Genomic DNA, 72089 nt, shown 5'->3' on the forward strand with positions numbered 1-72089 from the left:
ATAGCAGGACGGTGGCTACAGGGCTTAGGGAAGCAGGAAAGAGGTAAGGGGCCGGTTCAGTTACAGCAAAGCAAGGGGCTGTGTGTGCATGGCAGGATCACGAGAGACAAGTCACTGTCGATTTTAAAAAGCAGCAAGAGGGGCTGGAGAAATGGTTCGGTGACTAAGAGCACCGGCTGCTCTTATAGAGGGGTCTAGGTTTGGTTGTTTCCAGCCCTCACACAGAGGCTTTAGCTCCGGGTGATCTGATGCCCTCTACTGGCCTCTGCTGGCACTGCACCCAATTGGTGCACACACATACACAAACACACTATTAAAATAATTGGTGGTGGCGCACGCCTTTAATCCCAGCACTCTGGAGGCAGAGGCACGTAGATCTCTGTGAGTTCAAGGCCAGCCTGGTCTACAGAGTGAGTTCCAAGAAAGCCAGGGCTACACAGAGAAATCTTGTTTCAAAAAAATATAAAAATAAATAAATAAATACAATAATAAATTAAGTTAGAAGAAAGATTTCCTGATGATTTGACTCTAAGAATTCTGTTTAACATTTGAAGAGCTACCTGTGTTATAGTTGATTTTAACATTTGCATCAAACCTTCCCTGCCCTAAACCCTCGGGCTCCCCAGTACTCACGGGACTGGGTCCACATTTGTTAACCACACTTGTAGGGGTTTCCACGGTGGGTCCACTCTTCCAGTCTAACCTCCCTGACAGTGGGGTAGGAGCTGCCTTCTGTGATGTACTGGGTTAAATCTGAAATCGGGGGACCTGACTGCAGCAGTGTTTAGAGAATGCCACCTCTGTCAGCGAGGGCTGGAGAACGCGGGGTACCAGAAACCCTATTCAAAACCTGGGGGGAGCACCAGGAAAGTGGGGTTCAAACATGACTGGGACTATATTGGTGTAATTAATAATGCCACTCCACGTAGTTAAAAGGAGATTTATTTAATGGTGTAACTTACAAATTAAGGGATAGGTAGGTCGCGGGGTCTGGGGAAGGTGTATCACAGTCCAGCGGTGTTCTCTGGAGCTCTGCTTGGCCCACCTCCACCATCCAGGGTCCTGGAACCAAGAGCGCCTGCCGATCCAGATCTCGGGTCCCCAGGCGCTTCCCTTGGCCCCGCCTTGTAAGCGTGACAGTTGCCGGTCTCAATGGGGGTTGGAACTTCCAGATCAAAGCTGGAATGGCTACCCACTACAGGGCTATGGAGCAAGAACAACACTGAGCCTGGCTTGCGAAAGAAGTGAAACTTGAAGGTGAAAAAAGGGAACCCAAGGAGTGAGATGTGGACAACAACCCACGCGAACCAGCTAGTGTCTAGCCACAACTCTTGAGGACGTTGGTGACGGTTCTGCCCCTGACACTGGCAAACGCTGATGACGCCATCAACAGTTGCCGATCTATCCGGGTAGTTTCCTTTGGTATAGGCTCCAGCTAGCCAGGTGCTGCTCAGGATGCCTTCTCCTCAGGCCAAGGGCTTGGTGTATGCAGATGTGACAATCTGCCCTGGGAGCTTGGGTGATGTGAGGCCACCGCTGGGAAACAAGGTGACCCATCCCAACAACGGGGGTCCAGTTCTGGGCGTGAGGACCTGACCAGCACATTCACCCATCTCTCTATAGGTTGGTTCCCTGCGTGGCTCAGCATCCACTGCTCAGTTACACAACAGCTGGAATCCCCTTGGTGAGGCAGGAGGTTTTAGAGTCTAAGGCCATATAGCAGCAAGACCCTGTCTAAAAAATCAGGGACTGGAGAGATGGCTCAGTGGTTAAGAGCACTGGCTGCTCTTGCAGAGGACACATGTTGGGTTCCCAGAACCTGGAGGGCAACTCACAACCATCTGTACCTCCAGTTCCAGAGGATCCAATGTCCGCTTCTGGCCTCCTCAGGAGCCAGGCATGCACATGGTACACAGACATACATTCAGGCAAGCACTCATATACATAAGATAAAAATAAAATCTAAAAAAAAAAAAAAAAAGAATTTTTGGTTTGGTATTAGGACAGAACTTCCAATAATTTCTGAAACTGCCCTAAACGCATTTCTGCTGTTTCATATTAGGAATTTATTTGAAGCAATATTCTCAGCATTACTGATTATAAAATCAAAATATTGATCCACTCTGAAAAATGTTGAAGTTCTCTGTGTCTTGCAGCATCAAATATTCAGCCAAGATTTAATTCTTTACATAAAAAAGATGCACAGCTATTTCATTAGTATGCAAATTAGCTTTTGTCTTGAATAAATGTTAAAGTTATTTATATTTATATACACACACAAAAGAACTGTTATAAAATGAATTTCTTTAGCAATTATTATTTATAAATGTTTGACTTGTATGCCTGTGTATCTCTATATACCTGGAGTCATATAAAACTTTCACAGGTGAGAAAGGGTCTTGAGTGGAAAAAGCCTCACTCTAGACAAATGTTTTCTTTCCCTGGCCTTCACGGTGATGTCCAGAGGGCATGGGTCACATCTACCTTGGGGACCTAAGAAATATCTGCTACATTGGACTTGGCAAAAGCACCTTGGCTTTCGCCTCTGCAAACTCCTAATGTTTCCCAATGTGTAAAATGGGAATAAGACTGGTAAATGGCTTAGAGAACAGAACAGGAATAATACATTTGAGGACCACCGTTCCAAGGGGGTTAAAACCCAACAAACCCTAGTGACCGCTATTACTGCCCTCTGGCATGATCTTTTAAGCTCCACGTGACCCCCTTCCTTCATCTGTGTCCACGGATGTCACCCTTTTTGAAAACTACTGCAGTGCTGATTCATTGTCAATTTCTTCTTTTTTTTCTCCCCGACCCCCAAGAAAAGGTCTCACTACACAGCCCTGGCTGTCCTGGAACTCATCATGCAGACAAAGGCGGTCTCCAACTCATCAAGCTCCACCTGCCTCTGTCTCCCGGGTGCTGGAATCGAAGGCATACACATTTATTCTTGTGGTGTCAAATTTCATTTTAAATTCACATTCTAATCTAATTTGTACATCTCTTTCTCCAATTTTTTTTTTTTTTGAGACAGGGTTTCTCTGTGTAGCTTTGTGCCTTTCCTGGAACTCACTTGGTAGCCCAGGCTGGCCTCGAACTCACAGAGATCCGCCTGGCTCTGCCTCCCGAGTGCTGGGATTAAAGGCGTGCGCCACCACCGCCCGGCTCTTTCTCCAATTTTTAAAATTTGGGGACTGGATATATCTTTTGCTTTATGGTGGGCAGAATTCGAAGATGGCCCCCGTCCCCACCCCAGAGGTAGGGCATCAAGTGACTGAAGAGACTTGGTCCCCACCTGAAGCTGTGTCAGAAGGCACAGTTAACTGATGGCTAAGAGGCCTTCCCTGGTGGGCCTGACTTAATCACATGAAGTCATTAAGAGCCCAGCCGAGTTTCCTAGGTACGGTAACACAGGAGAAACAGGTCCTGGTGTCCTGCTGTGAAAAGGGGTCACTTGACGATGACAAAGCACACATTTCAAAAAGCTGGAAGAAAGGATTTTGAAAATTTTCATCATAAGAAGTGATCCTGTTTAAAGAGTCCAATATTTACCTGCTATGAACACCACAATATGTAGTATGTATCCAAAGCTTAAAAAGGGGCCTGGAGAGATGGCTTAATGGATAGAGCACTTGCCGAGCAAGAGTGAGGACCTAAGTTCAGGTCCCCAGAACCCACAGAACACCAAGTACGGTACAGTGTGTGCAGGTAGAGAGTGGAGAATCCTGGAAGCCCCGTGCACAGCCAGCAGCCTCGGGGACACAGCAAAGATCCTGTGTCGTACCTGCAACACGGCACATGTATGTCTGCGCTCACATACACATATATGCACACATATCATAGAACACACAGAAATGATAAAAAAAAACTTTAAAAAATACATTTAAAAAAGGGGGGAAAGAGAGTAAAACAAAATCATGATTTCAACATAAACAAGTTGAGTGTTTTCTGCAGAGGAAGAGACCGAAAGCAAGCACAGGGTGCCCTGAGCCTTGAAGGCAGAGGGGGCAGCAGGGGGCTGCAGGGGGTGCAGGGGGTGCAGTGGGCTGCAGGGAGCAGAAGGGGGCTGCAGGGGGTGCAGGGGGTGCAGGGGGTGCCGGGGACTGCAGGGGGTGCAGGGGGCCTGCAGGGGGCTGCAAGGCGTGCAGGGAGCTGCAGGGGGCAGTAGGGGGCTGCAGGGAGCTGCAGGGGGTGCAGGGGGGTACAGGGCTTGCAGGGGGTGCAGGAGGCTGCAGGGGGCAGCAGGGGGTGCAGGGGAAGGAGCTGCAAGGGGTGCAGGGGGTGCAGGGGAAGGAGCTGCAGGCAGCTTTTAGGACCTGAGCATGGCACCCTCCTACTGACAACCAGGGAGGAAGAGGGCTTCCGGGAGACATCAAGGAAGCAGGTTCTGCCAGTACATGCTGGAAGAAGCTGGAAGACGCCGAGCTCAGAGCCACCAACGCCACACTGCAGCTCTGTGTCACCCTAGTCTGCCCTGCAGAGCTCTGCGTCCTAGGTGGCCCTCCTCTGAAGTCTCTGCAACCATTCTTGTTGGGTACCAAACACCGAAGATGAGCACACACTTCCCTCCAGTGCCTGTTTTTGTTGGTTTGTTGTCTTTTGAGACAGGGTCTTACTCTGTAGCCCAGGCTGGCCCTGGTTGCAAAATCTTCCTCAGTCTGGGAATACGCATCTGCCAGAGCAGGACGTGATCTCCAGTACCTCCTTTATACTCAGCCACCTTACCAAACCTGCCAAGGGAAGTGACTTCGTGTGACCACCAGGGAAGTCCCACTGTACCTGGCCTCTGCCTAGGATCAACTGCAAATGTGTTTTAATGGAAGATTCCTTGAATAATAACTCCAAGAGCAGCATCTTCATAAACCACGAAAAGAATCATCTAAAGCGGAAATGCACCTAGATACACACTGCATATACCCAGTGGCTTCATTTTAGCTGCAAGATGCTAAAACCAGTTAGTGGGATGTTTTACAAACCAACCATCAGAAGAATTTCTTGGTAAAATTTCTTTGCATAATTTTCTATCTCAAGAAGCATATAACTAATTTGTTTCCACATCAATGCAGAAAAAGGTCCTTAGAAACAGTGCTTTGCTGGTGTCTTTTTCTTTCTTTCTTTCTTTTTTAATAAAAAAAAAAAGCTGAGGGGCAGTTAAGAGCAGTGGCTGCTCTTGCAGAGGACCCAGGTTCAGTTCCCAGCACCCACATGGAGGCTCCCAACCAGCTGTAACTCCAGCCCCAGGAGATCCGATATTCTCGGACCTTGCATGCACAGATGTATAAACATACATGCAGGCAAACACACCCATACATATAATACAAAAATAAATTAAAAAATTTAAAAAGTTGGGTGCTAGGTGTGGGCCAAAAAGTTGGCCCATATTCTTAATCCCAGCTCTCTGGAGGCCGAGGCAGGTGGATCTCTGTGAGTTTGAAGCTAGCCTGGTCTACATAAGGAGTTCCAGGACAGCTTTGTTTTACATACCCACTCTCAGAGATGTGCCGTGTATATTAGTATTTCAAAACCCTAAGAGGTCATGATATGATTCTCTCCATTTTTTTAAATTAAAAAAATTTGTTTCAGGGGAGAACTTAACAAGTCCCCACCACCACAAATTGTGCAGTCAAGTTTCCCAAATTGGGGAAATCGCAGGAGTCTGCACATCTGGAGTGCAGTGGAGAAGCCTTCCTTGCCCTGGGAACACCACCTTCCTGACCACGGCACCTCCCCTGCAGGTAAGTATACTGTCTTCATTTTTTTTTATTTTTCATTTTTGGTTTTTGGTTTTTGGAGACAGGGTTTCTCTGGGTAGTTTTGGTGCCTGTCCTGGATCTCGCTCTGTAGACCAGGCTGGCCTCGAACTCACAGAGATCCGCCTGGCTTTGCCTCCCGAGTGCTGGGATTAAAGGTGTGCGCCACCACCGCCCGGCACTTCATTTTTTTTTATTTCCAATTCAACATTTCCCAAACACATTTATTTAACATAGACCCTCTTCTTGGAAAAACAACCTTTGACATCTTGCCAGAGAACCGTTTAGGAAATGCTGGCCTAAACAAACCTGTCCCTGCCTCCGAGTAAGTACTGATTCCAAAGGCCACCAGGGAAAGGAAAACCTCAGAAGTCATGTTACTGAAGACACCCGAAAGCGGGAGACACACTTCCGTCCTCCCTTACAGGCTGCACTGCTTTTTGTTCAGTTTCTAAACAAGTTAATAAACTGAAAAAGGGATTTTTGACAGCTGTATTAATTTTACAAAATACCCATGCAGGAAAATGAATATCCCAGGCATTTTCTAGCTTTAACCATTCCATGTATCTATTCATGCATCTCAGTACACACACACACACACACACACACACACACACACACACACACAGTGATGATGACTTGTACCTATGAGGCTGTACCACTGTACCACTGAGTTACATCCTTGGTCCCTGATGAAGTTTATGAGAAAAACTAACTTTAGTTCATGTTAAGAGTAAAAGAGTCGGGCAACGATGGTGCACACCTTTAATCCCAGCACTCGGGAGGCAGAGGCAGGTGGATCTCAGAGTTTGATGCCAGCCTGGTCTACAGAGTGAGTTCCAGGACATCCAGAGCTACACAGAGAAACCCTGTCTCAACCCCACCACCACCACCACCAAAAAAAAAAAAAAAAAAAAAAAAAGAAGAAGAAGGAGAAGAAGAAGAAGAAGAAGAAGAAGAAGAAGAAGAAGAAGAAGAAGAAGAAGAAGAAGGAGAAGTAGAGGAAGAAGAAGGGTAAGAGAGCCAGGTGTGGTGGTGACCCACTTGTAATCCCTGCACTCAGGAGACAGGGGCAGGTGGATCTGTATGAGTTCAAGGCTGGCCTGGTCTACATAGAGAGACCCTGCCTAAAAAATACATAAATGTGTGAGAATATTATTATTATTATTATTATTATTATTATTATTATTATTATTATTTTGGTTTTTCGAGACAGGGTTTCTCTGTGTAGCTTTGAGCCTTTTCCTGGAACTCACTTGGTAGCCCAGGCTGGCCTCGAATTCACAGAGATCCGCCTGGCTCTGCCTCCCGAGTGCTGGGATTAAAGGCGTGTGCCTCCACCGCCTGGCTCGAGAATATTATATTAGCTTAGAACGTCTGTTCCTTTAAATTTATAAACTCTCAAAGAAAGCCCGTGTACACGAAATGTGAAAACGAATACTTGTTTTTCATTGAAGTTGAAATAGAACTGTAATATTCTTCTAAAAAGGAGAGGTAAACATTGCATGCTTTAGTTGCCGTTCTCAGACTTCAGCAGGTTTCGGAGCATCCTGGAGGGAGGGTGACTGTGGTGGGACCCAGAAGTCTGTTTTTGATGACAGTCTGTTCCAGGAAGCCCCCCACCCCCTTGAGCTGCTGAGCTTCTCCTGCGAACCCCTGAAGAGTGTCTCTCAGCAGGCAGTGGCCCCATGCAGTTTCAGTGAGCACCGATCCCCGGGAACATTTCTAAAGTCCAAACTGCTAAGATTTGCCGTTTTGATGTAGGTTTATTCTTGTTTGGTGGTTCTGTGTCTCACACCCTGTGTGGTTCTCCGTGAGGGGCCTGGTGCTGTAGACCCATAATCCCAGCCACTCAGAAGGCTGAGGGAGGGTGGCAAGTTCAAAGCCTGACTGGGCCATTTATCAAAGAGTGTGCCTCAAAATAAAAAGGAAAAGGGCCTGGGGACAGCCCGAGGAGACTTCTCCCCTGGCAAGTCCAAGGCCCTGGGTTCAATCTCTGTGAGTGAGAAGGAAAGGGGAAGGGGTAGCGGAGGGAGAAAGTGGGGGTGGGAAAAGAGAGAAAGAGAGAGAGAGAGAGAGAGAGAGAGAGAGAGAGAGAGAGAGAGAGAGAGAGAGAGAGAGAGAAGAGACCGAGACTTCTGGGAGAAAGGTTGAGCACAGACCTGAACCGATGGAGGAAGCTGGAACTGGAACTCCAGTCTCACGGTTACTCTGGCTTCCCTAAAGCCACGTGATAAACAGTTGGCTGAGCGGAGGGTTTGGATGGGGGAACCCAGACCCCCCCCCCCCCCCCCCCCCCCCGCTGCTCTCATGACTGCCTTCCTCACCCACTCTCTTCTTTTCTCCTCATCTTCCTCCTCCTTTTCAAATTTGTTTTTGTTTTTCAAGACAGGGTTTCTCTGTGTAGCTTTGGAGCCTGTCCTGGAACTCGCTCTGTAGACCAGGCTGGCCTCAAACTCACAGAGATCAACCTGCCTTTGCCTCCCGAGTGCTGAGATTAAAGGCGTGCACCACCACTGCCCAGCAAATTATTATTATTATTATTATTATTATTATTATTATTATTATTATTTGGACCAAGATATCTCTCTGAGCCCAGGCTGGGCTCAAACTCATGATCCTCCTACCTCCATCCATATCGCTATGCTGGGATCCAATACTCCATTTAGACTAAACATGAAGATGGCCTGTAGCGTGGTCTTCTGAAGTCAGGTGGGTTCAAATCCTGGCCCAGTCACTTACCCGCTAACGGACTTTGAGAATAATTTAATGTTTCCTAACATTTCCTCACGAGCACAAGGCTGACTGGAAGCCATGGATTGCCGAGGCTATCCCCTGTCTCAGAAGAGCATCATACTGCATGTTGTCTGCTTGGGAAAAGATCAAAATTCAAAATCTGAAGTATGACTGCTTCCGCACACCGATCACTTCACGCCATGGTGAAGTTGAGAAACTGTTAGCTGAACCATCCTAAGGCTGAATCCATCTGTGGCATCGAAGGTCAGACCTTTGGCAGGCTGGAGCGCGCAGGGCTAAGAAAGGAAAACTTGCCACCGGGTAGATGGAGACGATGCCTCCTCACACCACCCTTTTGATTCCACGCTTTCTGAATCTGCTCCTTTCACCAGCTTCTGCCGAAACTCTTGGCTTTCTTGACTTTTCCTTTTTCTTTTTTCCTTTTTGTGCACACAAAGGAACATGCAGGCAGAGTCACTGTATTCTTTAGCTGTTTTCACATGCCGAGTCCCTGCCTTCTGAATCGCTGGTGTGACTCAGAGTTCCTGCCGCTGCTGATTCACCCTTTGTGTCGCAAGGGCGTCTATGATGCAGCATTTCTTGAGACATCCTGAAGTCCCTAACGTGCTTGGAGCTGGGCCCTCTCCTGGCCCATTTTTCAGCTCCTGCTTCAGACTGCTGCCAAACATGTGACCGTCCATCACTCTCCCTGCTTCTTCCATAACCACCTGCTTCTCAGGGGTTAAAAGGCTACCTCAGGAGCTGAGAGGCTGAGAGCATTTAATGCTCTCCCACAGGACCCAAGGTCAGGCCCCAGCATCCAAGTCAGGTGGATCACAACTGCCTGTAGCCCCAGCTCTTAGGGATCTGATGTCCTCTTCTGGACTCTGTGGGTCCTTGTGCACGCGTGTGCACGCACATACACACACATACTGAAAACAGAGGATGGACTGCACTCTTAATTCTGGTATTTTATTTCAAGCAATTAACCTGTAGTGTCTGAGTTTGGACACTGGTGTCTCTGATGGTCATGAACCTGAGTGTGAGGGGACACCTGTGGCCTGGTCAACAGGCTGAGTGTGAGGGGACACCTGTGGCCTGGTCAACAGGCTGAGTGTGAGAACACCTGTGGCCTGGTCAACAGGCTGAGTGTGAGGGGACACCTGTGGCCTGGTCAACAGGCTGAGTGTGAGGGGACACCTGTGGCCTGGTCAACAGGTTGTGAGAGCTCATCGATTATAGGCTGTGCTCTGAATTGTAATTTATCCATTTAAAGTGCAAACGTCAGTATTCCGTACACTCAGAGTCCACCGACAAATCAATCTGGGCACGTCATCATCCTGAAACCTACGAGCAGTTGGTGGCCATTCCTCCCCTGCCAGCCCCTAGCAACCATTGATTTGCTTCCTATCTCTACAACCATGACTGTTCTGGGTATTTCTTGTAAATGGAACCCTAGCACGTGATCTTTTGTGACTGGTTTCTTTTGCTTAGCATCATGTTTTCAAGGCTCATGCTTGTTGCCGAATATATGAGCAATTGCATGATTTTCTCATTTAAAGTTGTTTTTAGACTTATTTTTATTGTATGTGTATGGGTGTTCTGTCTGTCTGTCTGTACGGGCACCGCATGCATAGAGTACCCGAGGAGGCCAGGAGAGGGAATCAGAATCCCTGGAACTGGAGTCACAGGCTGTTGTGAGCCACCATGTGGGTGCTGGGAATCGAACCCAGGTCCCCTGCGGAGCAGGCAGCTCTGCTAACCACTGAGCCACCTCTCCAGCCCCCGTATCCTTCTCTTCCATGATGCACATACCTATATTTAGCCACTCACTGTAGGGAGCCAGTGAAGTCCTAAGTGAAGGTGTGTTGTCCGGCAGGGCTGAGCCCAGGTCAAAGGTCCCAAAGCCTCGGACCCACGGGAGTGGCAAAACTTCCTCTGGCCGAGACTCAGAGGGACGGCAAAGCCTTCTTCGGGTCCCAGTGTGAATGCTGACAGTGTCAGAAAGCGTCTCCTCTCTCTCTCTCTCTCGTTTCTGGCCTCAAGACTGCTCCCCCACAGAGCTGCTCCTACTGAGGTCAGCTAAACCTGCCTCCGTGTTCGGCTGTGTATAATGACGACACCAGGTTATCTGCATGTAATAACACAGTCTTCCTTCAACTGTGTATAATAACCACCCTGAGCTTCCAGGGTGCTGTGGCTCCTCCATCAGAGCAAGCACAGGCCACCCCAGCCCAGCTTGTCTGTCTGTCTGTCTGTCTGTCTGTCCTTTCTTCATCCCCTCGCTGCCCCCAGTCAGGGTTCCTGGACCCAAGATGTGTAAAGGTGTGGCGAATCATCACCTGATGTGGTTGGTTATGAATCATGGCGGCACACGCGCATCCATGGACCGTTCCCTGTGCAGCTGTGTTTTAACTGGGTGTGGGTCCAGGAGTGACTATGCTGGACCACTGGAGGAGCTGTCACACCAAAGGTATGCAGGTTCCAATTTCCTCACACCTAACCCCCTGACGGTTATTTTTATCTTTTTGTCGGTGGGGTGAAAAAGGGGGTCTTGCTGCATCTTAGGCTGACTTGAAATTTACTATGCAATCTAGGTTGGCCTCAATTTGAGATTCCTCTGCCTCAGCTCCCCAGTGCTGGGGTTACACTCCTGCACCATCACGTCTGTTTTCTGTCTTTTTTATTCTATGGATCCAAGTGGGTGAGAATCAGTAGCTATTTAATTTCTGCATTGCATGTTTTTAGAGTACTCCCTCTTTACCTCCCCCCCCCCCACACATTTTTGATCTTTACAAGATCTTTCAGTTTCCTCCAGGAAGCAAACATCAAGAATAATTTGCTGGCTTGCTCAAGACAGCTCAGTTAGCCGCAGAATGTGAATGAGAATATAATCAGGATTTAGATTCTGGGAGCACGGCCCTTGCACTGCCTCGCTATTCCACCTCCAGAGCAGGCAGGTCAAAGGTGACAGGGAATTCAAGGGGGGGACTGGACTTGGTGCTGGACTGCCGCGGGGACACACAGCTGCAGCATCGTTTCAGGCACTGTGACCTTGCTGCAGGCACTGTGACCTCGCTGCTTCCTTCCCAAGACAGCAAAACCTCGTGGGCCATGCTGGCCTGCAGCGGCGGCAAAGTGAACGCTAAAACCCCAGTTATAGCTAGGGAGGGACAGAAGTGAGGAAAGGCCAGGAGGGAAGGAGGAAACAGATGATGGAGGATGAGGAGAAGAGGAGCCAACGGCTCGGAGAGGAAGTCCATCGTCTGCAGTTTTACCTTCACAGTCCACAGGGAAAGGCTGCACCAGCAGGCTCCGGAATACCGGTTCCTAGGATCGGAACACCGAGGAGGAATGACTTCCTAGCTCTTACCTCTCCCAGTGGGTGCGGAGAAGTCAGTTTTGTTTTATAAAATCGCCCCATTCATTACTTTTCACGCTTATGAACTAAGGGAACCGAAGAATTCTTGCTCATGCGTACATTTTCTATTCATGAACTATCTCCTTTCTGTGCAAAGTAAAAATCAATATTTTATGAAATAATCTCGCTGGAGATTAAGCCCTACAGCACTCTTCTGGTCAGAGAGTCTTCATGTTGCCTGGCACCAGCTGAGCAAGGCCTAAAGCTCCTACACACAGCTCTCCCATCCCACTTGGAAAGGCAACTTTGAATTGCTGTACGATGAAACCTTGCTGGTGTTATGAGTAAAATAGGTCAGTGTTTTAGCCTGTTGTTCAATCCTATCATAAAATACCCACGGCTAACTCTGTAAACAGAAGAGGTTCACTTAGCTTTGGAGGTTCAAGGGTTCACATGTAGAGATGCTCTCTTGCCGTCAGTCTGGAACACTTCAGGGTATCACAAGGCAACAGGCAGTCGTGTGTGTGTGTGTGTGTGTGTGTGTGTGTGTGTGTGTGTGTGTGTGTGACTGCTCTCTCTTGCTCCCTCTTCTTCTGAAGCCACGAGGATTTTTCAAGGACCCTCCACTCAGATGACTCTATTAGTCCTAAGCCTTCCCAAAGGCCGTAGCTCTGAACACTGTAGTTGGGTAAAGTTTTTCACCCGCCTAATACCTCACAGTGGGAATTACATTTCAGAACATGGAGCCTTGGGGGATAGATGAAAACCACATTCCAACCACAGCTACCAGTGTGTGGCAAAGCTCTCGAAGCCTGATACTCATTTCGGGTATTTCCAAGAGATACATTCCCACTCCGAGTGCAGCGTGGAGTAGGCTCTCCGCGCACGCGGGTGGGGCTGAAAGGCCTCCACACCAGACGCTTCCTGCTTCCCTCGTCCTGGCTGGCCTTGGCTGCCTTCGTTTCCCTTTTGGATCGGAAGGCGGAACGTCGCAGCATTACTAAACAACTGCATCCAGAACACTTTAAGTTCTATGCTTGGCCTCCATGTCTCCTGTCTATACTTGATACAGTTACCATCCATGCACATACAAGCTGGAAATTTTGCTTTATTAACCTAATATTGTAAATACTTTCATTTTGTATTATTTTCATAAATGTTGTTGTGGCTATGTAAAATTTTGTCATGATCTACTAAATCTTTCTCTGCTTCAGGACATTGTATTATGGTTTGCCCGAGAACCACACGCACGCACGCACGCACGCACGCACGCACGCTCCCTCGCACGCACGCACACCCTCACTACAGCATCTTAGGAGTATATACATCATCGTATTTGTGTATTGCTCTACCCGTATATTCCCATGATGCACAACAACATTTTGGCGAAAATGAACCGAATAGGATGCTACCACACAAGACTCTATTGCAGTGCCTAGCCTTGGCGTTCATAAGTATACTCCATGATTGTCACACCACAAAGCCACCGAATGATGGACTTTCCAGAACATAACCTTGGTCACTAAGCGCTATGTGCCATCATACAGGGTATCACATTATTGAATACTGTGGTAGCTTCCAGGTCTTTCCTCCGTTGTAGTAGGAGGAAAGGACCCTTGCTCATGGGAGAAACAAACAAACAAACAAACAAACACCCTGTCCATCCACTGAGCACCCACTGGCATTCATGGAGTACATTCACAATTTTTCCCATTTCATTAGTTAGTGGTTTTTCTTTTGTGGTGCTGGAACTGAGCTTGGAGCTTTGTCCAAGCCAGGCAGGCGCTTGACCACTGAGCTACATTTCCAGCCTGAGATAGCATTTTAAAAGTGACTTTCCTTAGTCACAATTCTTTTTTTTTTTTTTTTTTTTCCAGAGCTGAGGATCGAACCCAGGGCCTTGCGCTTGCTAGGCAAGTGCTCTACCACTGAGCTAAATCCCCAACCGAGACAGCATTTTAAAAATGCATATTTTTAAATCTCCTTTATGCCAGGCTGTGGTGACGCACACCTTTAATCCCAGCACTCGGGAGGCAGAGGCAGGCGGATCTCTGTGAGTTCGAGGCCAGCCTGGTCTACAGAGTGATTTCCAGGAAAGGTGCCAAAGCTACACAGAGAAACTCTGTCTCGAAAAACAAACAAAACAAAACAACCCCCTTCTCAAAAAAACTCCTTTATGTGTAGCGTGTTTGCCTGCATGTATACATGTGCACCATGAGCTGCCACATCCTCAGAGGCTAGGAGAGTGTTAGGTCTGCAGGAACTGGAGTTACAGATGGTTGTGAGCTGCCTGTGGGTGGGCGCTGGGAACTAAACCCAGGTCCTCTGCAAAAGCAGCCAGTGCTCTTAACCCCGGAGCCATCTCTCCAGCCCCAGTAATTTGTTCAATTCTCATTTTGTAGAGGAGCAATAAAGGCTGAGACTCATCAGAGAAATGAGATTTGGGATCCCTGTAGGTGCATCCTTTAACTCAGCTCAGGTTCTTCATCTACAAAACAAGAGTAATAATAGGCTGGCTTTATAGGGCTGCTGGGAGACGGCGTCTACAAAGAAGGGGCGTCGCTTGGCTCATAGCAAGACCCGACTACAGGAGGAGAGCAGGGACCGCAGCTGTTCCACTTGTTTGGAGACAACCCAGAGGCTCCTGACCTCTCCGACCCCAAAGCCCCACGGTCCCTCGCTGCACCCTGCCTTCCTGATCATCTTATTTCCCTTGGTTTACTTGGAAAGATCTAGAAGCACCTGGCACTGTTTTATGTCAGTATATCAGATCACAACCAGGTGAAGTCTCCGCCACCATTGGCTGCTCATTTCTGGCGGTATAAGGTTTGCAACTCGGCCTGCCTGTGTTCTTGGACTGGGGCAGAGAGCTGGCCTTTCCAACCTGTAGCCCACACTGCTGTGGGTGCAGGGACCAGTGTGGATCAGCCACCTGCATCTTTTCCGGGGAGCTAGGGGAGGAACCTGGGAAGTGAGCCAAGAGAGGGAGCCAGCCAGGGTCTGGGGTTCTTGGTTTCCATTTTCTGCAAATGAAGCTCCATTCTCAGAGGACTTTTGTTGCTGTGGTTTCCCCCAGAGACAGGAAGGCGCGACCAGAGGCGAGGCCATGGCCAGTGCTCTTAACCTCTCATCTTGCCCTTCAGCCAGCGAGGAAGGAATCTTTTTTCCTCTAGTGAAAGTCTGCCCACCCAGCGTCCCCCCTCCCCCGCCCCCCTGTATCTGAGGTCAAGGAGGGAGCGCCACCGCCTCAGGGGTCTGCTGGCTGCAGGGCACGGGATGAGGGCGAGTGGGACTGTTCATGTACCTGACCCTCCTCCCCAGGGTCAGTGTCACCTTGACATCTGGCAGATCTGAACGCAGATGGACTAGAAGGCTCTGACACATTGTGACACACAAGTGGCGGGAAAGGAGCCGGCAAGCCAGCTCTAACTCAGCTCGGACCCTGTGCCTGACAACATACTGGCCCCGCCTTCCTCCTCCTCCTCCTCCCCTCCCCCATGCAAAGAAGTGAGACTCCAGTTTGCCTGGAACTGGCTGTTAAATCCAGGTTAGTCTCAAACGTTTATCTTGACGGGGCCTTGTAACAGCCATTATGTAGAATCACAGCAATAATGTATGGTACCCTCTTCCTACTCTATTAGAGGAATTCGGATCCAGGGACCTAGATTCTCGAGGTCATATGGTCAGGGTTGGAGCTAAAGGTGTCTAACGTCAAAAGGCTTGAGTTCTGCCTGGCCGGTGGTGGCCCAGCACTCGGGAGGCAGAGGCAGGTGGATCTCTGTGAGTTTGAGGCCAGCCTGGTCTACAGAGCGAGATCCAGGGCAGCTGGGGCTACAGAGAAACACTGTCAAAAACAAAAACAAAAACCTTGAGTTCTTCATCTCCAGCAATGGACGCCTTCTGCAGACTCCAACCCTGTCCACTCCTCCCACACCACTTCACACCAACAACAGCTGAAAAGCAAGCCAAGTGCTCATGACTTTTAGAGAACATCCACGGAAAGTCATCATTGGTGGGCTTAAGTGCTCTGACCACCTTACATGGGGACAGGCGACACTTGGCAGAGGTGCATCCTTATGTGCTCTCAAAACAGGATCCCAAGCTGGACGCCTAGCGTGCCGCAGTGCAGGGACGTGGTCTGACCCCCATCAGCAGCAGTACACGAAGGGATGGTCTCCTGGCAGATGGCTGTGAGGCGGGTGATGCTGGACCACTGGCCACTAGCTAGCCAGTAAAAGCAGAGGGACAGCAGCAAGGAAAGTTCTATCACACAATTAGGAACACGGCGAGGCTCTCCCATCCCACGGCTTCCCTTCTTAGGAACGTACAGAAGATAAATATTGAGGTGTGGGAGGGAGGAACCATATTTACCCACCAAAGGACTAGTCTGTGCGTCTCCTCGTTTTTAACTGCATTGCACTTGGGAGGCGGCGCTGGCTGCCTGCGGCTGCTCAGAACCCGCTTGTGAAGTTACACAAACGTTACCTGAAAAAGGGAAGCCGCGGGGCTGGTGGGATGGCCCGGTGACGAACAGCTCTTGCTGTGATGACCTAAGTTCAATCCTCAGGACCCACGTAAAGGTGGAAGGAGATAACTCACTCCAGAAAGTTGTCCCTGGCCTCCACACACAACTCTCCACACACACACACACACACACACACACACACACACACACACACACACACGGACAATTTAAAAAAATTTTTTTTAAAGTGGAAACAGTGAATTGTAAAGAATGTATCCATGACAAATTGCTGGTGGGGTAAAGCTAATATCTCTAAAATTTTGTCATGGGAGGGTGGAGTGGGTGGCAAGATGGCTCAGTGGTTAAAAGTGCTGGCTTCTCTTACAGAGGACCTAGTTTCAATTCCTAGCATCTACAAGGTGACTCACAACTGTCTGTAACTCCAGTTCCAGGGAATCTGATACCCTCTTCTGGCCTCTGTGGGCACTGCACATGTGGTTCACAGACCTATATACACAGGCACTCAGGAAATAAAAATACCTCTTTTAAAACATGTTGTTGATCTTATAGCATTGTGCATGTAACAAGCAAATATACTCAGATTTTTGGATCTCTAAAATGGCCTAAGGATGGCCACGGTGATTGTCTCAAGAAGGCAGGTATCTTAGGGTTTCTATTGCCATGATAAAAAAAAAAAAAAAAAAAAAAAAAAAAAAAAAAAAAAAAAAAAAAAAAGACAACAACAACAAAAGCTACTTGGGGAGGAAAGGGTTTATTTTAGCTGAGTAAATTTTTTACCGTCTCTTCCCAAATACCCTTATTTTACTGGCCCACTGGTAGGTGAGGTATAACTCTCCAAGCTCCCCAAAATTACAGGCATTTCTCATATCTTTCCATTTCCAATATCACCTTCACAAGGTTCTAAGTCATTCATTCATTTTCTCTCTCTCTCTCCTTCCCCTCTTCCTCCTTAGTCTGCCGTGATGCCTCTGTTCAGCTGTCCTGTCCAGCTGCACCCAAAGCTTTTAGTCTCCTTTGGAACTGGCTCCAAATTTTACCATCATGTGTTGCACTTTAAAACGTGTAAGGTTTTTATTGAAAGAGCACATGCTTACAGAGGAGAGCACAGGTCATAAATAGCAACTCAACGGATCTTTACAAAAACAAGCAATCGGATTGTGTAATAGAACACTACCAAGAGCCCGCAGCGGCCACTCCGCACCCTTGAGTAACTACTTGTCAGTCATGTCTAGCATTGCGGACTTGCTGGTCTGCTTTTGACTTTTTGTAGACATGGAATCACAAACGTGCTTTTTGGTTCCTGTCTCTCATTTCCCATTAAGCCTGTCAGATTCACCCAGGGCGCAGCAGTTCATCCATTCCTGACCCATTACGTGAACATGCTACAATTAATTTGCCCAGTTTTAGTGTTGATGGACTTTTGACTGCGGCAGGCTTTAGCTGTTCCGGGCAGGGCTGCACAAATGTGTTCGCACCTGGTCTTTGAATACACGTGTGCGATTCTGCTGGGTGTGGGAGCACATCTTCACCTCAGCATTGCAGTGGAGAGGGGGAGGGCCCTCGTGGTTATTTTCCTAGCTGATGGTGGAGGTTTGACCCGGGGCCTCAAGAGCGCTAAGAGCCAGTTCCACCGCTGAGCTACACCTCCAGCCCTCCAGCCCCTCGGTGAACACTTTTAGCCTGGTTTTGTTTCTTCTTCTCTTTCTCCACTTGTTCCTCTTCCTCTCCCTCTCTCTCCCTCCTCTTCCTGGGACCTGGCACATGCCTAGGTAAGTGTTCTCACCGAGTTACATCCCTCAGCAGGCATTTTTAATCTCAACATTTACTTTTTAAGTTTCTGGAAGTGTTTTTCTTCGATAATTCTCTCTCCTTAAAATTTGTCTATTTTTCTTTCTGAAACTCTGTTAATCTACATTGAGCATACAGTATCCATTTAAAAAATATTTAGCTGGGCAGTGGTGGCGCACACCTTTGATCCCAGCACTCAGGAGGTGGATCTCTGAGTTCCAGGACAGCCTGGCCTAAAGAACGAGTTCCAGGACCGCCAAGGCGACACAAAGAAACAAAAACAAAACATTACTTTATGTGCATGAACATTTAGCCGTTTGTATGTATGTGCAGCATGTGCACACGTGATGCCTGTGGAGGCCTGAGGAGAGCATCAGGGTCCTCTGCGACTGGAGCTACTCCTGCCGAACCCAGGTCCTCCGAAAGAGCTTCCAGTCCTCTTCACAGCCCAGCCGACTCTCCACCCACCCCGCCATTCTATTATGTCCTTTTTCTTTCTTTGGGAACATTTCCACTTCTTTCAGTCCTTCTGCTGGCATTTTTGTTGACCCTATTTATAATGTATATAGAGCTAAAACGAGTCTCACCTTTAACTAGCCCCCTTACATTGTCTCAGGGGTGCGGTGTCTTCACACCGTAAGTTTTCAAGTGATACTCCCATGCTCTCTGCACCGTCTTGGCTTTTCCCCTTCTCTCCTGTTTGTACCGGTTTCCGTTCTGTCTGGGCCCCTGGCCACCACACACAGAGACCCTTGGCTACCTCATAATGCGGAGTAAGGCCTTGGTCTTGCTCTGTTTTCTTTTGCTGCAGCTCAGTACCGTGGCCCAGGTAACCTACTTAGCATGTCGTTCTGGGGCTGGGACGTCCATTATCAGAGTGAGCGCATCTGGTGAGGACCCGTCACCGTAATGAGGGGTGTGGGCTGCGTGTGGTGGCTCGCATCTGAAATCCTAGGAAAACTGAAGCAGGAGGGCCATGCGTTCTAAAGAGAGGCATCTCAAAGAAAACACCAAAACGAGACCCGAGGGTATCGCATGGCGAAAGCAAGCAACTACATTCACTGAGGCGCTCATCTCAGCAAAGAGCTGCGTCCTTGTGACCTCATCGAATCCTGGCCGCCTTGGAGAGGCCTCACTTCCAAGTACCTTTTGTGGGACTTGGGAGTTCTGTTCCCAACACATGCACACCGGGAGAAGTTATAGCAGTGTTCAAAGTGCTGACCGAGCACCCCGGGAAACGCCATCTCAGATGGAGAGGCCAAGCACCAGCCACGCTCCTGGGGGTGACTAGATGGCTGTATTTACACATTTTCTCCATGGAGAATCAGTCGGCATCCCCCAAAAAGGAATCCTCTTGTCTGGGCCCTAAATGGTAAGTCGTAAAAGAAGAGGAAAGTTGCAGGGTCCTGGTTGGCAGTCGTGAGTCACGTGTGGCCACCTGGATGAAAACTAGCTAACTCCTCCATCCCACAGGCCACATTTCAGATGGTGTCACAGCCACCTGATGATGGACACTGCAGATGCAAAACACTTCTTCATCTCAGGAGGTTTCAGGGGTTATGGGGTCAGCAAACAAGAGACCCAGGGGATGGAACTCAGAGGCTCGGGCAAGTTAGGTGGAGGCTTCGCCGCCGCTGAGCCACACCCACAGCCCTGCTCCAGAGCCTCAGAGTTTGTGGTCTGGGTGGGTGGGTGCATGCCTGCGTGTGTGTGCACTCACACGTGTGCGTGCACAGGTGCGTGTGGAGGTCAGCAGTCGATTTCCATGCTGTTTCCCATATGCTACCTACCTTACTTTTTGGGACAAGGTCCCTCATTGCCCTGGGACTCCCTGACTAGGCTAGACTGACTGGCCAGTGAGACCCAAGGATCCTTCTGTCCCTGCCTTCCTACTTTGGGATTTCAAGCCCAGGCCACCATGCCTGGCTTTTTTAAAAATGCGGATTCAGGGATCGAACTTAGGTCCTCAACCTGTGTGGTGAGCAGTTTGCTGACTGAAGAGTCTCCCTAGCCCAGTTTTGAGGACAGTGACATTAACATGTATTGCTCAGCTCTGACGTCCCTCATGTGGTTTTCTTTATGTCCTAACAGGCTACGATTATTATATCAGTTACATTAAGATCTATAAGCCTCTTTCCTAAAAGATAAATTATAAACACCGTAAAAAGAAAATGTATTGCTTCCAGAATACTTGTGAGAGAAACCCTTCTTTCCCCCAAATTATTCTTGCTTACTTCTCAGTGTTTCTATTGAGTTATAATAAAATGCCAACCAAGATCTACAGCTTCTGTGCTGAGGGACACGTAGATATCGCTTCACGGAAGCAGGTGCCTACAGAGCTTTGCTCTGTGTTGAATACTAACTCCTTGGTGTCTGTCCCAAGGTCAGTGGACCACTGTCTTGGAAATGCTGACCTGAGGTAGCGAAGAGCTGGAAGCAGTCCCTGTTAACACTGTCCCTGAGCTGGGGTGTGACTCGGTGGTAGAGCCCTTGCCTAGCACGTACAAAATAAAAGGGACAGTGCAACATTCTCCTGTGGTATGAGATTTCAGTCTTAATGAAATATGAAGAATCAGAGAAGGTGTTGCTATCACTCAGGCTTGAATGTCTTCCAGATGCCCATTGTTAAAGCTCTGCTTGCTGGCCTTGGTTTGTTTGGCTGTGGAGGTTTGAATGATAATGGCCCCCTAGGCTCCTATGTTTGAGAGTCTGATCACCAGTTGGTGGAACTGTTTAAGGGGGACTAGGAGGTGTGGCCTCATTGGAGGAGGTGTGTCACTGGGGGTGGGCTTTAAGATTGCAAAGCCCATGACAGGCTCAGGCTCTCTCTCTCTGCTTCCATCTTGTGGATCAACTGTGAGCTCTTAACTACTGTTCCAGCGCCATGCCTCCCCACCTGATGCCACTCTCCCCACCGTGATGATCACGAACTAATAACCCTCTGAAACGGTAAGCAAGTCCCCAGTTAAACGCCTTCTTTTGTAAGTTGTCTTGGTCATGCTGTCCCTTCACAGCAACAGAAAAGTGACTAAGACCGTGGCAGATGGAACCAAGCCTTAGGAAATAGGTGTTAGTAGAAAAGGCAGGCAATTTGGGGTGTTCTCTTAGAGCAGGTATTGAGACCACAGTCCCCTCCTCTGCTTCTTGGCTGCCATGAGGAGAACAGGCCTTCTCTACCACTATGATGCACCCCGCCGCTCCAGAACCCAAGCAACAGGGATTGAACCCTCTCAAACTGTGACAAGATAAACTTCTCCTCCATCTAAGGTTGGTTACCACAGGTGTCCCGTCAGTGAGGGGACGCTAACACAGACATGACAGCCGTCTATCTGGCAGATCCTGAAATATCACCTTAGTAATAAACGTAACTTCAAATTCAAGTGAGGTTAGGCTATTTTGCATGTTCATATTCATATCCTTGGGACTGAAATGTGTATGTTAAGAGTGTGTATCTGCCATTTAAAAAGCCCTGAGAAGGACGAGTACAGTACAGGTTGTGGGGCTACGTGATGAAAACTCCTAATCTTCGAGAGCCAAGTAGGACAAGGATGACCTGGCAATTAGCTGCGTATTTCCAAATAACAGGGAGAGTGGACTTCGAATATTCCTAACACAAAGCAATGATAAATGTTCCAGGTGATAATAATGCTAAACACCCTACCTGATCATGATACTTTGCATGCATATATTGAAGTATCACTGCACCCCACAAAAGCAAAGCCTATGTATAAATGAAAAATAAAAAACGCCATTGGTTGGGACCCAGCTTCTTAGGAGAGTTAGCTCTCCCCTTGTTTGGGCTGACTTCCACTAAACTGACACTCCTGTCTCTTGGTTTAAAGTGTTCACTCACAGTCCTCTTTTTGCACACGTTTAAGATCTACCACCCTACTGGGCGATGGTGGCACACACCTTTAATCCCAGCACTCGGGAGGCAGAGGCAGGAGGATCTCTGTGAGTTTGAGGCCTGCCTGGTCTACAGAGTGAGTTCCAGGACATACTCTAAAGCTACAGAGAAACCCTGTCTTGAAAAAAAAAAAAAAAAAAAAAAAAAAAAAAAAAAAAAAAAAAAAAAAAAAAAAAAAAAAAGATCTACCACCCCAAATCACAAAACAATTTTTAAAAATTCTTTGATTTTTGCTGGGCATGGTAGCACATGTCTTTTAACTCCAGAACTCAGGAGTCAGAGACAGGTGGATTTCTGTGAGTTTGAGCCAGCCTAGTCTACATAACAATTTCCAGGCCAGTCAGAGCTATATAGTGAGACCTGGTCTCATCCCCCTCCCCCTATGGCTGAAATGCAACTGTTGCGGTTATGATTATGGGGGTGGGGGGTGGGGGTGGAGGAGGTGGGGGTTGGGGGTGGAGGTGGGGCTATGATCATTTCAGGAAGCTCCCTCTGTAGGCTCATCTGCTTGTGTGTAAAAACTAAGGAGCCAGGGCCTTTGGCACAGTGCTGCTAAATCCTAGGACCGGGGAGGTGGGTGGTAAGGTTCTAGCTATCCCAACGCGATCTGTGCTGTGGCTGGGGGATGAGCACATCCGGTCTCCCTCACAGCATGCAGGGAGGTCAAGGAAGGGTTTAGACATGGATTCTCTTTCCACAACTGCCTACTGTTCACCTACCTTTACTTAGCTCATCACCCAGCAGAAGAGCTGCTCCCACCCGAGGACCCCGTGATGACACACCAGGCCACCTATTGCTCTGCCCGAGTGTTCACAGGGTCTGGGGGAGCCTGGTTTGGCTTTGGGACCACTCCTTGTTCCTGCTCCTGGGCTGGAGACTCAGTCCCAGGAGGGAATTTTTACATTTGGAAATTCATGTTGTATGAAATATTAATACTTCCTAGTTTTCAAGCTCATTAACTTCATGTTGCATGTATTAAATTTACTAAGAAATACTTGCTCTCCCTAAAATGAGATGATGAACTAGACGGTGGGAGAAATATCTGGTCCCGGATCCCTCTGACAGGTTTCTGAAAGTGAAGGAACTCTGAACGCCACTATCTTGGCATGTGTTCATTTCAGACTGCCGTGTAAACCAGCCCAACAGGTGTGAGCAGACAGATGTTCACCAACCGCTCAGCCTTCGGGGAGGAGACATTAACAAAACACACAGCGTGTTTCCCATGAGCATCGGCAATGGAAGAAAAAAATTCACCGTCTATTCTGGTGATTTATAAAACACAAGTCCCAACTTGTAGCGAAAACCGACTGTAGGGCAAACTGTAAGGGCTGGAGAAGAGAGATAAATAGACTCTTGACACATCAACCGGTCTCCTTCGTGTATGAGCACAGCCCTCAAGCAGTCTGGTGACTCACCACCCTGTCCAGACCCTCCTTTTGGGTTTAAGGGACTTCTATCCCACTCATTTACGCATTTCTGCCTGTAGTGCCATGGAGGGGGCTGACTGTCCGGAGCTGACTGGTCCTGTTGATTCTTCTACCCTGTGTGGTTTCCATACTGCCCTTCTCCTTTACCTCTGACTGCTTTCCAGCAGGATGACAGAGTTTCTGTCTTTCCTACCCTAACTGTGTTTGAACCAATCTTCTCGCGACAGTTCTGCTCTGTCCATTTCTGACTGTTGCTACTTTTTTTTTTTTTTTTTTGGAAATGCTTAAGGTTGTTAGGATTAGTACAGCCAGTTTTTGCTATTCCTGGGTTGCACATCCACAGATTCAACCAATCTCAGTTTGAAAATATTCAGAAAAATAATTCCATTTACTTTGAACATGTACAGTTTATTGTCTTGTTCTGTAAATAACAGAGCAAAATACTAGATAATATTTACATTGCATAAGGTATGGTCAGTTGCCCCAAGATATTTTAAAATAGACAGGAAGATGGGTGTATGTTCTATGCAAATAACATCATTTTATGAGGCTTGTGCATCCTTGGATCTCGGGAGCAGTGAGGGGTCCTGGCATCGATCCCCTTGAATACTAAGGGACGACTGTCCAATAAGCATTCATACACCCTTGAATTATGTTAAGCACTTGCTGACATCATGTCACATCTGTGTCCCACACTCTTCCCTCCCAGACGAGGGCACTTTGCTGAATCACTTGAGCTCACTGCAGACAGGATGACTCTTTCCTCCGAGGTTTTTCAGCACCTACCTCCTAAAAATAGTGCTACTCCTACGTAGCTGCAATACAGTGATGACATTTGGGGGATTTAATATCAAAATATTAAATTTTAATTGGAGTACAAAGTCAATATTCACATTTCTTTCCAACTGGTTTTTATTTACCCTTCAAGGCTAATCCCCAAGGAAGACCAGGACTTTCCGGCACGCACACAGGCACCTTCTGTGCCTCCACAAAACGTGCCATGCCAGCATTGACCGTGTTAGTTCATTTCCTTCTACGTGGTATCTGAAACCGAGTGAGATTCATAGCAATTCCTCTGGCCCTTTCTATAACTCCTTGCAATAGCTGGTGACTGGACAGACGGATGGATGGATGGGTGAATGAATGAATGTGCGCCATGTTCAAGATTCTCATTCCATTCTCTGCTTACAACTGCTCAAACTGCGCCTCTTTGACATCCTGGGTACCACCTCCCGCATTCTCAATGTTACCACCTCGAAGTGCCAGGCCCCCCCTCCCCACAGGCGCCTCCTCGGCTGGTGCAGATGGAGCCTGACAGGCACCCTGTGACCCTGTTAGCTCATTTCCAGTCCCAGGACCATTGTCCCAGGATTCCCAGGAGAAGCAGTGGGCACTCGGCTGTGCACGATCTGGAAGTGGTCACTGTGACCACTGACGCTGGGCAGGGCCCCACAGGACAGTGACCCCTAGCTTGACTCCAGAGTCCCCAATTCCAAGGTGTGCTTCCTGAAGTCCCTCAGATGCTCCTGTGGGACCAAGGAGCAGGTGCTTGTAGTGACCGCCAATCTAAAGCGGTCATTGGCTTGGCTTGGTTTCTTTGTAGGGGCCATTCATTTTTTTTCCCGGGATCTGTTTCCTGGGGTTACACTCCCAACACATCTTGCTTACACTCATGCTTAAAGGAGAGCCCAGACTAGGACCGGAGGGTAAAGCGAAAACACATCAGGCTTGGGAGCCAGGTAGCTTGAAGTTGAACTCAAGAAGGGTCATTCACCACCATGACCTTGGGCAGGTGGTTTAACCACTCCGCTTCACTTCCCCTACAATGTAAGGACGACGGTGCCTACTCTGTAGTACTGTGCTAATGAGGACTTCTCCCGATTCTGTTTCTGTAGACACACACACAGAAAATACAGAAAGTCCTGGAGGAATGACTGACTGGATTTCTCCTCAGATCTGGAGCCATCCTCGCCTAGGAAGTATTTCTCGTAAAATGTACCCCTCCCCTTATTTCCTGGGGGTGAACTTAGGTGCTCCTGTTAGCCCCTGCCAATTGGGCCCGCAGCAGGAATTTCCTCTTGGAAACTCACCTTGACTAGGCCGTCAGTTTCTCCTATGACCTTGGTTTTAGGACATCTATGCGGGGATCTGTACAGCATCTGTATTCGGCCATGTGGATGAAACAGGGCAGACGTCTCTAGGGAGACCAAAAGCAGCGTGGTCTCTCATGGCTGCATTTCACAACACTTCACCAAGCAGCGGTGAACAAGGTCCAGGGATTGCTTGGAGTCCCGGTGGCCCACGGCTCAGGGTCCCTTTCTTTGCTGAGAACAGTGTCACCCCCTACCTGCATCCCTTTTCTGTTGGGTAATTTTAGTGAGTGGCTTTTATTAGCAACTAAAGGTCTAGTGAATGCACTGAGGTCACAGTAACATGTGGAGTAAACAGTGCGTAGAATTATTATATTTCTTTTATTTGGTGCAGGGTCTCCATATGTAACCCAGGCTGGCCCTCTCTCAGCCTCCGGAATGTTGGGGTGTAGCATGTTCCCCCACCATCAACTACGGTATTTTTAAAGATAATCATTCTCAGGCCAAAAATTCAGAAAAAAATCTTGAACCCTTGGGTGCGGGGGGGGGGGGGGGGGGGGGGGGGGATAAAATGACATTCACATCCCATGAGACTATACTATTTTGTTTACAAATCACCGAGTCTTTAAGACATTGAAATTAATTTACTCACATATGAATTAAAAAACAAATTATTTCTTACACTAATGTTTCCAGACATTGTGACTTTTATAAAGTATTTTTTAAAAAAGGAGCAATGATTATCTAATGTTTTTGTACATTAATAAAGTTGGCACCAAGTTACATGTGTTCATTCTCATTTTTTTACAATTTCATTTTCATATTTCTGATGGAAAAAAGCTGTCTGCTAATTCTACTGAAAATTTCCTCAGGTACTGCACACCAGTCAATCAAGGTTATCCTCACACCACTTCCAGAGCTAGAAAAACAAGAACCAATCTGTTACTTCGTGTAATTCTTACTATTTATATCGATGTCTAATTGACAGTGTCTTTGGACGGCACAGGCCATGCTTTATGTCCTAGGATTTTTCTGTTTGGTTTTTCCAAAAAAGGGTTTCTTATCATGTAGCCCAGGCTAGCCTTAAACCCGGGCTCCTGCCTCCACCTCCCAGGTGCTGCACGCACAGGCACATACCACCATCCTGGCTGCCTGATTCTTTCTTAAATGGAGTCATGTCTCAGTCCTTCACCAACTGGCTCTAAGTGTAGCTTAGGGAGCTATGAAGGGTAGTCATGGAAAGAGAAGGGGAAGCTAGGCAGGGTCGGAAAGGACGGACGTGAATGTCACTGTCAGGGACGGCGACGACGATGCTGTCACACCCATGCCCGTGAAGTTTCTGGCCTCGTCTCCCACTTCTCATATATGCTGAATCTTGTGTATGGCTACGAAGGCTCGATGCTAAAGCTGTGATGACATACATATTTAAAATAGCACTGCAGAGAGAGAGAGAGAGAGAGAGAGAGAGAGAGAGAGAGAGAGAGAGAGAGAGAGGCTCGGACGGCCGTCTCCTGTGCTTTCCTTTGGAGCCTTCCCAGGCCAATATGGGACAGAAGGCTTTGCTTGTCGCTTCTGATCCTCAGCAGTCTGGAGACTCAGCTCTGCTACCTTGAGGCTTACAATGCTGACTGCCTGGCTAATCTTTCAGAAGAAAGGTAAAAATGAGTATGTGAAATATTCTAGACGCTGTTTCCTGTAATTTGACAATTGCCTATAATTCAGTCACGTTTGCTTGGCAGAAGCACACATCACTGGATTGGAGGAACTAGTGCTTATACTCTTGGAGTGTGGCAAGGTCTCGAGGCTCACACTATAACCCAGATCACCTGGAATGTACTACTTAGGCCAGACTAGTCTTGGGGCAGCCCTCCTGCCTCAGCCTTCTAAGTGCTGGAAAACAGGAATGGGCCACAAGCCCAGGAAAAGGAAACATTTAAAAGAGAATGCTTTGAGGGGCTCCATGGCAGAGTCCTCGCCTAACACAAAACCTGACATGTTAAAAAAAAAAAAAAAAAAAAAAAAAAAAAAAAAAAAAAAAAAAAAAACAAAGACGCAAAGCTACACAGAGAAACCCTGTCTCGAAAAACCAAAACCAAACCAAACCAAACCAAACCAAAAAACAAATAGATATCAGAAATGAATATACAAGACATATTTAAAAGAGACACCTCCCCCCTTTTTTTTAAGGCTATGGAGAACCAAAGCTGGAATTACAGACCTATACCACCATGTTCCATGAGATAAATCCCTTTTATAATAAGGTGAGACAGTGTTGAACCTGGCTGCCTTGAGAGAACCTACAGGTTCAAATGACTGGGCTTCTTAGCATTGCTACATATCTGTTAATAAATTCCAGGTTTATCACCTGCAGCCTCGGGCTATGAATCTCAGTCTAGCCATCCTGACAGGAGCAATCAGATCTTTGGTGGTTCTGTTTTGCTACTGTTGTTTGGAGTCAGGATCTCCTGTGTCCCCATCTACCAGGAATTCACCCGGTCACCAAGGACAGCCTTGAATTCTTTTGTTTGTTTGTTTGTTTTCCGAGACAAGGTTTCTCTGTGTAGCCCTGGCTGTCCTGGAACTTGCTCTGTAGACCAGGCTGGCCTCGAACTCACAGAGATCAGCCTGCCTCTGCCTCCCGAGTGCTGGGATTAAAGGCGTGCGCCACCACCGCCCAGTGAGAAAGGACTCTAAATAATGTTGTTGGGGTTTTTTTGCTCTTTTCTTGGGGAGCCCGCCACCCAGCTCCCAAATAAATTACACACGGAGGCTTATTCTTAATTATCAGTGCCCGGCCTTAGCTTGGCTTAGTTTCTTGCCAGCTTTCCTTAACTTATTCCGACTACCCTTTGCCTCTGGGCTTTTCCCGTCCTCTTATTTCAGTAAATCTTACTCTGGCTTGCTGGGTGGCTGGCCCCTGGAGCCCTCCTCCTTCTCTGGCTCCTAGCTCTCTCCTCCCAGATCTCTCCCCCTATCTATTCCCTCTGCCTGCCAGCCCCTCCTCTCCTTTCTCCTGCCTTGCTATTGGCCGTTCAGATCTTTATTAGACCAGTCAGGTGTTTTAGACACAGTAACACAGCTTCACAGAGTTAAACAAATGCAGCATAAACAAAAGTAACATACCTTAAAATAATATTCTACTACAAAATAACCTGTGAAAACTGTGAAATCATGGATATGGGAATCCAACCATGTACTGTATCCAAATAGTACCAATATGGTGTATCAAAAAAGAATGTGTTCATGGAAGTGCTGTTTGTAGGTTGCCTACATGAATGCAGGACATCTAAATTTAGAGAGCTACATGGGGGAAAATCTGAGTTTTAAGAAAGTGGGTGAAATTCGGACTCAAATAGACGGGTACCTGGAACTCTGTGGGACACCACCTGCTTCTCCTTCACCTTGATAACAGAGCTCAGCATTTGCAAATATGTGTTAAGCCCAACTCTCTATTCAAATACTAATTGGGAACTGAGGAGACTGTGTATTATTAAAAGGCTAAAAATATCTCTACTTGGAAGCAGCAGATTGTAGAGGGGTTGTGAGTGACAATTATTAAATAGTTAAGAGTATGAGTAAGGCGGATATGCATCCATTCACTAAAATCTCACATTGGAAGGAGCCAGGAAGGCAGTGCAGTGTGACACACGCCTTGCACACTTTGGACGTCAGATGTTCCCTGACATCAAGACTAGAGGCTCCTCCTGTGTGCAGGCTCTCACTGCACTTGTGGGACAAGGCAATCTGTAGTGTTTTCTCCAATGACCCGTTTCTCTTTCCATGGGTCCACAAGGGCACAGTGTGCGGCCAGCATGTCACTTCGGCCTCAAGGTCTGGACCAGTAAGCATCTCTTGACTAAGTACAGAAAGGAGGGACCTTCAACCAGGCTTTCCAGGAAAATGCTGGAATGCAGCAGACAGAAGTGGCAGGAAGAAATGTGGCTGTGGACCTCAAAGTGTTCCATGGTGGACACCAGGACATCACAAAGACACAAAGTAAGAAAATGGTAACACACTATCTTCTTGTGTGGGGAAACATTAGCAAGAGCCCTCTCCTGGAGGGAGTAGGGCGGATGTGCAGTGGGCAGAGTCATCAAGCAGGCATTAAGTAAGACGCAGGGACATCCTACAGTTTAAAAAAGAAAAATTAAAATAACAGCAAAATGAAATTTGCATATATTCTTCTCACTTATGAATTAATATAATGCCTAAGAAATAAAAGAATCAGGCCAGCCGATGGCAGGCCCCTTTCGAGAGGCTTGAGTCTGAAGAGCAATAGGGTCGGGTCAATGGCTGGAAGGAAAATGCAGAGACAGAATGTCAGCCCACCAAGGAATGTGAATGACATGGGGTGGAACCACTTGAGATAAAAGTCAGAACATGTTCCTGAGGGTGGAGAAGGGCTTGGAGGAGGTGAAAGTACATCTCTTCCCCTGGACAGAGAATGAGGAAGAAAGACAGAAGCCTCTGGAGGGAAGTTTCTAAGTGTGAGGAGCCCCGGGAGAAGAGCATGCTGTCCTCACTGCCTTTTCCTCCCGGTGACGACGGTAAAATAAGCAGGGCGGAGGGGAGGGGTACTGGTACTGAAGTCTGAACAGCAATGGACCTATGACGTCAGTACTCAGACCAGCCAGGCCACAGCTAGTAAGCCAGAGCTGGCTGGCCTCGGTTCATGTAGGTAATCGTGTTGTCTAGGAACAGGAGGGTAGGAAGCCAGTGCTCATTACCAAGGCCGATGGCAGCCAAGGCGGGTGGCTGGTGGGAAGTTCTCGGCGGTACTGGGAAAAGCCCGGGCATCGCTGGGCTTTCATGCTGAATTCCAGTGACAGCCACTAGCTAGAATGAAACACCAGCAGACAGTTTCCAACATCACGGTGAATAGGGGGATATGATACAGGGGTGAAGTGGGGTCTCAGGGTGTGTGTTCGTATAAACGTACCCAAATATGAGCTTATACTTTATATTCTTTTCTTTTGGTTTTTTTTTTTTTTTTTTTGGTTTTTCGAGACAGGGTTTCTCTGTGTAGCTTTGCGCCTTTTCCTGGAACTCACTTGGTAGCCCAGGCTGGCCTCGAACTCACACAGATCCGCCTGGCTCTGCCTCCCGAGTGCTGGGATTAAAGGCGTGCGCCACCACCACCCGGCCTTTTGTTTTTTTTTGAGACATGGTCTCACTATGTAGCTCAGGCTGTCCTAGAACTTATTATGTAGACCAGGCTTGCCTCAAATTCAGAGAGATACCTGCCTAAGCCACCTGAGTGCTGGGGTTAAAGGTATGAGCCACCATACCTAACTCATTTTAATTTTTTTACAATTCAATTTTTTTTAATGTTTAATTTTCTTTTTTGAACGGGGTCTTACACATGACCCTCCTGTCTCAACCTCTCAGTGCTGGGATTTATACTTTATTTATATTGAAACAAACTTATATAATCCACCGTCATATACTTTTAAGAGTTGATATATTCACTTACACATGAACTTCTATGCTAGAGTAATCTTGTACAGGCCTATACCATCATAAACATTTCCTAAGAACAATTTCAGTTAATAGAAGTACAAATGGCCCGGCAGTGGTGGCACATGCCTTTAATCCCAGCACGCGGGAGGCAGAGGCAGGCAGGTCTCTGTGAGTTCGAGGCCAGCCTGGTCTATAGAGTAAGTTCCAGGACAGCCAAGACTACAGAGAAACCTTGTCTGGGGTGTGTGGGGGGGTGAGTATAAATGACCTATTTCTGGAAAGTGAGAAAGAAAAACAAACCAAATCTGTGAAAGGATTTGGGAATCTTAGAGACACAAAATCTGCATCCTGGAGAGGTGAGAACAGAGCCACCACATTTACAGATATAGAAGTGACAGAGGAATTGTGGAATAACCTTTTTGTACACTGTGAATAGGTGTCTGATTGGTTTAATAAGTAGCTGAATGGCCAATAGCTAGGGAGGATTTTCAGGGCAGAGAGGACTCTGGGAAGAAGGGGTCGTCAGCCAGACAGAGGAAGCAAAACATGCAGGTGGACAGGTAGAAGCCACAAGCCACGTGGCAGCATGTAGATCAGTAGAAATGGGCTAATTTAAGTTATAAGGGCTAGTTAGAAACAAGCCTAAGCTATCGGCCAAGTTTTCATAATTAATAAGTCTCCGTGTCATTTGTTTGTGAGCTGGCGCCCCTTAAAATAAGTCTGTCTACACAGAGAGGCACGAGGTGTAGTTCAGAGGCTCAGGGGACAGGAGGTGTAGTTCAGAGGCAGGAGGTGTAGTTCAGAGACTCCGGGGCAGGAGATGTAGTTCAGAGGCAGGAGGTGTAGTTCAGAGGCTCAGGCCTTGCTAGCATGGGTGGTAAGGCTCCCAGTTTGATCACTAGCACTTGCAAATAAATAAACAAATAAAACTGAAGTACGAGCCGATGTTCCGGGGTGACGGGTAACTTACGAGAGCAGAGCTTGGCCTGAGTACCTGCTGTGTCAGGGAGGAAACATGGCCTCCTGTGGTAGCGCCTACACTGACCTGTTTCTACAGGGCTAGAGCTCCAGAGCTTTCCTGGGAGCACCAGGCTGGCCAAACACAAGGGACTGACCCCCACAGAGCAGAGATGGGCTAGATCACGTGATAATGGCAAAGCTGGCCCTGAGATGCTGGTTGTACGGTTTGGGGCGAAAAGGACATCAGCAGCCAGCACCTGCACCAGCCAAGGAGTCCACTGGCCCTGCTCTCCAGGACAATTATGAGCGAGATTGTGCCACAAGAAAGATCGGCTTCATGGCCCAATTCTTGTATTTATAGAGGTATCCACAAGTTGTCTGTTTACAGAGCAGCGGGAAATCCCCACAAATTTAATTTCTGAAGGGTGTCTCTGGCTAATACTGGTAAAATTCCTGGCTAGTAACACATGAAACATTTTTGTTTGATGATCATGTTGCGGTACTTCAAAAGCTAACAGTTATTTTTTTTTTTCTATAATTCTGTATTCTAGGCAAAGTAACGTAGGATCCTCATTCTGGAGCTGCCATTGGCAGTGTTAGAACAGTACAGGCTGATCAACGGGAGACCAGGAGTCTCGCTGCTGAGACACGGTCTAAGGATTTTATGTGTCCAGGGCGTTTATTGACAACTTGGTTAGGCTTTATTAGCTGGCTCCCTACTTTATAACAATGTCCTTTAATTTGCAAGGCAATAAAAATTAAAGGAGTAACTACAAACCTATCTCATTTTTCAGAGAGGAAGTTATTGTAAAGCTGGGTATGGTGGCTCCTGACTGTAATCCTGGCATTCAGGGGGCTAAGGCAGGGACGCTGTCAGTGTGAAGCCAGCTTGGGACACCACAGGGAGGCCCAGCCTGGACACATGGCGAGACACTATCTCAACCAAACAAAACAAAATGAAGCTTGTTTTGGTAACCTTCGGTGTGCTGTGGCTAAAGTATTTTAGCTGTGGGAACTGACTGAGTTCCATTTTTTTTTTTTAAAGTGATATGTTTTCAAAGGAAAAGTGGAGAAATGATCATTGCCAGAGCATACCCGTGAAGCCCGTCACTGCCTGGTGCTTGGGGAGGTAGGTGCTCGGCAGAAGTAAATGTCAGTAGGTTTCTGACAACTACAGACAATTCTTTCTGTTGAACGAGGCTGCCTGAGACGTCACTGCTGTGGTCCCCAGTGACAGTGTTCTCCAGAGTTGTATTTATAAGGACATTCCAGCTACATGCTTCAGCTTTCAAAGCTGCGCCGGGACCCTTCTCAATAGTCAGGGCTGCGACTTACCGAATGGACCAGATGGCACAAACGCCGTGGTCTAGGCCGCCTCATGGTGGTAGAAACTGGAGGCGGGAGAAGCTGAGCGCCTACGGATCTGTAACTCTAAACTTGATACAAGAGCTCATTCAGCGAGGCTGGTCTGACAAACCCACTGCCCAGTGAATCATGGTAGCACTTTGGCTAACTAAAGCACCAAGTACCATGGCCTCCAAACACAGCAAATCAACTCCAGTGATGCCATCTGTGGGAACACGGTTCTAGTCCTGCTAGGCTCCACGGCATGCCATTCCCCAGCTGTCTGTCACCTTCATAGCAACCTTCTTTTAGAGATGAGAAAATCTGTAACATATATGTTACCTACAGATCACAGAGCGAGCTCTCAATTTGTATGTGATTTATATTAGAACTATAACTCACCTTGCTCGTTAGAATAATTGCTAGGGGGCCGGGCGGTGGTGGCGCACGCCTTTAATCCCAGCACTCGGGAGGCAGAGCCAGGCGGATCTCTGTGAGTTCGAGGCCAGCCTGGTCTCCAAAGCGAGTTCCAGGAAAGGCGCAAAGCTACACAGAGAAACTCTGTCTCGAAAAACCAAAAAAAAAAAAAAAAAAAAAAAAAAAAAAAAAAAAAAAGAATAATTGCTAGGGGGCTGGAGAGATGGCTCAGGGGTTAAGAGCACTGGTTGCTCTTCCAGAAGACCTGGGTTCAGTTCCCAGCACCCACATGGTAGATTGCAACGGTCTCTAACTCCATTTCCAGTGAATCTGGTACCCTTCTCTGGCTTCCAAGGGCACTGCATACACACTGTGCCCAGACAGAGGAACAGGTAAACAAAAATTAATAAAATCTCAAAAATAAAGCATTTCTGGCTGTATGACTGACACATTCAAGCTGGTATTTACAAGTGAGCATTTTGTAGACACATTTCCAAATGTTTAGGTCACCATCCCACTGACGGCTTTTCCTACTTCCTTGGGCTGCTGGGGCTGCCATCTGAAATGCTATACTGTGGCAATTTTAAATCTGAGGGCTTGAACAGGAAGGAGCTCCGAGAAGCAGACAGCCTAGGTGAGTAGGTCCTCAGGCAGATCGGCCAGACTTAGGGGGAACCTCCCAATGTCAAAAACACGAACTCACAGTGTCGGAGTATTCCCTTTCATGGCATAATCCTAACCAGTCAAATGAGGACTTCATTTGCAGTTTTGAATGCACCTAAGATCATCTGTGGAACTTGTCAAAATTATGGATCTCGATTCAGTGGATCTGAGAAGACCCCTGAGAAACTGCTTAAAACAACAACAACCAACAACAAAAAAATCAAAACCCAGGTGCCTTACTATGCAGGCCTGGCTGGAACTCACTATAGACCATGCTGGCCTCGCTGGAACTCACTATAGACCATGCTGGCCTCCAACTCACAAAGATTGCCTGCTTGTCTCCTGAGAGCTGGGATTAAAGGTGTGAAGCACTGTGGATCACTGTGGGAGGGGCGGCTGAAAAGCCTCCTTCAGTGTGTCCCTGCTGCCTGTTACCCCCTTACCTGTTGCCTAATGAGATGTGATCACACGGTTTAGGCCTGGCCAACCAAAGACTTCTCTCCAGGGCCATGAGCCCTGAGGCTCCGTCACAGAGATGCAAGGACAATTTAGACAGACTCTCAGCACTGGTGACAGTCCATCATCAGTGGCACCGCTGACAGCACCCTGTGCTAAACGTCTTTGACCAGCCTGCCTGGCCCACCGAGCACAGCGGGGCAACTGCTCAGGCGGCCTGTGCGGTACCCAAGGCTCACAGGAGGGGTGCTTAGCAACCATTTGCTACCTAGAGTGTGAGGAGACAAATTCAAGTGGTCTCTAAACTGGGGTTTTCTAAAAAGCATTTTTATCAGACATCATCATTGTTCCACAACTGGGATCAAAAGATGTTTTCTGGCAAGGGCCAAAGAATAAGCATTTTAAGTTCTTTGGGCCACAAAACAATATCTGCTGTAACTACTTACCTCCGCTGTGGTAGGACAGCAGTTGTCATGGACACACTCAAGAGAAGAGCTATGCTCCAAGAGAGCTTTACTTATGAACCCCAAAGTGGGCAGTTCATAAACTTCCCATGTGTTATGAAATATTCTTTTGACTGTTATCAACCATGTAAAATGTTAGCAACCATCTTTAGCCTGTGGGCCCGAGACCATAGGTAGCAGGCCGGGAGTGGTTCAGGGGCCACTGCAGACTCCACCTCTAGGGCAATGAATGACCTGGTTCAGGTTGGGCCATGCTATAATTGGAAGGTGGCATGTCCCTTTCAGCCTCGTGTGCTTGAAGAGTTGGTCCCTAGCGGGTAGTATTTTGTGGTTGTAGAACCTTTTGTATATGGGGCCTAGCTTGTGGATGGAGGCCTCTAGGGTAGACTTTGGAAGGTTACAGCCTGTCTGCTTCCTGACCCCCTTTCTGCTTCTGGATCTTCCAAGGGATGAAGGTGGCCCTGCGATGTCTCTCCACTACGGATGGAGTTGTCCCTGTTGCCTTCCCTCCCGGCTGTGACCAACTGCTGTGCCTGAAGTCTGCAGCCTGAGCAGCCCTCCCTCAGACTGTTTCTGCCAGGCATTCTGTCCCAGAAACTAGTACGGAGGGCCGGGAGACAGCTCAGGTGGTGGAGGATGTGCTGTGAGGGTCTGAGTTCTGATCCTCAGTCCCCACAAAAGCTGGGTGTCATGGCATGTGTTCTGTGACCCCAGTGCAGGCCAATCAAGCCAATCAGTAAGCTCCAAGTTCTGGGAGGTACCTAGCCTTGAAGTATAAGGTAGAGAAACGATTAAGGAAGACATCTATCTCATCAACCTGTCCTCCACACATGCCAGTGTGGGCAAGTGCTCACATACACGAACATACACATCTACATCCTCCTCAACACTCTAAAAAGTAATGAACCCACGTCCATACGTTGTTTATCTCTGGTCTCTCCTAAGGCAACCGGAAGTTATTCTGAAGCACTCTCCAGCCTGCGGACCATGCCCGGCTACCTGGAATTTGAAGTCCCTTTGCCTCTAACCCATGAGTGTGGTCCTGGGTGTGTCTCACCCTGCTAAACTAATTTTTATGGAAATTAATGGCAACATCTTAAAAGGTAAGAAGAGGTAATATACACTAAATAACTGGCTGGTTAAACGCCTCCTAAATAGGAGCTGGGGAGACAGCTCAGTGATTAAGAGCACTTGCTGCTCTTGCAGAGGATCTGGGCTTGATTCCCAGCACCCACATGGTTCACAACCACCATTCACTCCAGTTCCAGGGGATCCAGTGTCCTCTTCTGTCCTCTGAGAGCACCAGGCATGCATGTGGTGCATGGATATATATTGAGACAAACACTTATACACATAAAATTAAAAAAAAATCTTTAAGAACACTCCAAAATAGCTGCTGTTATACGAACCATGGCTTAAAAAAAAAAGAATATAATAATTCTAGTCTAGAGATCTTATGAGAAAATGAGTTTTGATTTTAAAAATCTAACAAGGGTGGCTTTTTTGTGATAGAGGCAATACTTTTTATTGAAAATATACTTTTTTCATATAATATATTTGTATTATATTTCCCCTCCCCCAAAAGGGCAGCTTCCTATACAAGTTGGCAGGGCTCTTACCAGAGCCACATCTCTCTATAACGCTGGATTTTCTTCAGTTTCCTACCATCCCAAATCATTTCAGGTTTGTGATTAAATCTACTAGGAGCAAATTCCCTGTCTCAGGCAAAATGCCTTGGTATGAACACTGTTATCCTTTGGATCTGGAATGTCTCCCCAAAGGACCCAACACATGGAAGGTTGGGTCCCCAGAATGGCTACTAGGAGGTAGTGGTACAGCCTCTAAGAGATGGGGCCTCGTGCCCTTTTAAAAAGGGGTTGTGGGTCCTCAGCTCCCACCAGCTTCCTGGTTCTCGGCTGCCAGAGGTTACAGTCTTGCTCTGTCACGCTGTGGTCATCATGTGCCATGCCACCACAGGCCCAGCGCATCAAGTCATCTGGTCATGGTCTGAAAGCTCCAAACACACGCCTGAAACGCGAACCTTTCCTCTTTAACATTGGCATGTGCTGGGCTTTTCTTTTTTTTTTTTTTTTTTTGGTTTTTCGAGACAGGGTTTCTCTGTGCAGCTTTGCGCCTCTCCTGGAACTCACTTGGTAGCCCAGGCTGGCCTCGAACTCACAGAGATCCGCCTGGCTCTGCCTCCCGAGTGCTGGGATTAAAGGCGTGCGCCACCACCACCCGGCCCTGGGCTTTTCTTACAGAGCGGAAATCCTCTTGTCCTTTTCCTGCTCCCTCCCGACACCGTCGTGAAGACCGAAACCGGATGATGTCTTTCTCTTTATTCGGCTCCTCTGGTCATTCTCAGTATTCCGTTCAAGGGAACCCCTAGATATCTGGAACCTCTCCACTTTGCCCTGTTGACCAAATTTCTCACGACACATCTCCAGGCAGGACTGCTGACAGGCGTGTGGTAGTGGTGAGGTCACTGGAAGGGCTCACAGGCGATGGCAGAGCACTCCTGTTAGAAAATGTCCTCGTGGCCCCCGGGCCCCAGCCATGTGAGGTTACAGGTAGTCTCCCTGTCATTCTTTCCAGGACGCCTGGAACTGCACAGTGTCAGCACACGACCCCGGGCCCCAGCCATGTGAGGTTACAGGTAGTCTCCCTGTCATTCTTTCCAGGACGCCTGGAACTGCACAGTGTCAGCACACGAGAAGATGAGGCTGGGCAAACCCCAACGGCTCAGCTCCTGCCGCTGAAGAAGAGCCGCCCCTTGGGCAGAGCTTTCACTGTGCCTACGTCACGATTTCCCATAGGTTCATGACATCATACCGGAGGCAAAGGTCCACTTTTCCCTCTGCGTAGTGTGGGTGTCAAATGACCCTTCCACAGGGGTCACCTAAGACCATCCGAAAACACAGATATTTACATTAGGATTCATGACAGTAGCCAAACTAGCTATGAAGTAGCAACGAAAATGATGTTATGGTCGGGGTCACCACAGCATGAGGAACTGTCTTCAAGGGTGGAAGCATCAGGAAGGGTGAGGACCACTGACAGCCACTTCAGGAGGTCCTTCCCTTTTCTAGTTCATCCTTTCTCCCTAAAGTCCAGTCCCCCTATCTTACAAAGGATGAAGAAAGTTCAATGGTAGCCCTCCCAAAAGATAAGTCTGTAAGTCTAGGTCTTACCCCAAGAACCTTGTTTGGGTTAAGAAGACCGTGTTTGGGAAAACTGTCATTGTTGATGTAATTAAGGATTTTAAGATGAGATCTGGATTATAGTGGATCCTCAATCCAATAATGGCTATCCTTATAAAGAAAGCCACAAGACCTGAGATGGGAGCAAAGACCTTATGAAGAGGAAGACAGAAATGGGAGCGATGAAGGACAAGTCCCGGATATGGCCAAGGGCTTCCAACAGCATCCAGCAGCTTGGACACATGTAAGAGATGCTTTTCTCCTCAGAATCTGGAGGAGCCAACCCAGCTGGTACCTTGAGTTTAGATCTCTGGCCCCCAGGATGCTAAAGAACTATCACAGACACCAAACCTGTGTGTAATTCATGGCAGCATTTAGGAACCTAGTACATGGTATGGACCACGCCCAAAAAAAAAAAAAAAAAAAAAAGGATCAGCCCAAGACATGGCCAAGTCTTAAGTAGGAAAAAGAGGTTGATAAAGGTCTATAATTCCGAATTCAGCATAACAGACATGTCCTATAAGGTATGTGATTATGGGGTGCTGGTAGAGACACATTTAAACATGGTCTCTTTCTACTAACTTTGTAGTACTGCTAACTCCATGATTAGAGGGCATGTGGTGACACACTGTTAAAAAGTGACCCCCACCTGAGGGCAGGGAAGCACCAGGGCCTTCTTCCAAGCCGACCACATCAGTTTGGTTCCACGTTTAGCCTTTTACTGTGAATTTCTACATGCTAGGCAGTGAGCTAGCACCCTAAATAGACTGATTTATGTGGCCTCTCCAGACCTCTGTGAGCTAGATCTCATCTTTGTTTTTACAGAGGAGGACTCTGAGAAAACAAAAACATTAAGGGCCTTATCCGATTGGGGTGCTGTGCTGCTGAGTGGGAGAGGCCGGCCCTAGCAGTCCTGTGCCTGCTCTTAGTTGGTAGAGAGCCTTTCTCTGCTTTGATGGATAAAAAGCAGAAGACACATGTCACTAAGCAGGTAAAAATGGCGGGGGAGGAAGTAAGGAGGAAAACATGTACACGAAGGCTTTCAGATACCCCAAGTCATTGGCACGCTGTCCAGTCTGAAGCAGTCCTGTGTTGATGAGTCCAGCCATCATGCATTTCGTGACTGTGAATTTGATTTTCCTCGCTCCAGTCTACAGCTGTCCCCAGTTCCTTAACCAGCCAAGAAGTTTGCAAACGCCTGGGCCTGATTATAAGGAAGAGCAGATGATTGCCAAGCCAGCGCGTTCCCTGCGACGGGTCAACAGCGTTCTCTTTGTGTGTGAAGGACGGCATTCTGGTTCTGATGACTCACAGGCAGAGAGTAGGAGGGAGAAAGGCTGAGCACTGCCTAGAAGCAGCCCTTCCGCTTCACCAGGCAAGGAACAAATGATTCAAATCCTCCTCGTCTAAAAACTTCACCTGTGAAATCCCAGATGTGGTGGGAACTGCTTTGATGCGTAATTGGGTTACCCTTTGACCTCGTCTCAGGTAACGTTTTCATTTGGAACTTTTGTCTCATTTTATGATCAAGAGCTTTTGGCAAGCAATTTTTTGTGAGTACTTAACTTAATCTGCACCTACGTCCAGCCACTTGGGACTCCACGTACACGCGGCTTTCAAGCGCCTGGACCAGTCCGCCTTTCTTGCCGCAGCTCCGGTCTTCACTATATAAACACTTTCCTTTTGAGACTCTGAGGGTCGGTGAGACTGGACACAGTCTTCTGTTTACTTCTTCATCTCAGAGGAAGTTCATCTCCTGATTTCTAAATGCCTTTATTAAACATCATCCTTTACGTCACTGGGCTAGGCCTTCTCTGAAGACGCTACCAAAGAGACAAGGGCCACAGTACACAGAGATGATGGCCAATTATCCTACACTTTCTAGGGAGGTTCTACATTTCTTGCAATTCTAAATAAACAAGTTTTTTTATTTTTATTTTTTTTCCGAGACAGAGTTTCTCTGTGTATCCCTGGCTGTCCTGGAACTTGCTCTGTAGACCAGGCTGTCTTGGAACTCACAGAGATCCTCTGCCTCCTGAGTGCTAGGATTGAAGATGTGTACTACCACCGCCCGGCTAAACACGTATTCTTTTGTTTTTCCCCCGAGACAGGGTTTCTCTGTGTAGTTTTGGTGCCTGTGCTGGATCTCGCTCTGTAGCTCAGGCTGGCCTTGAACTCACAGAGATCCATCTGTCTCTGTCTCCTGGGCAGCCACCACTGCCCAGCTTTAAACATGTATTCTTAAAGTGAATTCTAAAAATATGTTACTTCATTTGCTCTCATTTCCTATGATTTCTCATATAATTCTCATGAAATACTATCATGTTTTTTTTGTTGCTGTTGTCGTTGTTGTTTGTTTGTGTTTTGGTTTTTTGAGACAGGGTTTCTCTGTGTAGCCCTGGCTGTCCTGGAACTCACTTTGTAGACCAGATTGGCCTCGAACTCACAGAGACTTTCCTGCTTCTGCCTCTAGAGTGCCGGGATTTGTAGCTAGAGTTTTCCTGCCTGGCCCACAGTCAGGATATATCTCTTTCACCTGCCAGTCCCACAGCCTCTCAGACCCGACCAAGTAAACACAGAGACTTATGTTGCTTTCAAACTGTATGGCCGTGGCAGGCTTCTTGCTAACTGTTCTTATAGCTTAAATTAATCCATTTCCTTTAATCTATACCTTGCCACATGGCTCGTGGCTTACCGGCATCTTCACAAGCTGTTTCTCATCGTGGCGGCTGGCAGTGTCTCTCTGACTCAGCCTTCCACTTCCCAGCTTTATTCTCCTCCTTGCCCTGCCTATACTTCCTGCCTAGCCAACGGCCAATCAGTGTTTTATTGATTAATTAGCAACACATTTGCCATACATCCCACAGCAGGGATTAAAGGAGTGCGCCACCACTGCCTGGCCTATCCTAAGTTCTGGAGACAGCTCAGTGGGCTAAGGTGTTTGTTGCTAAGCCTGACAACCTAAATTCACTTCTCAGGACCCACATGGTGGAAGGAGGGGGCTGAACCCCACAAGTTGTCCTCTGACCTTCAAGTGCTTCTGTGCACAACAAATAAGAAAATGCAGTAATAAAGAACAGTCTTGCTCAAATCATACTCATGAATAAAAGCGTATGTTCATTTTATCTTATATTTTCTTTAAGTTGGAATTTATTTTCATTTACTTATTTATTTGTTTTTTTCAAGACAAATTTTCTCTGTGTATCCCTGGCTGTCCTGGAACTCGCTCTGTAGACCAGGCTGGCCTCGAACTCACAGAGATCCACCTGCCTCTGCTTCCCAAGTGCTGGGATTAAAGGTGTGCTCCACCACTGCCCGGCTGGAATTTATTTTTAAGAGTTAGTTTTATTTATGTACATGAGAGTTTACCTGCTTGTATGTAAGTGCACCACGTGTGTGCAGTGCCCCTGGAGGACAGAAGAGCATGTTGGATTCCCTGAACTAGAGTTACAGATGGTTGTGAGCTGCTGTGTGGGTGCTGGGAACTGGACCCTGGTTCGCCATGAGAGCAGTAGGTGCTCTTAACTACTGGACCATCTCCCCATCTCCTTCTAAGTTGGAATTTAGAAAGGAGCAGTCACAGGGGGCAGAAAAATCTCAGTAGTATACATTAATTGTACGCAATACTTTACTTATTATGATATTTTCATATATGTACATAATGTACTTTCTATTCATTCCCTTAAAAGGCTTTTTGATGACAAATGCATAGTTATAAGGAAATTTCTTATATATACATTATAATATTTTCCTTTGATTTTAGCAGGTACAAATAAAAGATGCAGGAAGTCTGAAAACTTAAATGTAGGAAAGCACTCTCCCAGAACTATAAACAAAACAAAACAAAATGAAAGCCAAGGTTCTTTTATGGACAATTAAGCCATAGAATAAAGCTTCACTCTTGAAAGCTGGCATGGTGCCTGGTGGTTTTGAAACCACAAAGAGGTTAATGAAGAATCTTCAAATCTATCTAAATCTGGAGATGATTAGGACTGTCTAAGAAGAGAACACAAGCAGATCTTGGGTATTGAGAGCAACAACGGGAAAAGCACATTATTTTCCTTGTTTATGTAGTGTTGTTGAAGTAATACTTTGCAACGATCCTAGATACTCATGTGTGTGTATATGTATATGCATATGTGTGTGTGTGTGTGTGTGTATATATATATATATATATATATATGTATGTATGTATGTATGATTTAATGGATGCACATCTGCAATCCCAGCTATGTGAGGGGCTGAGACAAAAAGATGGAGGTGTTGAGACTCACTTAGGCTACAGAATGAAGTTCAAGGGCAGCTTGGGTACCTTAGTAAGATCCTTGTCTCTAAAAATACTAAAAGGTCCACGGATACAGCTGAGTGGCCTGGTGCTTGTACCCTAGGGACTAGGGATAGCCCCAGTACCTCAAACAAAGAAGCGCTGTGCTTCTCCTTGCCATAACCTCACCCCTGTGCCATCCTCTACTGACACACAGAGCCAAACAGTAAGTACTCGGGAGGTGGGCAAGATGGCTTCATCTTGGTTTGCGAGCTGAAGACAGGAGACCAGACATGACTTCCAAGAATGGGCTCTGCTTAAAACTTAAAGAGTGCCGGGCGGTGGTGGTGCACACCTTTAATCCCAGCACTCTGGAGGCAGAGGCAGGTGGATCTCTGTGAGTTTGAGGCCAGCCTGGTCTACAAAGTGAGTTCTAGGACATCCAGAGCTACACAGAGAAACTCTGCCTTGGAAAAAACAAAAAGAAAGAAAGAAAGAAAGAAAGAAAGAAAGAAAGAAAGAAAGAAAGAAAGAAAGAGAAAGAAAGAAAAAGAAATTAAAGAGTGTTTTCATTTTCTCACTTTCTCTTATTTTTATTTTTGGTTTTCTGAGACAAGTTCCTACCATCTAGGCTCAAATTCATGATCCCTCCTGTTTCAGCCTTTGTGTGGCATGCTGGGATTACAAGCATGCATGTAATCCCATGATAAACTGTACCTTTTTTTTTTTTTTTTTTTGAAACACAACTTACTCTGCAGACCAAGCTGGGCTAAAATTTGTAATCCTCCTGCCTCAGCCTCCTAAGTGCTGGGATTACAGAGGTACATCACATGTCTGACATTCCTTTAACTCTTTAATCTTTCATCCCCTGCAATACTTCGTAAAACTTCAGAAAGGAAGGTTTATCAACAAACTTCCCTCATTCTTAGGAAGTCTGGCATGGAGCTTGGGGAGGCTGAATGGAGCATGCTGTCATCCTTCTGGCTTCTCTATGGCCCCACTGAAGACTAAGCCTCCGCAGAGATTTGAAGAGACTACGTTTATGCCTTACACAGTCTAGCGAAACATAAAAACTGCCACCCGAATGCCTCCACTGCCTTGTACATCCTGATCTCACCAACAGGGAGCTACCTCGAGGTCTCCAGATGCTGGGGGCCGGTGGTTTCACTTTCAGTTTGGGGGTGAGCTGTTGCTTAGTGGTGTGAGAACATCCTCTCCCCTACAGGGGCTGTAATTGCCTTCCGTTGTAGAAGCATAGAGTACTTGGCTCTTACCAGCTAGGAGTGTAAAGACAATTCTGAGGGCTCTCTGAATTTCAAAGAGGGTACTCTGCAGGTCGGACTCCTCCGACTTCACTATCCTGTGATGCGGCTCCTCCAAATGACTCCGCATGCTGCTGTCTAGAAACCCCACAGCAGTGGTAAGATGTAGGGTTCTACAGAGATAAGGGTAAAGCAAGGAACCATACTCTCAGGACAACGTTATTTACGATGAAAAAGTACTGCCGTGATTGTGCATTACGATTGCTACTCAGGAATGGCTGCTGTGGCTTCTGGCGTATTGATTTAAAGCAAAAATTGTATGGGTTTCTTTGTGAAACAATGCTTCAAAATAGGGTATTTGTGTATAATTTAACAAAATTCAGATCTGTGATTGGGCCTGTGGGTAGCTCAGTGGTTGAGTAAATGCTCAGTGTCAAAATGTCCTGGGTTTAGTGTCCAAGGGTGGTAGGTACTGCCAGTCACCATGTTCAACGTTTTCAGACAGACAAGTTAGAGATGAATGGGAAAATAATGGCTGTAGCTACAGACAGGTGAATTCCAGATGCCAGTGCGGTATCCTTCAAAGCCCGACCCACCTGCCGCTTCCCTTCTGGGACCCCACCAAACACCATCACTCCAACTGAATCTCTCTCCCTAGCGCCCTGCACTTCATTCTTTGTCGAGTGTGAAGTCTGTGGTTTGCAGATGTTTCTGTGATCACAGCTCTGCCTCGTAGCTGTCTTCACGGTTCTCTTACGGCACTGACACCCCTTCGGCTTTACAAACTCCCTTTCCTACTCACTTCTCCCCTGCTCCCCAGCTTACCTCCTATCAGCGCTTATGGACGGACGCTGCTCAGCACAGCTGCTAAGTTAATTACCTAACGATAGTGCAAGCCCACCAACGTTCCTTCCAAAGGTTTCAGTTCAGTTAACACACATTCACTGAGCTTATGAATTCCTACCATCGCCTAGGCTAGGAATTTGGATACAAACATTTTTTTTTTTTTTTTGGTTTTTTTGGAGACAGGGTTTCTCTGTGTAGTTTTGGTGCCTGTCCTGGATCTCACTCTGTAGACCAGGCTGGCCTCGATCTCACAGAGATCCGTCTGCCTCTTCCTCCTGAGTGCTGGGATTAAAGGTGTGTGTTACCGCTGCCCGGCCAAATATTCTTATTCTAGTCAACGGATCTCAAAGATGTAGCAAGCAAGAGCATTGACCCCAGAGTCTGAAAAAGATGTGCGTGTGTGTGTGTGTGTGTGTGTGTGTGTGTGTGTGTGTGGTGTGTGTGTGTGTGTGTGTGTGTGTGTGTGTGTGTGTGTGTGGTTTGTGATGGGCAGGCACACATGCACACATGTGTGATGGGCAGGCATGACCAAACCCCCGAGCTGCAGGGAGGCCCAATGACCCAGGGCCTCAAGCATTCCAGACGAGTGCTCCAACACTGTGGCAAGTACTGCCTGCTGTACTGCCCACACACAGAGGACTAGTGACTGTGTGAACTAGTAAAAAGACAGTCTCAGGAAGTCACCCAGCCTGGCCTGGAACTCACTGTAGGTCAGGCAGACCGTGATCATTCTCTTGCCCCAACCTCCTGAGCAGCTGGGATTACAGGTGGGCACCACCATGCCCCACAGAAGGACATTTTTCATGTCCTGCCGCACTGGAGTGTGACTATGGGTGACAATAACTAAACACTTCAAAACGGCTAGCAGAGGATTCTGAATAGTTCCAGCACAGAAATAATCAGTGTCTGAGGTGACAGGTTTAGGAATGACACTGATCTGATCACCATACATTGTGGACATGTACTGAAATGTCACACAGTACTTCATACAGATGTTACATGTCAAAGAAAAGTTAAAAAATGCAACACTAGAAAGAACTGAGGTCATAAATTGTAAAATTAAGATAAAAATTCACTTTTCTGTGTTTTTTTTTTTTTTTTTTTTTTTTGGTTTTTCGAGACAGGGTTTCTCTGTGTAGCTTTGCGCCTTTCCTGGGACTCACTTGGTAGTCCAGGCTGGCCTCGAACTCACAGAGATCCGCCTGGCTCTGCCTCCCGAGTGCTGGGATTAAAGGCGTGCGCCACCACCGCCCGGCATTTTCTGTGGTTTTATATTTTTAGGATTTTTAACATTCTGGGCTTGTAACTTTTATAATCGGAAAAATAATAAAGAATATAATAAAATTAAAAACAATATGGGATTAGTCCATGATAGAAAAGCATAAAAAAGAGCCACATTAAGAATTAGCATTATGGCCGGGCGGTGGTGGTGCACGCCTTTAATCCCAGCACTCGGGAGGCAGAGCCAGGCGGATCTCTGTGAGTTCGAGGCCATCCTGGGCTACCAAGTAGTTCCAGGAAAGGCGCAAAGCTACACAGAGAAACCCTGTCTCGAAAAACCAAAAAAAAAAAAAAAAGAATTAGCATTATGAGTTGGGCCGTGGTGGTGAACGCCTTTAATCCCAGCACTAAAGAGGCAGAGGCAGGTGGATCTCTGTTGAGTTCCAGGCCAGCCTGGTCCATAAAGCAAGTTCCAGGACAGCCACGGCTGTTACACAGAGAAACACTGTCTCGAAAACAGAACAAAATAAAACAAAACAAACAGACAACCCCCTACCCCCACCCCCACCAAAAAAAAAAAAATTAGTATTATTGGGCTGGAGAGATGGCTCAGAGGTTAAGAGTACTGACTGCTCTTCCAGAGGACCCAGGTTCAATTCCCAGCACCCATATGGCAGCTCATACCTGTCTGTAACTCCAGTCCCAGGGCTTCTGACACTCTAACACAGATATACACGCAGGCAAGACACCAATGATCATTAAAAAAAAAAAAAAAAAGCATTATGCTGGGCCTTTAGTCCCAGCACTCAGAAGGGGAGGGAGAGACAGTCAGATCTCTGTGAATCTGAGGCTAGTCTGGTCTACACTGTGATTTCCAGGACAGTCAGGGCTACGTAAAGAAATCCTGTTTCAAACTCCTCCCACCCCTACCCCCACGAAGTGCATTATGGTAATCCCCCAAACGTGCCCTTTTTATTCTTCATGTGGTGCAGCACTTTCCTGCCTCTGTGGTTTGTTTTTGTCGCTGATCAAAACCTCACTATATTGTAGCTAGAGTTTTCCTGCCTTGCCCACGGTCAGGGCAAATCTCTCACCTGCCAGTCCCACAGCCGCTCAGACCCAACCAAGTAAACACAGAGACTTATATTGCTTACAAACTGTATGGCCGTGGCAGGCTTCTTGCTAACTGTTCTTATAGCTTAAATTAATCCATTTCTATAAATCTATACCTTGCCACGTGGCTTGTGGCTTACCGGCATCTTCACATGCTGTTTGTCATCGTGGCAGCTGGCAGTGTCTCTCTGACTCAGCCTTCCACTTCCCAGCTATATTCTCCTCCTTGTCCTGCCTATACTTCCTGCCTAGCCACTGGCCAATCAGTATTTTATTTATTGACCAATCAGAGCAATTTGACATACAGACCATCCCACAGCACTATATTCTCTGCTACTTCTCTCCAAACACATAAACTTATCCGGACACTTCTTTCTCTACTTATTGGCTTGTTTGTTAACAAATCAGGACCAATTTTCAAACTCCGAAATGGTCAACTTTATTTGATGTACTGTCAAAATCACTGAAGTCAGAAGTCCTGGGGACCCAGAGTCCAGTCCTTTGTCCACCAGGCAAACAGATAAATCACAAGGTGCGCAGGGCCTCCTCCTCCTCCTCCTCCTCGCTTGCTCAACAAGGAGACTGTACAACCTCCTGGGGCCTTTGAGCAATGGAAGGCTGTGATCGGCCTGCTCCTTGTCCCCTAGGAATGTATGACACACAGGAGGCTCAGTCTGTGGATGGCTCTCTACCCCGGGGTCTCTGTCTTCCTCTGGATTCAGGGATGAACGTTGATTTTCCAGTCTGTCATTTCTGTTGTGATGGCGGGGTAATCCTTTCCCACCTTGTCAGGGCCACCTCTGTTTTCACTTTCCATACTTCCTCAGGGACAGGATGCACCCTGTGACTTCGGCCGCCGTCCCCACAAGCCAGTGCCTCTCCTCAGCACCATCCATTATTTCCTGGAGCTTTCCATATACTTCCTATTCGCTGTAACTCCAGCTGTTCACCCCACAGACTTGCTCCTTCTGCATTCTTGGTGAGAATCTTGTCATCCCGAATTCTTCCCTCTTCTTCACGCTCCAGCTCAGTCACCAATTTGTCTCGATGTTTCCCACAATTGCTGCTGTGACGGAGCGAGTGTTTGTGTCCTCCAGAGTTCCTATGTCGCAGGCCTAACCACTGCATTTGGAGATGTGGCCTTGGAAGAAGTAATGTCGGTGAAATGAGGTTATAGACGCGGGCCCTGACTGGATAAGGGTAGTGTCTTTGTAAGAAGAGAGAGAGAGGTACGTGAAGGTGCCGCTAGAAGGCGGCCATTGTTACCACCAGGGTACACACCACACACCTGTAATCCCAGAACTCTGGAGGCCGAGACAGAAGGGTGGTGAGTTGGGGGCTGGGTTACACAGTAATACCTTGCTTAAAAAAAAAAAAAAAAAAAAAAAGCCTGGACATGCCCGAAGCCCCCAAACAAAACCAAACCACCAGGCAGCCAAGCAAAAGGAACAGAACAGTAGACACAGACACATAAACCAAGACAGCCTTCATCAGAACCCAGTCTTTTATTCTTTGTTTTTCCAGACTGGCTTTCTCTGTGTCCTGGATCTCGCTCTGTAGACCAGGCTGGCTTCGAACTCACAGAAATCCGCCTGCCTCTGCCTCCCGAGTGCTGGGATTAAAGGCGTGCACCACTGCCCGGCTGGAACCCGATCTTGACAACATCCTGGCCTTGGGCATCAGCCTCCACAGCTGTGAGAGCCATGTGTCTGCTGTTTAAGCTCCCAAGTCTGGGATTTGTCACGGCTAACCAACCAATTACCAGTCCTTTCCCCTCCATCTTCCACCACTGCCCTAGAGCAGCCCAGCAATCCCGTCATCCAGGCTGGCTCCTCACCGGCTCCTCAGCACCCAGCAATCCCGTCATCCAGGCTGGCTCCTCACCGGCTCCTCACCACCCAGCAATCCCGTCATCCAGGCTGGCTCCTCACCGGCTCCTCACCACCCAGCAATCCCGTCATCCAGGCTGGCTCCTCACCGGCTCCTCAGCACACCAGCACTGGGAGTCTGAGTAGGCATAGGGCGAGTTAGGTTCTTGAGCTGCCAGTGACTGCAAACTGTTTCCCTGTGTGTCAGCAGGTGCCCTGTCAAACAAGGCCAGTAACAACAGGACTGTGCAGCGGGGTCAAGTATTTACCACAGTGCCTGGCCCACTAGTTATAGTGGATGAGGTTTAGCTATTACTACTATCTTAAAAATTTTTTTTTTTGAAAAAAACCAAGGAGAAGCTGAGCTAGTTAGGAAGAGGGAAGGGATGAGCAGGGGTGGAAGGGGAAGAGGGGTGAAGGGGTGAGTGTGACTGACTGCTTTCTGTACGTGTAGGAAAATGTCCTAATGAAATACATGTATTAATGTATGCTAACATTTTTATAAAACAAAATGGATGTATCTGAGGAACCATAGCTGAAGCTGACCTCTGGCCTCCACATTTACTCGTTCTTACACGCCCATAAACATATACACACAAAGACATGTCTGACCTGCTGTAATTATTTTGTTCATTATGGAAATAAATTTGCACATATACTGGGCTATCAAAAAAATTTTTTTTTGAGATTTTATTTTTATGTGTAAGGGTGTTTTGCCCAAGTGCCTGTCTGTCTACCCCAAGCATGAAGTGCCTGAGGCCAGAAGAGGATGTCAGAACCTCTGGAACTGGAGTCACAGACGGCTGTGAGTGATCATGGGAGTGCTGGGAACTGAACCGGGGTCGTCTGGAAGAGGGCCGGTGCTGCTAACTGCTGGGCTCTCCAGCCCAGCTCTCCCCGCGTTTCACTAGCAGGATAAGCCTAGAGCACTGAGCCGCTCATGCCATTCCCAGGCTGGACACCCAAATGATCTCGCCACCACCGGAGGACAAACCGTAGTGTGACCTGGAGGCTCCATTTGTACTTGCAAACGGCACTACCGAGCTCAAGTGGGGCCCCCACTTCCAGGCCGCTGTCACACCCACTGCCCCCAATTCCCAGGCCTGTCCTCTACTTTAGTGTTCTCCTCTGCTTCAGCTGGCTGAGGCCTGCTCGTTCTCCTCGGTTCCACTCACGCGTTCCCTCAAAGGCCCTTCTGACCCTCTCAGCGTGGGTTCAACTGCTCTTTTCCTGCTGTGTGCAAACGTGTGCAACTCTCACCTGCCACACTGCCCTGTGTGTGTGCAAACCTGTGTAACTCTCACCTGCCACACTCTCTGTGTGTGTGCAAACCTGTGTAACTCTCACCCACCACACTCTGTGTGTGCAAACCTGTGTAACTCCCTCCCACCACACTGCTGTGTGTGCAAACCTGTGTAACTCTCACCCACCACACTCTCTATGTGTGCAAACCTGTGTAACTCTCACCCACCACACTCTCTATGTGTGCAAACCCGTGTAACTCTCTCCCACCACACTGCTGTGTGTGCAAACCTGTGTAACTCTCTCCCACCACACTGCTGTGTGTGCAAACCTGTGTAACTCTCACCCACCACACTCTCTGTGTGTGCAAACCTGTGTAACTTTCACCCGCCACACTGATGTTTCCCACTAGACAGAAACTCCTCAAGATCAAGGACCGATTCTTTGTTTTTTATTTTATTATTACTTTGTTGGTTTGTTTTTGTATTTGGAGACAGGGTCTCTCCGTGGAACAGCCCTGGCTGTCCTGGAACTCACTCTGTAGACCAGGCTGGCCTCGGACTCACAGAGATCCGCCTGCCTCTGCCTCCCAAGTGCTGGGATCAAAGGCGTGCACCACCACCGCCCGGCTCCTCTGTTCTATTTTTGGTCAGTGTAAATCCAGTAAACATCAGAAAATGCCTGAGAGACAGAATGGAACTGAACTCTTGATAGGGGTCAAATATGGAGTATTTTCCACAGGCTCACAGGTTCAAACACTTGGTTTCCAACTGACAACAGGGAGTCTCACTGATGCATGTAGGATACTGTAGATGGGCCTGCTTCTGGTCTAGTTCTTGGTTGGTCAAGACGTGAGCAGGCTCACCCATGAACAGAGCCAAGCCAGCCACCCTGCCTTCCCTGCCTGACTCAGTCATGTCTCCACTGTGAGTACAAACCTCTCCGCTCACGAGCTGCTTCGTCTGGTATTTTCTCACAGTAACGAGAGAAGAAACAACCACATCACTGGAACCTAGACCATCTTCCCACAGTCCTCACTGGGCCTTACTTCCCACAGGCAGCAATGCAAAGAATCTCCTGCCTCTAATCACCCTTTAGTCAGGTGACGGAGGAGCCCCGCCACGTGCCTTAGTGGATGAAGGCCTTGTTCCAAGCATTAAGATTTTGATTCCTGGGACCCACATGGTGGAGGGGGAGAATCAACTCCCACACATTGCTGACCTCTGACCTCCATAAACGTGTGTGTACATACACACATGCACACACACACACACACACACACAAATACAGTTTAAAAACATTAAAGAGCTGACCAATCATCTTCCTAAAGCACAGATGTTCCATCTTAACACTCTTTAGGCTCCTTATTCCAGAAGCAAGTCTACCCTGTAACATAGGAACTGCGTTATGAGCCTCATTTCTCCATATGTCCCCAAACTCGGCCACCCTTGTCAGCTCTTTGCCTTTGTACATAGAGTTCCTTCTGCCAGGAATGTCCTTTCTCTTACCCTGAAAATTCTCACTCATTGTATATGACCCAGTTCCTGAGTCACTCCGCTACCAAGCCCTTCTGGGTCACGCTCTGGAAGAACAGCCTGCTTGCTCCTCTCTGCTGGCACACGCTGTTTATTCCGACAGCACAAAGCCTCCTCAAAGTTATTATCTTCTGCCTTAGCCATTTGAGTCCACAAGCAAGGGCTGACTCTTACTTAGGTCTCCTGGAACCTACAACTATGTGCAGGATATAAGAAGAACTCAATCCTTTTGTGCTTTTAAAGCAGTTAACCTATAGAATGGCTGGACAAATGGAAAGAATCTGACTGCGTGCCACACTGCCGCACTAAGAATGCAAACCGAGCAGAATTTGTTATACTCCCAGGTATATGTCCTGATCCAGTTTTATTTTAAAAGAACAAGAGAAAACACCAGAGGGCACCATTTTTAAGTTACATATATGTGTGTACGTGTGTGTTTGGCTGGTAGGTGAATAGATTACTCACTGTACTGTGTGGGTCGGAAAGGACTGCACGTGTCATCTGCAGGTTAGTTCAGTTAATTATTAGGGTCCTGCCATGGAGCCAGGATTGATCCAACACTCCTCTTGCCTCAGCTTTCCAAGTGCTGGGTTAACAGGCACACGTACCACACCTGCCTGAAATGAAGAACTAGTTATTTACAGTCATGTTAGTCTGGCACAAAAAAAAAAAAGAAAAAAAAAAAAAAGGAAGGAATCAACCGGAAAGAAGGGAAAAACCTCAAGTGAAGGCGCCACCTTGTATGTTATGAAAGAAGTAAGATCTCTCTCTGGCCACAGGTCTCTCCAGCCAAGGCCTCGTTTCTGATGTAAAGACAGGAAAAAAGGTCTTCCTGCAAAAAAAAAAAATCCTTTAATTTCTCTTAGATTAAAAAAAAAAAAACTTTGAACATAAAGAAGTACCATTTAAGTCTCCCATGGGAGAGGTCCTGTTACAGGGTCACTGAACACTTAGTAGGACTCATAAAGGAAAACAAGTTCTGCATGGGAGAGGTCCTGTTACAGGGTCGCTGGACACTTAGTGAGGCTCATAAAGACAAATGGGTTCTGCACAAACATCTGCCTGGTTCTGGCCTCAAACAGCTCTCAGTCCTTTTTTCCTAAATAGATGAAGACACGCGAAGGACAGTGTATTTCAGTAATCTTGATAACCTCAGTGGACATCACAGGTGCTTTGGACTTGGGTTGAACACCAGTTTTGGCTTTTTTCCTTTTCTTTTTTCTATCCACTGATTCATGTTTAACTCCATGCGAGTAACGAGCAAGCAAGAGTCTGAATTCACTTTAATGGATGATATTAATTCAGCCACAGATATTTATTCAACAGCTTCTACATGGCAGGGAATGGGCACTCTATGGCAGCAGAATTTAATTATTTCCACCAGAGTATTTCTTTTTCCCTAGAATAACATGCTCGGGAGACAATGCTTTATGCACAGGAGACCTTTAATAAACGTGAGCCAGATAAAACTGGAGACTAGAACGGCATACTGCAGGCAAGGAGCAAAGCTGTGTGGCCGGGAGCACTTGAGTATGCTTTGCCTGATAGGCGGTCTTTATCTGTATCGTCCCATGTGGCTAGTTCCGCAGCCATCAACAACACACGCCTTCCCTGGAGGTCACTACAGCACACCCCCAGACTCAGGGCCTGGGAAGAGCACCTCCACTTGTGGGAGGGTGAGATCCAGTCAGTGGGTGCGGCGCCTTGCTAGCGTCCACAGTGCTCTAGGTTTGATGTCTTTTTTACTTTCTAGCTACTGAGGACTGAACCCAGAGCCCTGGGCATGGAAGGCAGGCTCTTGACTGTCTGAGCCATAGCCTCAGCCCTCGGTTTGACCACTGTTCAGATTTTTTTATTCATTTTTGTTTTTCTTTTTAAACAGACAGAAGAGGGGCGTCATCAAGGAAGTGGAATCCTACCTTTTAGATTATTTACAGCAATGGGTGTATAGCGAACGGCTCCTGAACGCGGCCCACAGAGAAGACTTTTCTGAGCCCAGCTTTCTGTGAGAGCTGAGCACAATGCCGATCTGCCCCACTCGAGGTTCAGGAAGGTGGAGCAGCCTTCGCCCCACGAGCTGCGGGTTGTGCAGCTTTTCCAGGAGTCAGCCACGCCAGGGCCCTGTCTGCGGCTGATGCACCTCACACTCCACCTTAGGGCTAAACAGCTGTGTCAGAGGCCGCAGGACTCAGCACCGGAAGGGTTTTTCCTCTGACCTTTTTTAGAGAGTATGCTGCTCTTGGAGAGTAAGAACAGCAGGGCTCGGAGCAGAGGTTAGACATACACGGGAGGCGCAGGTCATCTGTAATGGACACAGAGGTTCCCAGCCAGAACCCCGGCTCTGACAGAAGGTCACGGTAATTCAGTGAAGAGAGGACACCTACAGGCAAAATCGGGCTTTTCTGCCAGAAGTTCTCAAGTCCCTGTCAGTATCTTACCAAGTGCTCAGACATTTAAATTCCTCCCTTCCTTCCTTCCTTCCTTCCTTCCTTCCTTCCTTCCTTCCTTCCTTCCTTTTCTCTTTTGGTTTTTTGAGATAAGGTTTCACTGTGTAGCTCTGCCTGTCCTGGATCTTGCTCTGTAGACCAGGCTGGCCTCGAACTCACAGAGATCCTCCTGGCTCTGCCTCCTGAGTGCTGGGATTAAAAGTTTTCATGACTTTTATGGCCTGTTGTCCCCGCAGGGCTTCTCACAGGTGGGGAGCTGACAGGAAAAGCGGCCCTGGACTGGGAGAGCAGAAAACAGAACATCAGTAAGAGAGGTGGGGGGCTCAGGAGGAAGGACTCTTGCTAACCTGGCATGTCTCCGTGTGCTAGGAGCTGGACACTTCAACAGGACACAGGGGACCCACAGCATCCAGACTTTCCTGGGAACGAGCAACTTACCTTACTTTTCACTCTGTGGTCAGAGCTGTACAATTTTAAAATGAATGCATTTTATATTACATTAAAATGAAGACCAATTTTGACAAAATTTAGACAGAAAAAACAAACAAAACAAAACAAAACCCAGCAAGCCTGAGAGCTGGCTCCGCAGTGAAGAGCACTGGCCGCTCTTGCAGAGGACCTGGGTTTGATTCCCAGCACCCACATGGTGGCTCACAACCATCTGTAACTCCAGTCCCAGGGGATCTGAAACCCTTTTCTGAACTCCATGGGCACTAGGCATGGGGTACACATATACACATGCAGGCTAAACACCCATACACATTCAATAAAATAATAAAACCATCTGCAACGTGGGAAAATGAAAAATGACTGTCAGAGAAGGATGGGACATAACGCCTCAGTCAATGCGTACATTTATTCTCCACCATGACAGAGCATGCAGGAGGTGCTGGACATGCCTCAGTCAATGCGTACATTTACTCTCCACCATGACAGAGCATGCGGGAGGTGCTGGACATGCCTCAGTCAATGCGTACATTTACTCTCCACCATGACAGAGCATGCAGGAGGTGCTGGACATGCCTCAGTCAATGCGTACATTTATTCTCCACCATGACAGAGCATGCAGGAGGTGCTGGACATGCCTCAGTCAATGCGTACATTTACTCTCCACCATGACAGAGCATGCGGGAGGTGCTGGACATGCCTCAGTCAATGCGTACATTTACTCTCCACCATGACAGAGCATGCAGGAGGTGCTGGACATGCCTCAGTCAATGCGTACATTTACTCTCCACCATGACAAAGCATACCGGAGGTGCTGGACACGCCTCAGTCAATGTGTACATTTATTCTCCACCATGACAGAGCATGCAGGAGGTGCTGGACGTACATTCCAGGTGGATTTGATGGCCTCCTCCTTTTGCAACCCAGAGCTGACCCATCAGCATCCTCCCGACGTCATCTCTTGAATACATGCAGGATCTGACTGTCCCCAACGCTGTCACTGTCAGGTTCTCTAGCTACTCGAGCTGTCACTCAAATGTAGACGTTTCACCTTGAGCCATCCTTACTGGACCACAGAGTATCCAGATCAATTTCTCTGGGTAGAAACCTACTAATGCCCCACCCTTGATTAAACCCTTCAATAAATCCTCCTTTTGAAAAGACAGAACCGAGACAAATCCATATCCTCCCTTTAATCACAGGCTTAGGAACAATCTGCCGACGTGCTTTGGCCACCTCCTCCCACTCTGCTCCTGGACAGCTGCTGCAGCCACACCAGCCTCTCCACTCTGTCACGGCCAAACAGTCCTTTGCCCGGCGACTTCTGCACTTGATCCTTTCTCTAACTTGAACCCGTTCCATCCAGGCTAAAGGTCATCCCCAAGGGCTTCTAGTGTTTATCCTGGCACGAGAATATGGCTCATAGGACTTTTCAGTAACAAAGAGGCCTCACTGGGTGCCCGGAGCCTTGCCTGCAGCTCCTACCCTGAACATTCGCTGAGGCTGCCTCTTCCCCATCCTCTTACCTTCGGAGCGCTCCAACCCCAGGCCAGTTCTCAGCAACCTGCCACTAACACTGCTTTAATGACGCTCAGCAGCGCTTCTATGATGCCAAATCCAGGTGCTACTTCCTGTCACCTCCTCCAGATCACAGAAGCCATCCCATGTGCCTGGTGATTTCCTCCCAGAAACAGGGAGCTTTTCAGACCCCGGGTTCCACTCCTTTCCTGTGCGGCCAGCTCTCGTGCTGCCCTCCGTGTGGTAAACAGGAGCTGAGCTCAGTTCCTCTCCTGTAAACCAGCCAGTAAACCCCCTAGGGCTGCAAGAGGGCAGTTCTGCTTGTTTTTAACTAGGGCTGCCCTTGGTGAGCCATTTATGATTATTTCTTTGTAAGAACAATAAGCCAATTCAGTATTAGTCTCCAGGAAACTATAACCTTCATAATAGAATGATTAACAAGGGATTTCCCCATCTTATGTTACAGTAACATTTTTATCCAGCCCGTGGCAGCTGAGAATGAATGTTTAGCTGAGTCACTAAGTTCTGACTAAGGACATTAAGGGGAAATGCCACGTGACACCTTCACAAGCCGCAGAGGATGGTGTTTCCCCCAAGCCCGCCTCTGTCCTAGTACCTGGAATGCAAACCCCTCCCTCCTCAGACAGGAGTTTGAGGCCAAGGACAACAGAGCAGTAAGACAGAAAGCTCTGGCTCCCTGGCGTTATGGGGTGCAATATCAGACTTACAGCACACCAAACCCAGTCTCATGTGGTCTAAGGAACAAACTTCCAGTTTGGTAAGCCCACGGGCGTTATGGCTTTCTGTCACCGAGAACTGAATCCATTTCTAAGCAGTCCTGTAATCTACCCTCCATGCTCCACTGCGACAGGTGTGTCAAGATGCCTAACAACTGTCTCAAAGCACATACGCTTTCTTCACAGACAGACAGACAGACAGACAAGGTCAAGTGGCTCCAGGGAGAGAAGAGCTACCAGCATTATGTTTTAACTAGTACCTGTGTCACTGTTATCTAGCCTCCACTCTGGCTGTCTTTTATTTTAAGTGCTGGAAGCTGAACGCATGGTCTCACTATGTGGGCACCTCTGTGCTCTCCCAGTGAGCTCCATCTCCAGTCCACTTTCAGTTTGTACTGGCCAGAGATGCACCCTGAATGTGGTGAAAACCAAGTCTCTGCACTTCCGTCTTTCTAATACACACCACGCTGTCTCATACCTCAAGTGTCCCCACCGCCTGGCACGCCACCGCCTGGCACACCACCGCCTGGCACTGCCCATCCTGCCCTCTTCCCTTGTTCTGCTTTTTTTTTGAAATAGGATATCATGCTTTGCTGCCCAAGTTGGCCTCCAACTCAGTATGTAACCCAAGTCGGCCTTGAACCCACAATGTTCTCAGCTTCCAGGCCAGCAAGTGGCGGATTACAGCAAATGTCACCGCACTCAGCTCCCTCCTAATTTACCCTCTGAGGCAGGATGGGCAGAGTGTTTTTCATGCTCCTATAGTCCAACATACATACACCTCTAGGCAGGCTGGGGCGGCCATTGTTTGAGTCCCAGATGAAAAGAACTCATTTTTAATTTAAAATCCTCAGATTTAAAGTCAAGAGTCACAACTGAGAAAGCAGGTCTCTCCATTTTTAAGATGGAACACCAGTCTCAGTGTGAGGATTCAGTAAGACCGTGAAGGCTCCTCTGCTTGGGAACCATGTTTATCTTGCACACAACACTGTGCTTCAGTTAGCTACAAGCTCATCATCCAAGTCAGACTGTGAATTAGAAACATCCAGCTCTCTAAAGTTAATTATTTAATTAACTGCTTACTACTGTGTGCACGTGGACGATGTGTGTGTCAGGCCATGCATGTACCCTGGCTTGGATGTGGAGGTCAGAGTACAATTGTGTGGATTCAGTGCCTTCCTCCTTCATGTGAGTTCTAGGGATCGAACTCAGCTGCCAGGCCTAAGCAGCAAGCTCCTTTACCCACTGAGCTCTCCTGCTGGCCCAGCCTTCCAATTTCTTATCTATATAAGACTGTAGGGATCCTTAAATAAATTCACACTATTCTTAGTCATTTATTAAATCAGTTGGACTTACAGCTCTCAGAATGTTCTCTGGGATGTAGGTCTATCTTTCACATGTCCTAATAGAGTTCATCATAATGTTGATACTAGGAACTGATGCCCGTACACTATAAACAGCCAAAAAAAAGTTTAATTATTTACTCACATAGGGCTATTAAAGCATCAGTTCTTACATCACTCCATCATTCTGAACAAAATGAAAGGGCTTCCTTTTAATCTTAAAGAGTCTGGAAAAATACTAACAGAAAGATATTTCTTAGGAACAAACCGATAAGAACTATCAGGAGCCCAGTACAACACCCTCCCCAGAAGCACAGGAAGTATGACTAATCTCTCAAAGAGATGAGAGTGAGAGAATGGGAGGCTAGTTCCAAACCACGCAAAGCAAACAGTCCAGCAGAGAACATCAGTCATGAGCAAACAGGGCCCACAGAAATCACCGTCATGTGCTGTCATGCATGTCTGCCATTCTAGCCATCATAAATATTATTTCACAAACAAATACTTATTGAAGATTTATCATGTGCTCAGCACTGCCATGAAAAGAGGAAACTTTGTACAATATCTATTATTACAAAATAACATTAATACAAATTAGAAAACAGAAAGTAAGAGACATATTTAAAACATACAGCAACACAAAGTATAACTGCATATGCATACTCAAGCCAAACTATATTGCTCAGAAATCAGGAGGGACAGAAAAGCTAGATTCTGAAAGCTAACATAGTCATGTAATTTCTTTATCGTCGGCGTCACTGCAATGCTGGGAATCAACCCCACGGCCTTACGCTTGTAAGGTTCTACCACTGAGCTGCATCCCCACTCCTGGGTCTGAAGGCAAAACACGCACAAGAAGGGAAAGGCAGGCAGGCTTGGTGGTGTGTCTGCAATCCCAGTAATGGGAGGCAGGCTTGGTGGTGTGTGTCTGCAATCCCAGTAATGGGAGGCTGTGGCAGGGACTACAGACCAACCCAGGCTACAGAACAAGGCCCTGCCGCAAAGTGAAGGGAAGGGATGCAACATAAGAACTAAGAACGAAGGCTGGAGAGATGGCTCAGAGGTTAAGAGCACTGACTGCTCTTCCAGAGGACCCGGGTTCAATTCCCAGCACCCACATGGCAGCTCACAACTGTCTTCCAGTTCCAGGGGACCCGAAACCCTCACACAGATATACATGCAGGCAAAATACTAACGCACATTAAAAAAAAACAAACAAACAAAGAACGAGGAGGCAGGACTGAGTGAAGTAGTTGGCAGTAAAAGGATATGCCTCTATAGCATCAAAAAAAGATGGTTTTAAACAGATAAGAAAGGAGAGAAAGGCATGGTAGGCATAGAGAGGTAACAGGACGAGAGACTCTAAGACAAGAAATACTCCGTAGACTCTCTAGGACGATCAACAGACTCCCGGTCTACACTCCAAGACCTCGCACTGCTCGTCACGTCTGGCTTCTGAGGACTTGAGATGTGGCTAGTGCAACTAGGGGATCAATGTCAAAGCACCTTGAGGCGTAGAGGTAGCGCAGGGTGGAGATGGCACTCTGCATGCATGAAGCCCTGAGTTCAGTCACTAGCACCAAACAGAAACAGGGCCTTACTGTGAAGGCCACACTGGCCTAGAACTCATGATCCTGCTGCCTCAGCCTTCCGAGTGCTGGGATTACAGGTGTGCACTGCCAGGACCAAGAAAGATCGGATGTCAATGATCTTTCTGCAACTTCTAATTTTTTATTATATTTTATTTATGTATATATGTGTACATGCAGTGCATGTAGAGGTCAGGGAAGAACTTTTGTAAACTAGTTTTCTTCTCTACCCTGAGGGTCCCAGGGATTGAACTCAGGACATTAGGTTTGGTAGTGAATACCTGCTGAGCCATCTCACTGGGTTAAATTTAAACAAAGTTAGCCCAGTGGTAGTGGCGCACACCTTTAATCCCAGCACTTGGGAGGCAGAGGCAGGCGGATCTCTGTGAGTTTGAGGCCAGCCTGGTCTATAGAGTGAGTTCCAGGACAGCCAGGGCTACACATAGAAACCCTGTCTCGGAAAAAAAAAAAAAAAAAAAGAAAAGAAAAAAAAGAAAAAGAAACAAACAAAAAATTTAAACAAAGTTAAATAAATGGGAAGAAGTAAAGTATAAGCAATTCAGGATTGGGGGATGAAGTTCCAACTGTTGTGGATAGGGTGTCTGTGTCCCTTAAATTCCCGGGTGGAATCCCTCATCAGAGGCCAGAGGGAACTGAGCTGTCCTTCTCCTACAGGGTTGGCAGCTTCTGAAGCAGAGTGAGCCCTCAGCAGGGACCCATCTGCTGCTTCATGGATGTTCCCTTCTCCCAGACTGAGTGATAAGTTTTCCTTGCTCCCCAGATCGTCAGTGTTTTGTTATAGCAGCTTAAATGAACTAGCACGAAGGTGAAGCTAGACAACAGGCTGGACAGGAAGCAGGGTCTTTTTTTTTAATTTTTATTTTATGTGCATTAGTGTTTTGCCTATATGTATGTCTGTGAATGTACCAGATCCCCTGGAACTGAAGTTACAAACAGTTATGAGCTGCCATGTGGGTGGTGGGAATTGAACCGCGGTCCTCTGGAAGAGCAGCCAGTGCTCTTAACTGCTGAGCCATCTCTCCAGCCCTGGAAGCAGGACCTCTTACAAGAGAAGCCTGTGTATGCCGAATCACACATTTCTTCTGATATTTAACCAGGTATTTTAATAGAGGGTAAACTGTCAAAATTAGTTTGAGTGTTCTATCACAGGATTATTTTTATTAAAATATATATACTCTTTTTCCTTTTTCTTTTTCAAGACAGGGTTTCTCTGTGTAGCCCTGACTGTCCTGGAACTCACTCTGTCGACCAGGCTGGCCTAAAACTCACAGAGATTTGTCTGCCTCTGCCTCCCTGGGATTAACGGTGAGCACCACCACCCGGCTAAAATACATATATACATACATACATACATATTTTATACATTTTTTTAAATGTATAAAATTATAAATTTCTCTTTGGTAGGTATTTACTAACAGAAGAAAGATTTATATCTAATGACTTAACAAAACAGACATTTCCTATCTCTGAATAAATTTATGGTTCTTTTTAAATTTCTTTCAGGTACCTTGGTGCCTTTTAAAGTTATATTTCTGAAAACATAAACCCACAGCTTCATAAGAACCTACCTAGCATGTATAAAGCTCTGGGATAAATTTATAACACTGTTTAAAAAAAATCAATCAAAGCTGGCTTGGTTGTGTGCTGTATTTAAATTTAGTTACTGTATTAAAAGAACAGCGCACACCTTTAACCTCAACACTTAGCAGGCAGAGGCAGGTGGATCTCCACGAGTTTGAGGCCAGCCTGGTCCATATAGCAAGTTCCAGGCTGGGTAGGGCTACATAGTGAGATCCTATGAAAAAAATATACACAACCTAAGATTTAGACAGGTAACTATTACATTTTCTTTATTCTTACATTGAGAATGCCATGAACTTATCAACCTTTCTAGGCAATACAACTTAATTTGAAGAATAACTAAATAGTACAACCATACTCATTTAGTAATAATATGTTTATAAAAACATAGTTTTCAGTGGTATTCTTCTCAGCATATTACTAGTATCTTAACTGCAGGCTTATGTTTTAGTATTTTTAGTAGCCAGTGACATTTCCCAAGGAGAATCAGACTCATGAAGGAACTGAGGACGCCTTAGTCCTTGGATGAAATGAACTCCGGAAGATCCTGCCACACGGAAGAGTCTAGAATAAAGCCTGTGTCACCACAGCATGAGAAGTTGCTAGACGGCTGGAGAGACGGCTCAGAGCTAACAGCTCTTGCTGCCCTTGCAGAGGACCCGGATTTAGTTCCCAGCATCCACATGGTGGCTTATAACCACCTGTAACTCAGTTCTAGGAGATCCGACCCTCTCTTTTGGCTCTGTGGGCACAGGCTTGTGCATATTGTATACATGCATATGTGCAGGCAAAACTCATTCACATAAAATAAACAAATCTTCCAATTCAGCTTCTTTTTATTCATTTTTATTTATTTATTTATTTATTTATTTGGCTTTTTTGAGACAGGGTTTCCTTGTGTAGCTTTGGAGCCTGTCCTGGATCTTGCTCTGTAGACCAGGCTGGCCTCGAACTCACAGAGATCCACCTGCCTCTGCCTCCCAAGGGCTGGAATTAAAGGCGTGCGCCACCGCTGCCTGGCTGAGCTTCTTTTTAAAAGGTTGCCTAGTACTCAGACTTCATTTCCTCCTAGAGCAGAGAGACAGCTCAGTGTCTGCAGCCAAGCCTGACAACCTGAGTTTGGTGGAAGGAGAGGACCAATTTCTGCAAGATGTCCTCTGACCTCTGCACATAACAAAATAAATAAAAACGCAATTTAAAACTGTTTCCTATTTTAAAACAATATTAACACATTAATCCGTGACACTGTTGGGAAGGATGAATAATCAAAGAGACAAACTCAAATTCAGTGTTGCTATTTTTCTTTAAAAAGTGAATCCCTGAGCAGATCATATAATACAAAACAACTGCAAAAACTCAAAAATTCAAGAACTATAAGAAATCTGTCTTATCACACCATCTCTGAAAAGGATTGCCATACTACAAAGCACTCAGTGGTTTAGTCCTTTTTAATGCACCAGAACAGGAAAAGTGCCAAGTCCACATTTTCTTACAGATGGATGTTCCTCTTATAGCAACCACAGGGACAGCCTTCTTTGGCTGGCAAGGCATTTAGGCCATTTCCTCAACAGCACAGCTGCAGACCATCCCCAGTGGAAGCTCCTGTTCTCTGTGGCACGTCAACCACTCTGTCATTTGACGCATACTTGGAAGACAGTCTCTGACATCCTCCTCTGTATTCCCAGGCCCACCCCAGGGTCTGGCAGATAATAAGAACTTAATAATGTTTGTTGAATACGGTCAGCAAAAGTTGGAAGAAAACCTACTGTTTTCTCGGGAAGGTATCAGTGGCTTCCTGGGAAGCAGAATTCACAATGAAGCTAAATAAAACCATGTAAGGTCACCTAAATGCCAAGAATTTTCTTGATTTTTTTTTTAAATCCAGGTGCTGAATCAAACATCTATAACAGTCAGAAAGACTGAAAATCACTGCATTCTAAATATTTTCTTGGAAGTTGGTCTATAGCACATTTTTATTTCCCATTTCGACTTGTACTAATTCTTTTAACTTTGTGTGACCTGAATTTCATTTAAATTGTTCTTTTGGATAGCATACTATTTTCACATTTTTTAGATCATTTAGAAGAATTTTTTAGACTATACAATTCTAATCTAATTGCAAGGGAATAAACCCAGATTCTACTTAAAAGGGGTGGGGGAGAAGTATGTCCTTGTTCTTCTAAAAAGAGTAACACCACGGGAGACATAGAGAGGCCCTGGACATAGTGTAGAGAAGCATAGGTAAGTGACCCCAAGCAGGAGCCTGTGCTAGAAGGCAGATGGCACAAAGGTCATTCTTGGATTTCCTGGTAAAGCTGGTAACCAACAGTAAAGGTCTAGTGTTACACACTGACGTTTTCAAGCATAACACATCCGAGTATTTGGGGGTATGAGGGTGTAATAATATTATGCTCAAATGACTTGGAGGAAGCCTTACAGATGAACATGTACTTGCAGGTACAGGTACATATGTATGCACTAGAGGAGCAAGTAAGTGGCATGTGTCCTCACAAGCCTAAGTCATGAGGCAAGCAGCACCAACTCTGAACGGCAGGTCAGTCTAGGGAGCAGGGATACAGGGATTCCTGGAGTGCTTTTCAAACTTGAAAGTCTGAAATACTATTCAAGCAAAACACAAAAATAAGCAAGTAAAACTTGTTCAGTTTTCCTTAGTTCTACTTTACAGCTCTGTTAAGACTCATATCAATGTTTGTTTCACTTACATACTTAATATACTTAAATACTCAGAGTTACTTTACATGGAACTGGTTCCTCTGTAGATGGGGTCACAGGACTGAAGCTGTTCTCTGGCCTCTACCTGCATGCACAGCCATACACATACCTAAACAGTCTTAGGCTAGAGGAGTTACAGGAAGTCATTTTAGAGATGTATCCCTAGTTCTTTAAAAACACAAAAGCCATTGTAGTCCAGGTGACACATGAACACAGGCCTCCCTCCACATCGGATTCAGAGAGGATCCCTTGCTTGAGGCTAACTAGCCCTTGGGCTCTTTTCTCAGCGTCCCAATCCAAGGAACTAACCTAAGCATGCTCCTAAAGGCCAGTCGTTAGCACCCACTAGTCTCTAAGTTAGCAACCTTCCCAGTTTTCCTTTAGACTCTCCACTGAGAGGCCTGTCCATGCAAATGACTCTCAGGAGCCCTTGCATCCCATGCTGCTCCTAGACCGACTCTAACCGACGCTTCTTTCACATCTCACATGGTGATTCGCATCTAGAGATTTAAATCATCTACCAGGCATTGCTGCTCTAAATGGCAGGGTTCGTATCCAGAAGGGCCACGGCCAGAGACAGAGTTCTAAGGCAAGGCTGCAAGCCTAAGGGACCTGCTGAGTATCCATCCCTGTGAGGTTTAAAGGAGTCAACCCATCACCACCACAGTGCAGCAGAGGACAGCAGGACTGGTGTGTCTCAGGCAAGGTCCTGAGAGGCCTGGTAGCTTTGCCTTTGCCTTCCTGCTACCAGGCCTTAAACCCTGGAGGGGCTGCCAATCTGGCCCAGAGCTACAATGTTTGCCTGGTGTATGAGGTCTTAGGTTCAATTCCAAGCACCACAAACACAACAGAAAACAAAACCCCACCCAACCCAGGAGAGCATGAATAAAGAGAATTCAGGGGCGGGGGTGGGGGTAGGCAGAGTGAGGAGGAGCCCGCTGACACCCCTCCTACAACCTTAGACATGTCACTCTGACTCCAGGGGAGAGCTGACTGAGACAGGCCATGGTGAGAGCAAGCTGCCAGTCTCCCACAGAGCTGTGACAAAGCATGCTTTAGCCACAGAATTTTGGGGTGGTTTGTTGCACCACAGATGGCTACTGCAGTTAGCTAAAAGCCCATTCACACACAACCCCAAATTAAGAGCAGAGAATGAGGGAAGAAAACACTTCCTAATCCCAAAGTTTTCTCCAAGGACCTCCAACTGTGAAAACTAATTTTTTACAGCATAAAACCTAAAATAGCCGTAGGACATGGCTGAGTAGCCATGGCCAGCAGCTTCATTTGTCCGGTATAATCAACAACTTAATAATCCCCAAGGAGGAACTGTTACTAGCTTAAAACAGAGACTAGCATAATGGAGTCCTAAAGTACAGGTGACTAGCTGGGCGGTGGTGGCGCATGCCTTTGATCCCAGCACTCGGGAGGCGGAGCCAGGCGGATCTCTGTGAGTTCCAGGACAGCCTAGGCTACAGAGTGAGTTCCAGGACAGGCACCAAAGCTACACAGAGAAACCCTGTCTTGAAAAACAAACAAACAAACAAACAAACAAACAAAAGTACAGGTGACCAAATGACCTCATATCACGTGCTTTCTCTCAGTCTTTAAAATTGATTTTTCTTTTACGTGTGTGAGTGTTTTGCCCACATGTATGTATATGTGCCTGGTGCCCATGGAGGTGAGAAAAGGGTGTCGGGTCTTCTGGAACTGGAGTTGTATGTGGTATGGGCCACCATGTAGGTACTGGGAAAGGAAGCCGGATTGTCTGCAAGAGCAAGCAGTGATCCCAACTGCTGAGCCACCTCTCCAGTCCCCTTGTGATTTCCTAGAGAAACACACCAGCAGGCCCCCATCTTAAGTCTTCCGTCTAGTTCTCTCTCGTACCTGCTTAGCAGAGGGAATCTCAGGGCTTTCCTTTCAGTTCTGACATGCAGCGTGTTCTCTTATTTCTCTTCTCAAGAGGATATTCTCAAATCTGTATTTGCTGTCCATATGCCTGTCCTCTCCCAGCACCCTGACGGGAGACCTTCCTCCTAGGACCCTCCAGGCAGTTCCGCAGCAAGTCTACCGTTTTGCTTTTCTCTGCCTGCTTCCTCCTGTTAGACTATCAGACTAATTACGTCCAGGCATCCTTTTTCTGGGAGATTCCTACCGAATCGCGGAGGTGGGTGCTAAGCCTTTCAGGATACTCTCAAACTGGGTTAGGAATCACTGTAAGTCACTTAGAAACTACGTGTATTACCACAACTATACTTCTCACCTTAACAGTCAGTAAAACTGTTCAACATGAGAAGTGGGGAGAGATGGTACAGGGAGAAAAATAAAGCATAGGATGGCCGGGCAGTGTCCACCTGTTCAACAATTTAATGATCCCTAAGGAAGGGATTATTAAAAAAGACTGCTCTCCGATTGTGTGTGTCTCTCTCTGTGTGTGTTGTGTGTGTGTGCGTGTTGTGTATTGGTGAGGAAAACATTTGTAGGCAGTACAGATCCTAATGAGCTGGTAAGTCACAGGAATGTTCTAGACCTGCTTGGCTTTGTATGACACACCCACTGTTGGACTAATAATGAACGAAGGCAAAGAGAGTACCATGGAGAACAGGAAGAGGGCACTATACATAATTCAGTGGTCTGCAACTGGGGGCATTTTGTCCTCAAAGAACACGTCAGTAGTGTTGTAACTGTAGAGACGAGCTGCCCCTTGCACCTAGTAGGTGGAGGCAAAGGATGCTACTCAGCACACTACCACGCACTACACAGGATGGGTCCTGCCCCCATTACTGGCCCCAATGTCAACAGAGCTGAAGCTAAAAACTGCTCTAATCTGTGATGGGATGTAGGTGGGATTAACAGTGGCGGGCTGGAGGACATGGCTATAGTTCAGAGGAGGAGCTTGCCTAGCAGGACAAGGCCCTGGGTTCAAGCTTCAGCAAAGGAAGAGAAGGAGGAAGAGGAGGAGGAGGCAGTGCACATGTGTTTAAAGGGCAGAGCACGTTTGCTGAGGAGATGTCATTTGAGCAACAGGGGAGACAGGAGTCAAAGTTGACGCGAGGTTTTTCACTCGAGCAATTAGAAGAATGAAGTCCATCATAATGGAGAGGGCGGAGCACTGGGCAGGGAGCAGCTGCTCTGCTTGAGGGATGGGGGTTCACAGGACTGACATTGTTTCAGACACACTCCTTTTGAAATGCCAACTTAACATTAAGTGAGACTATCAGGTAGGTAGATAGACAAGGGAGCCCAAAGACTATCAGCGGAGGCATGAACTTGAGTCTCAGCATCTATGTATTATTAAACTTTTTATTATTATTATTATTTTTTCTTTTCTAGACAGGGTTTCTGTGTAGCTCTGGCTGTCCTGGAACTCATTCTGTAGTCCAGGCTGGCCTCGAACTCACAGATCCAGCGGCTTCTGCCTCCCGAGCGCTGGGACAAAAGGTGTGCACCACCCTGCCCAGACCAAATATATATTGAAAGCTTTAGGATAGGCTAAGAGTCTTCATGGACGCTCAGAATCCAGCTCAGCCCTGAGGCACACCAAAGTTTACGGAGGAGGACCAGCCAGAGTAGGAAAGGGAGCACACAGGAGTGTCAATCATGCTAAGGCCGCTCAGAGGTCAGGGAAATGAGGACTGGGAAGCCACTACCAGACCTAGCAACAGGGAGACCAAAGCTGATGTGGAAAGGGCCGTCCTGCAAGGAGGCAGGGCTAAGAGCCTAACTGACAGATCCGAAATGTGCCGCAGAAGGGAAACAGTGACCCTAGCCATGGCATAGTATCGTGAGGCCTTTTCTTGTACAGCCACAAAACAAGCTTGTTTTCTGTCTCCCAAATTTTTAATGTATCTAACCACACAGAAAAGCTGAAAAACCAGCACGACTACCCTTCCATAGGCCCAGTGTTTAATGGTTATGTCATATTTGCTGTACCTGTGTGTTCTTAGGTGCGTGTGTACACTACTGGAGGAACTCCCTAGCAGCACACCTTGGACATCCTAAATCTAGTCCACTGTTACATAATCACCATTAGTACATCTATGAAAATTAAAAGGGTATTCTGTTATATTCTGCAACTGGGGATATTTAAGTTTTCCTAATGTGTTCTGCAAGGGTGTAATCAAAGTTCTCACAGTGCATTTGTCTATTATGTTCCTTTCTTTGGTCTCTTTCTTACAGAATGGAATCTGACCAATTCTTTGTTACACACTTGAACTTATTCTACTCTGGAGGAGACTTTTTGAAAGCAGTGAACAGATTTACTGCTTTTGGCACAATATTCCCCAGCCCCCCTTTCCGTTTTTCAAGACACGGTTTCTCTGTGTAGTCCTGACTGCCCTAGATCTCGCTCTGTAGACCAGGCTGGACTTGAACTCACAGAGATCTACCTGCCTCTGCCTCCCAAGAGCTGAGATTAAAGGCGTGTGCCACCACCCAGCTATTGGCACAATATTCTAAAATTATAATTTCCCAAGTTTTCTGTATCAATTCACCCTTTTGTTTTCAGAAAAACCTTAACTTACTCTGTTTTCTTTTTATATTGTTTTTGGTGCCGGGCGATGGTGGTGCATGCCTTTAATCCCAGCACTCGGGAGGCAGAGCCAGGTGGATCTCTGTGAGTTTGAGGCCAGCCTGGTCTACAGAGCAAGATCCAGGACAGGCACCAAAACAACACAGAGAAAAAACAAAACAAAACAAAACAAAAATTGTTTTGGGTTTTTAAATACAACTACTATCTAGTAGCTCAGAAGACTACAGTGAGAAAATCCTAGAGCTTATATGCTCTGTATTCACAAAATATGTGCTACTACCTCTCACTTACTATAAGAACTCCTAAGAGATGTCATCTTAAAGCCAATCAGCAGGAAACCAAGCATCATGTTATTGATTAATCACAACAAACCCATACTTAGAAAGTAAAATGAACTTCCCCAAATTTCTTTCCTGATTAGCAAACTAGTCCCTCCTGATACTTGAGGGTGAATGCTGCTGTCAGAACTGTCTACGTGCCTGGAAATTACCATATCCACGTGGGCCGAGGCTGCACTGCACGTTCTGTGCACGCCACTGTGCAGTGAGCAGACTGTGTTCAGATACAAACACCCACTACACCAAGTATCTGAGTTTCTATTCTGGCTCACTCGCAGTCCTGTCCTTCAGGCCAAGCCTTGGTCTAGCGATCCTCTACCTCAGTCTGCAGAGTGCTGGGAGTACAGGCTGGCATTCAGCCTCTGAAAGCAATTAAAAATGCCAGCAGAATCAGCAATGCTTATGGTCACAAGAACATTATGCCACTGTCAGTTGCTCTTAGGCTACAAAAATGGAGGGCAAATGAATGTTTCAAGTTTTCTCTCACATTCTAATTACTTTTTTTTGCCTTATTACGAAACTTAAAATTACTTAGTGTGCTATATGGAAGTAAGTTATATTTCTATCTATTTTATAATCACTCACTTGGATTTCTTTAGTGGTCTGGCGTTTGCATTTTAATCAAACCACTGGCCCTTAGAGAGATTGCTTCCAATTCCTTTAGGTCTAACAACAATTTGAATAAGGTAAAGGACCTCCATCAGTCAGCTACACTCATCCACCTCATTCTGATCACTACTGAAAAACAAAACAAAACAACAAAATAAACCAGAACACAGGACTCAAACTTTATAAGGAACTTTTTAGGGAGACCAGAATTATTAATTTGTACTAAAATAAATATTGTAGTTCTCCTCACCTTATAATAAGCCTGCCTACAGATCACCTGAATTTTCACACTTGTCTGGAGACCATGCAAACTGAGTAGACCTTGCTTGTGTATATGCTACAGATTTGGGCTCCAGCTAGACGGGAAGGGGGATGTCCTGTAGACAGTCACTGTCAACTTCTCAGCTAGATTGCTACATGTAATATACACAAAATGCAATCATTTCAGGAAACTGCCATTAATACTTTAATAACCTTATAATGAGATAGTAAGCAGTACTGAATTACTTGCTCTGTCAAGTACAAAACATGCAATATAATTGTGGCTAGCAGCCCACAATGAATCCTGCCTCCTGGTAGTCATCTCTTTAGAGGTCCTCCCACACTCTAGCAGGGGAGGGTGGCAGTCTACAGAATACAGCAGGGGATGATGTGCCACTTGTGAAGCGAGGTGACAAGAGGCTGTGGTTCTGCCTGTCCCTCAGATCTTTTGCTCTCTAGAGAATCAAGGTGCCATGTTGAGAGGACACAAGAGTAGCCTTCTGATGTCTAGGTCCACAGGAGACTGAATCAGAACCATCCAGCTAAACCACTTCCAGATGCCCAACTATCAGAAACTATGTAAATTAATCCATGTCTTTGTTTTAGGCTAATTGGGAGTAATTTGCTATATGGCATAGGATAATATTGTAATATGCTTCACTTAACCCAAGTTGTATAACTTAAAAAGATAAGTTAATTTTTATTTTATGGGTATGGGTGTTTTGTCTGCATGTACATCTGTGCATCGTATGCATGTAGTGCCTGCAGAGGCCTAGAAAGGGGTGTCGGATCCCTTGGGACTGGAGTTGCAGGTGGTTGTGAGCAGCCATGAGGGTGCTGGGAACTGAACCCAGGTCCTCTGCAAGATGGGCCACTGCCCTTAACTACAGAGCCATTTCTCCAGCCCCAACTTTCTAACTCTTAATGTAGATATTTAAAAAATCCTAACGCCCTGCTGTAATGCCTTAAAGAAACAAACCAAAACCATTACCAGGAACAGTGAGGAGGGAGGAATGACTTCTCATGCTGCATAGTATAGGATCACTATGACTGACCACAAATGAATATCCTAACAGCTGGCAGAAAGGATGCTCAGAAATACGTCGGAGGTAATGTCACAACTTGCCTTAGTCTGGTCTCCCTGAGCGTTAGAACAGGACACTGTACTGTGTAGATACAAGCTGCAGAGGGCAGGAAGAGCCCTCATCCTGCACGTTAACATTCACACTGGCCTGAACTTCTCCCTAACCCCTTCCCAGGGCAGAAGGGCGAACTAGATGACAGAAGGTTTGGGAGAGGAGTTCAGACTGCGCTCTTCACTGTTCTTCTTGGATCTGGAAGACGAAGGGAGTCATTTGCTGAGGGCTGCTCCCTGGCACGCTGTAACTGTAGGGGACAAGGCACAGTCTTGGAGCCCTCTGGAGAAGGACTGAAATCTGCCCGTTTCCGAAGTGTGGTGCCAATCAACTCACTGCTGCTGCAAACCTCAGCCAGTTTCCAAACAACTTTTTTCTGTGTGTGTGTGTGTGTGTGTGTGTGTGTGTGTGTGTGTACTTACGTTTCAGACTTCATCTTATCTAACACAACTGGATCCAAATGTATGCAGAAGAAGAAAAAAGGGGAAGTAGTCTTACCAGCCCCATGGAATTTACAGTATCTCCAAACTCACAACACCTGAAGGGCTACACAATGAGACACACCAAACTGTAAGAACACACGTTTATTAACAGACAGGTGGGAAACCATGGCTATTAGTAAGCACTACACAATGTGAGGAGGAAAAAATACAGATGCTCAGACCCCATCCAAACCCTGAGGTCAGGAGAGGACCATGCAGTTACAGTCTTAACAAGTCCCCAAATCTACAGCTGACCCAGTTATCTGAGGACCCATTCACTGTACCTGGGAAGTACATCCGCATGAGCAGGAAGGAGACTGAGCAGACCTAGCAGAGGACAGCACAATGATGGAACTAGAGTAACCCTTAGGGGCCTGTAGGCTGTGGAGGACAGGCAGAGACTGCCATGTGCCCTGAGGCTTACTAACTGCCGGATGCTATTTGACGTATTACCTTATT

The 72089-nt window shown here is 46.9% G+C and overlaps 1 long non-coding RNA gene and 1 other non-coding gene across 3 annotated transcripts; both read right to left on the reverse strand.

The window, feature by feature from the left end:
- Positions 1–5581: 5581 nt before the first annotated feature.
- Positions 5582–5743, reverse strand: LOC131902087 (U1 spliceosomal RNA). The gene has a single exon (XR_009376996.1). It is a non-coding gene; the product is annotated as a U1 spliceosomal RNA (small nuclear RNA).
- Positions 5744–48618: 42875 nt separating this feature from the next.
- LOC131902086 (uncharacterized) lies at positions 48619–56757 on the reverse strand. Of its 2 annotated transcripts, none has more exons than XR_009376995.1 (3): positions 56281–56757; positions 52326–52477; positions 48619–49222 (listed from the first exon to the last, which is right to left on the reverse strand). It is a non-coding gene; the product is annotated as an uncharacterized LOC131902086 (long non-coding RNA). The 2 variants fall into 2 exon arrangements; XR_009376994.1 differs by lacking the exon at positions 56281–56757 and adding an exon at positions 52598–56266.
- Positions 56758–72089: the final 15332 nt, after the last annotated feature.

This window comes from Peromyscus eremicus, unplaced genomic scaffold (genome assembly GCF_949786415.1).
Source record: "Peromyscus eremicus unplaced genomic scaffold, PerEre_H2_v1 PerEre#2#unplaced_1851, whole genome shotgun sequence".
Taxonomy (NCBI): domain Eukaryota; kingdom Metazoa; phylum Chordata; class Mammalia; order Rodentia; family Cricetidae; genus Peromyscus; species Peromyscus eremicus.